The following is a 72,089-nucleotide window of genomic DNA, read 5'->3' on the forward strand; positions in this document are numbered from 1 at the left end:
CATCCATCTTTCTCAACCCCTTTCTTCAGCTCCGTCACCAACCCACCTGCCACCACTCTAATCATCACTGTGACATTTGTGCCTTTTCAACCATTGTACAAATCCGAACAATTCGAATCCAATGAAATCTTGTGTTGTATAATTACATATGACAATTTACAATTTCGAACTCTCAAAGCTTTACATAACTTAATAAAAGTTTTGAAGGGTTTAGTATGGCAAAAAAAACATGCTTATTTGAGTCCAGGGACTATTTCCGACAAACTGCAAAAGTCTGTCGATTCTCGTATTTTTGAATACGGACCATGTACACACATCCAAAAATTTTTGTAATCATTAAAATCTTGTATTTTATTCATAAGAATGCAAAAATATCAATCGATGCGAAATTTCGGTCATTTTCGTGTTCGTTATAGCGTTTGACGTAATTTAGCAAAAAACGTAACCGTACAACCGAACGAACCAATATCCATGACATTTTCGGGCAAAATCCAAGCTACATATGCCTTAACACCTTTATAGAGCCTAAATATTAGGTTAACGTGTGTTAAAAGTGACAAAACACGATGAAACAAGTGTAGGGTGTCACACCCTGACTTTTGTGGAAACGTCATTATGGTGTGACTTTCTTAATACCATAGCATTCAATCATAACAACGCTATATGATAAAACCATTAGATGTTCATCCATAAATTAAGTTTGCAAATAACACAACATAATTGTCTGAAACGTCGACACCAAATTCAAATTACACACCATCACATGTTTTAAGGAGTTCACTAAGACTCGACAAAAGACCTTAGATAAAACCGAGTTTAGAACCATGTATCTCGTCCAGGATTAAGACACATCTCCTAAACCCTAATGACTTTGGATGACATCTTTTATTCATGACGCAACTTGAAAACATGCAAACACCTGCCAGATCCACTTAGTTCCCTGAAATACATGTAATTTGAAAACATCAACAAAAGTTGAGCGAGTTCATGTGTTTGTGAGTATGTATGTATAAAACCTTTGTAAACAGTGTATGTATGTATGTATGTTTGTAAATCCCGGTATGAAAGCAAACAAGGAAACAGATCACCAATGGTTTGCAAGGCCACTGGTATGTGTGACGGTGTAGGAAGGCTCAAACCTAACAAATTTGTACCGGGCTTCCGGCTGTAAGACATAGTCACCCTATGGGCCACCCTGGTCCTCATGGGTGTGGGCTCGCTAGACCCAAATAGATCTATCACTCATGCCCCTCGGTCCTTATACGAGGATTAATGGTCTTATGTATCCGCCTACCCATTCACATGATCTACTGTACTTTCTTAGGCTAACCATACCAATTGTAATTGTATGTAATCATTTTTGTAACATGTATTTCACCCCCGAAGTTAATAAACAAAACAGTTTAAAGAAAAGGGGGACATGAACTCATTGTCTTGCGTCTTCAGTACTCGTAACTCACTTTCCTTCAGCAAACACGACTTCCTATAATGTACTAAGGTCCATTAGACGAACGGGTCGTGCCTTGTCTTAGTATTTACGTCTTTGAGTTACGTCTCTTTTATGACTTCCATATTATTCCAAGTTATAATTACTTGTTAAAATAATAATTATTTTTGTAGGATCGTTTTCAGACCCAAACGAGTCGATCAGAAGAGATCTTCACCAATACAAAAGGTGGAAACAGATGTATCGATGTTATTTCAGCTGAATTTCATGAGAAATCACTTTAAACTGTCTTTCTATTGATATCAGATCGATTACAATGCTGTAGACACTTCGGCAGAGCTTCGCTACGGGAATCAGAATCGTTACAAATGAAATGGCACATCAGGTATTTATAGGCTGGTGATTTCGCACAAAATAGCTCATGCGAAATAGTAATTTTGCACGAAATTACACAAGCGAAATTAAGTTCACACGAAATTACAATTTCGTGTGAAATACTCTTAATTTCGCACGAAATAGCTCTGTGCTATTTCGTGCGAAATACCTTCACACCCACATTTCTCGTTTTGCGTGCCCTGATCTATCTTATCTTATCTAATACAAGACTCAATACAAGACGAAGTCGATAGACGTATGCACCAACAGACTCCCCCTCGGATGTTGACGAAGTCTTCGGTGTCGAGTCTTCGGTTGTCAAACCTTCAGTCTTTATCAGTCTTCTCAAAATCTCCAAAGATTCTCCATTGTAAGCATCTTCTATCAATCTCTTTATCTCTTCTTCTTTCCACAGGATCAAAATTGCAACATGGCTATCTACATCTTCAAACTCCCTCTTGATGTCTTCAAACTCCCCTTTCGATATGCTGGGATCGTAGTCTAGAATTCTTGTTCTAGGATTGTAACTGGCTCTCATTCGGCTCAGGCTTTCTCAGGAATCAGAACCTAGCTCTTTCCAAGCTTCATTCCTGCACAATCTCTACCACAAACATAAGTTTTACAAATTTAAAATTTAGCAAATTCAGAAACCATTTGCAGGAATCATTCAAAAATGATTTTGTCTCTAATGAACCACTTGTAGAAAAAATATTCTTTTGTGCACACTCTCCCAAACCTGTTCATCATGTTTAGCACTCGAAATTTTGAAAATCAGCTCTCCACTATCAGTTGTCGAAAATCTTTTTGAATTTTCAAAAATTTATGCTAAAACACACTTAAAATCTTTTTTGATTTTTTTGAATTTAAAGAAATGTAGTAAAGAAATATTTACAAACGCTATTTTTGTGAGTTTGTGTAAGAGGATCATATCAGTTTATGAGACACATCACCAACATCGTTAAGCTTTAAACATTTTAAGTTCTAAACAATTCACACAGATTTTTAGTATACTGATCCACTTAAATTTTTACACAAAGTTCAACTGTTTCGAGATACGAATTAGTGTTTTAAGATACTTAAACTTATTCGCGTGTCCCACCTCAGAATATACTCCCGTATCCAGATCCCAATATTCAGTCTTACAGGTGAATATACCTAGATGATATTTGTAAAGGGTTAAATGCGAGACCATGAGAGCTCAGGCTATTGCTTCCGCAAAATCAGAGAGATGATGGTTCGACTTTAGGTGTGTTCCCTTTAGAGAATCTTTTCTTCAACAGCACATGATTAGCATTTTGCAATGTTTCATCATTTTTATGCTGAGGGTGATGCTTTTATTTCAAGCAAGCGAGAAGTATTATACGAGGACTAGGCCATTGCTTCCGTAAAATCAGAAGTCTCGGGATAATACCCCAGATATCACTAAGCATAAAGACCTAGTATCTCATAAAGAGCGATCTTTCAAACAAGATTTTGGGGGTTACCCATATATCCGAGAGATATTCCCCACGAGATAAGCAAGTTATGATATTTAGGTTTATATCTCGAAAACACTTTACTAAATGTGTAAAAACCTACTGACACATCCGCAGTGAGATCGTTTATTACATTTGACTTTACAATTCTTTAGCGTGTTGTGATAGTCCACTGATGTACTATCATTTCCTCTTTTTACAACAAAAACTCTTTTTCATTTTCTCATGTTTTTGGCTTTTTGAATTTTATCATGTTTTTTGATTTTTCAAATTTTCGAAATTTCTTAAAATTTTTACTCCCCCTAAAATCAAAATATGTTTCAATTTTGATTTTCTGGGAAAATTTGAAAAACAAACTGTACAATAAAATGACAACTTATTGTGAATAGCTTCAATTCGCCATCCTCTTGGCATAAACAATCAGAACTCCCCCTTACAACAAACTATTTTCCCATTATGATTTTAAAACACTTAAGTTTGTTTTAATCAAAATGGTTTTTCCGGAAAATAAGTTTTGTTGATTTCATAAACCACTTGTAGGCTTGGGGTCTTATTCATCATTTTGCTTTATCAAAAATGAAATCAAGTTCAACTTAATGACCTTGATTTACCACTTATATGTGACAACCCATTTTTCTACCACTTGTAGATTTACTCAAACAAACATATTCAAGAATGATGCCGATTCCTGCTCCACGATTACCAACTTGGGAGCTCCGGCAAGTCCAGAGTTTAGTCGTGATAGGTTCTATCCCAGATGCTAACCCGGGATGAACCATCTTCAACTGGTTTTTTCAATTTCTTCTCATAAAATTCTTTAACCCCCTTCACCTTCCCATCAATCATTTTTCCAAAAATGTTTTGAACAGTGGGGTTAAAGACCTTTTCAACATCTAATTCTTTCTTTTCAGGAAATAATTGATTTGAAATTTAAACTTTTCCAATTTTAGATTTAAAATTCTCAGCCCGCAATGGTGGAAAATTTTCATCATCCAATGGCAGAACTGATTTTACTTTTTTTCTCAACAACTTGTGGCTCCTCTGATTTTGTGGAATCAGATTTATCACCAGAACTATCATTTGAATTCTTAACAACCCACTTTTGGTTGTTAAGTTTCTCCTTTCTTTTACAAACACTTTTTGAACATTCACCAACCTCATAAGTTGAATTTTCAAAAACTTTAAATCTATTCATTGGTGGTTCGGTTTTTTCAACAATTTTTTCTTTCAGTTTACCAGAGACTCCCTGTTTTGTTTGTATTGCCTTTGAACAGTTCCTGGCAATGTGACCAACTGTTTTACATTGAAAACAGGTTCTCGTCTCTATCTTCTTCTAAGTAATACTTTTCTTCATTTCATCTTGCTTCTTTGCAAGGAATTCTTTGTTGGTTTGCTTTCTGAACACTTGCTCTTTTTCTTCTTCGGATGATTTCCCTGAAACAAAAACAGTTTTTGGTTTATAAGTTTTCTCATTTTTATAATTTTTTGGTGGAATAAAACCTAATCCTTTCTTTTTGAAGTTACCGTTATGGTTTGGTTTCTTTTGAAAACCAGAACCAGAACTGTAACCCTTTTTCTTATTTAAACGTTGTTGAACTCTTGAGGTGTAAGGTTTGGGGTTTTCAGAAAGATTTCCATCTTTTATTTCAGAAATATTAATTTCTGTTAGTTTGAAAACCTGTTTTATCATTTCTGATTTAACACCTCTTATTGGAAAATCTTCATCAAAATATAATTTGTCTGAATCATTCAAAGTATATGCCACTTTGATTAATTCGTCATTCAAATTAGATTTTGATAACAGAAATTCTTTATTGTAAACCCGTTTGCCCTGTTTGACTGTTGACTTTGACGTGTAGGACTCAAACTTTGACTCCGACTTGGACTCCTCTGTTTCATCCTTATCCAACACCTGATCGACCACTTTCTTTATTAACTCAGACTCATGATCAGTGTCAGACGATGTAAATGTAACATCAATATTTTCTGGAAAATTATCTGAAGACTCAGACTCCCACTGTAAGTTGGTTGCCTTTTTAACTCTTTCTGAATTTGGATTTCGAGGAGAATATCCATTTTCGACCGGGGGTGGACATTTGTTATAGAAAACACTTGATTTCTTACCAGAAATCTTCACTTCATCATCTTCTTTTGTTTCAGACTTCTTTTCTTCCGAAGTCTTTTCTTCTTCAAACGTCTTCATTCCTTCCACTATGGGGTAAATCCTGTCAACCACAAAAGTAGAACATGAGTAACTTTTTAATAATCTGTTAACTCTCTCGGTTTCTATTCTCCGAGTTTCCAGTTTCAACTCAAGCTTAGCACACTTTTCAGTGTAATAGTTGACACTATCAAGCTGTCTTATGTATGCTCCTTTGAGTGTCTTCATTGCTGTGGCTTGCTCACTGCTTGTCTCATTGTATTGATTCATGGCTTTGTTCAAAACATCATATGATTCTTTCAGCCTTTTTCTGTTATGCAACAATTCATTGTTTTGCTTTATCAGAGATTCACAGTTCATACATTTCTTAGAAACCTTGACTGTATCAGCATTTCTTTTAATTTCAAATGCTGGAACTTCTTTGACTTTTCTCACTTGAATTTCTTCTTCAACATTTTTCTTTTTCTCAGCTTCAGCTTGTCTCATTTGCTCTTCTTCTTCTTCATATTTCTTCCTTTTCTCATCTTCAACATCTAAATATTTTCTGATTTTTTCTGCCCAATAATCATCAGTATAATCATTAACAACCTGAGCAACAAAACTTTTAGCCAGTAATTCTTTGTTTGGACAATAATTGTCCCAGCTGAAACCTTCGAGTAATTTTTCATCCTCTTGATCTACCATACATGCTTTACTATCATTTGAAATGTATTTATCCCAACTGAATCCTTTTGATGAACCTCCATCATCTTGATTATGAAAACAAGCTTTCTTTGAACTTTCAATTTATTTCCTAGCATGAGCGGTTTGTGGCTGTTGTTGTTGATATGGCTGTTGAGCAACTTGATGATAAATCGCCTTTCGATAGTAGTCATTGTTTCCGAAAGGATTTTGAGCTCCACTTGCTTTGCGATTTGTGCACTCTATCTTGAAATGCCCCTTTTCCCTGCAACGAAAACAAGTGACTTTAGATTTATTAAAGCCTAAAGTAGAAACATTTGCATCACGGAAATCATCTCTTCCCGTAATTTGTTTAAATTTTTCGGCTCTTCTCAGCACGCTCGCTAAGCACCACTTTATATCCATCAATTCCATCTCCTCAGCATCTACTTGATCATAATCCTCTTTTGTAAGCATTGGATTCCCGATTCTCCCTGCAACTAAACTACCATAAGATTCAAGTACAGTCACCAACAAAGACATATGGCTTTTAGCAACTTCCTCTGAATAGTTTTGATCATTTTCCAGATTTAATGCAATGTTGCATTGAAGTACTTTGCCACTCTTTGTTGCTGTAAAATGTGGATCAAACGACGGATACGAAGAAAATCCCATTTTGCTACTTGATCCTTGAGATGACTTGTCAGAAGAACCCGTGGCATTGAAAGCAGTTTCAACTTTTGGAGACATATTGATTTTATCACTAACACCACCTTTGTAATACAACCAAATATCTTGTTCTCCATCATAGTTCTTCATTCTAGCAATTTTCCTTTGCCCCATCTCTTGAGCTTCAAGATGTTTAATAAACTGCTCAGTGTGATCTTGTTAAAATCTGTTTTATTCTTCAACATCATCAGATACGTCCCCCAAACATCATGTGGCAACGCATCAGCCAGCTTCTCAATCAACTCATCTTTATCTTTGTTGATGCCCAATCTATTCAGGTTTTTCACCAAGTTGCAATATCTTTCGATAATCTGCTTGGTGTTCTCCAGTCTCAAACCACGAAATAGATCAAACTCTTTTTTTCAAAAGCGACTTTTTGTTCTTGAGCATATCGGTACTTCCCATGAACTTTGATTCTAACTCTGTCCATATCGAAAATGCACTTCCCTTATGTTGAAGTAAGATCAATATGTCTTCTTTAATCGCTTACTGCAACAAACTAACCATCATTTTCTCATCTTTGTATTTCTTTTTCTCCTCAGCACTCAATTCTCTAATTGGTATTTCACATTATTGTCCCCAACTGGTCTAGCATATTGAAATTCAGTATGTTCCCATGCATCTAAGTGATATGCCTCAACCCAGTTAGCAAAACGTTCGGCCCATCCACTAAACTCATCAATATCCATAAGCTTAGGTGGTTTTTGCATTGTCCCCGTCTCATTTTCAAGCAACGTGCTTTGAGTAATAGTCATCGGACTAGCAAAGACATTATAAAACTCATTCTCCATGATTTGGTTTTCAAAAGTTCACAAACAGTCAGTTTCAAACGAAATACCCTCTTCACACGAAATAGAGTTTTCAAGCGAAATCAAATCTCTTTCAATCGAAATTAGCTTTCCAAGTGAAATCAAAATGAAGCTTCACACGAAATTAGCTTTTGTACGAAATGAACTGCTATTTCGTACGAAATAACAATCTGATGAACACTTTCAAGCGAAATGGCTATTTCGTGCGAAATCAAATGCTGATTTCGTATGAAATATCGAACTGTTGAATTGCTTCACACAAAATAGTGGTTTCGTGCGAAATCAAGTCTGATTTCGTGCGAAATTACAGCAATGTTCAAACGAAATGATATCAACTTTCGTGCGAAATAAGACTTTCGGACAGTTTTTTGAGAAATTGAACCTGTTTTAAGCCGAATTAATGTCTGAAACTTTCAAGGGTTTGTTAAAACACAATTTCACACAATATGTCTGAAAATCAAGCCATTTTAACCGAGAAAATTTGTTAAATTTTGAAAAGAAGGTGTAGAAATCAGAAATTGCAGCTGAAATGGTAAGAACTCTTCCTCCTGAGCTCTGATACCACTTGTAGGATCGTTTTCAGACCCAAACGAGTCGATCAGAAGAGATCTTCACCAATACAAAAGGCGGAAACAGATGTATCGATGTTATTTCAGCTGAATTGCACGAGAAATCACTTTAAACCGTCTTTCTATTGATATCAGATCGATTACAATGCTGTAGACACTTCGGCAGAGCTTCGCTACCGTAATCAGAATCGTTACAAATGAAATGGCACATCAGGTATTTATAGGCTGGTGATTTTGCACGAAATAACTCATGCGAAATAGTAATTTCGCACGAAATTACTCAAGCGAAATTAAGTTCACACGAAATTACAATTTCGTGCGAAATACTCTTGATTTCATACGAAATAGCTCTGTGCTATTTCATGCGAAATACCTTCACACCCACATTTCTTGTTTTGCGTGCCCTGATCTATCTTATCTAATACAAGACTCGATACAAGACGAAGTCGACAGACGTATGCACCAACAATTTTAACTTTAAATTATATTAAATTTTGGAATAATTATTAAACAATATTTTTGTAATAATACTTCTCAAGTATTTATACTCATATTTCCTTCCCAAGGACGGGGGTATCTCATACATGGATATTCATATTCTTGTATATGTTAAGTATTCTTATACTTAATTTTGTGTTAGAATTTCTGGAATATTATTTCTAATAAGAGTCCACAATATACATAATTCCCAAAAAATATATATATTTTAGAATTATTACTTAGAAAAATTATTTATAATCTTTCCTTTTGGCAAAAATATTTATAGTTTCAAAATAATATATTTTCAAGTCCAACTTTAGAATATATATATAATCTTATTTTGTCCAAAGATAATGTATTTCAAGAAAATATATATTTTTCCCAAAAATCATATATCTTCTAAATATTCCAAGAAAATATATTTTTACTTCCCAAAATAATACATTTTCTCCTTGTCGAAAATGTGATATAACTTTTGTAATAATCATAAAAATCATATTTTCATCCCTTGTGTCAAAAATGTTATTTACCAAAATATATTTTGTAAACATATTTTTCGGAATATTTTGTAAGTTACATTCTTGCGTTCGGTTTCACAATATTATGTGTGTAACTTGTATTTTTATTCCATGAGATTTTTGGTAATATTTTGGATTGCAAATTCTTGGTATTTTGTTAAGTTATATTATTTCAACCCTAAAATAATATAACTATTACACCAAGTATACAAATAATCACACACATCATGTCTTTAATATGTGTGTATATATATATATATATATATATATATTCTAAATATATATTTATCCATTTTCATTTATAAAAACCAACCTCCAATATTTGTATTTTGTAACAAAATTTATGGCAAGGTTTATGTAGAAAACTCATGGTTAAAATCATCACAAACAATCAACAATTCAATCAACACTTACCTAGTGCCAAAATTATGTAATTTACACAACAACATGAACTTGAACTTTTTATGAAAACTTGTAGTAACTTACCATGTCATTAAGTAAGCTTTGTTATCCTTAAAAATATAGTTATTTGTTTGTAAATCTTATTCTTGTAAAATTTAGTCTTTTACAACTTGTATGATGATTTTTCAAAAATCAATCTTCTTGAAATTTTCTTGTTAACAATGTATTTCTTATGCTTGATTCACCACTAAAAACATAGTGAGTTTCTTTAAAATCCATGTTTATGTAAATTTTGTGATTTAACTTAGTTTCTTGAGAAAACTAGTTTTGAAATCATCCAAGTTTGTGACTAGTAACATGTTACATGCTTCATCATTCACAAAATCATTTTTATTTTCAAGTTCATGCAAAACATAAAGCATGATCATCTTGGTCTTTCACAAGATCGTCACCTTAACTTACTAGATCATGTGTTTAATCACAATCTAGTAGGTTTCATATGATGTCTAACATCACAAACACAAATAATCAATCATCAAGAAACAAGACAACACTAAACAACATGTATTCTTATGTTATTAAGCTTTATGTTAGAGATTATGTCCTTGTTCATTAATGTTATTCATGATTTGCATCATACATCATCTTTTAACCAACTACATAAGAAGTAAATTCAAGTGACAAGAAGCTTACTACTAGCACAAGGGCTAGGGAAGAACACTAGAAGATGAGGATGACAAATGTGATGGATAATAGCAAATGAAAGAGGTCCTTGAAGATCCAAAAGCTCCAAACTTCTTAACTTAGCTTCTAACACCTTGTGATTACCTTGGAATGGATGAGCAAAGCTTGACAATGGTGGTGGTGGTGTGGTGATTCTCGGCCGAGAATGGGAGAGGAGAGGGAGGAGAAGGGTGTGTGTGTTAGTGCGTGAAAGATAATGATGGTTATGATCTCTCATATCTTACTTATACTCATATTAAGAGTTTAACCAATGGATAATGTGTCTTCCAAGTATAATACATATCTCTAATCATATCTCATAAGATCAAGCAAGATCAAGGTGTGGGGCCACCTTGGTGACCGTCCACAACAAGGGGGGGTATTGGTTGGGGTTTAATGGTAAGTTAGGTTATTTAGTTAGATTCTAAGTGGTTTAGTTAGTGTTTATGCATATTATGTGTTATATAATGTGTTAGGGTGTTCGGGGATCATAACTAGCTCAGAAATATTAAAACAATGCTTCTCGTGTAATTTTGGTGTTTCGGGTAGTTTCCGGTTGTTCGGTTAGACACCGGTTCATTAAAGTGTCAAACTACACCGTTTAGTGTTCTTTATGTATCCTTTTGTGACACTTTTAATTCCCGACACTTAGGAAAGCATTCAGGACCATTTAGCCATATTTTTGCATGTTACTAGCTTGTTAAAATGCTGATTTTTGCTGAATTATGCTGAATTCATCACTTTATGTGGGTTTTAGGCACTTTCCGGCACTTAAACTATCACTTAGGCATGCAGTTTTGTGGTCCTTACTTCCCTACACACCATGCTAGTGTAGTACTTAGTCTCTGGCCCATACTGGGTCTCGAAACATTGTCTGTCTATGTGCTGAGTCCTGTCAGCGTTTTCTGAGTTATCCGCTAACTGTGCTAACTGTGCTTTGTGCATCGTTTGTGACAATGTGATTTGCATGTAATAATGAAGTGACATCATGCAATATGTGACGCATATGTAAGTATGACGCAGTAATCAGAAAGCAATTAATTGTAATTCAGCACAGTCATTAAGCACTAATCAAGACTAGTTAAATTGTACGGATACCTGGATTTTTGACGGTTGTCACATTCTCCCCCTGTTAAGAAAATTTCGTCCCGAAATTTTAAGCTCTGCTACTAGCTGCAGGGGAGTTGGGGAACAAGTGCGGGTATTTTGCTTTCATGCGATCCTCACGCTCCCAAGTGAACTCTGGGCCGTAACACGCGTTCCATCGAACCTTGACGAGCTTAACACTACTCTTGCGTGTCTTATTATCCTTCCAATCAGTAACCTCAACAGGTTCTTCGGTAAAGTGGAGTGTGTCGTCAATGTGAATTTCTTCGGCAGGAATGACAACTGTTTCTTGAGTTGGACTCTTTTCAGATTAGATACATGAAATGTATCATGAACTCCATTTAGTTCTGCGGGTAGATCCAACTTGTAGGCTACAAGACCAATCCTCTCCAGGATTTTGAACGGTCCAATGTATCGCGGGTTCAACTTTCCACGCTTCCCAAAGCGTGCTGCACCTTTCTAAGGTGAGACCTTTAGTAAGACCATATCTCCCACTTGAAACTCCAAAGGTTTCCTTCTTTGGTCCGCATAGCTCTTTTGTCGATTACAAGCCGCCTTGATGCGCTCTCGGATCTGAATAATCTTATCTGTCGTCTCTTGAACCAATTTGGGACCAACAAGCTGTCTATCACCCGCGTCTGCCCAACATAACGGTGATCGACACTTGCGTCCGTAGAGAGCTTCAAACGGTGCAACTTGAATGCTTGCATGGTAATTGTTGTTATACGAGAATTCTTCCAAAGGTAGGTGAGTGTCCCAACTGCCACCCAAGTCCATTACGCAAGCTCGCAACATATCTTCTAGCGTTTGAAACGTTCGTTCGCTCTGGCCATCTGTCTGTGGGTGAAATGCAGTACTCAGATTCAACTGAGAACCAAAGGCTTCTTGGAAGGATTGCCAAATCCTTGACACGAATCTTCCGTGTCTATCAGATATAATCGAGAGGGGCACTCCATGTCGTGCAACTATCTCTCTGAGGTACAACTCGGCTAGCTTACCTGTGTTATCCTTTTCCCTGATCGGCAGAAAGTGTGTAGATTTAGTCAGACGGTCTACGATTACCTAAATCGTATCATGACCTCTGGGTGTCTTTGGTAACTTCGTTATAAAATCCATTGAAATCTGCTCCCATTTCACATGGGTATTTCAGGTTGTTGCAAAAGACCTGAAGGCTTCTGATACTCGGTCTTTACCTTGGCACAAGTCAAACATTTGCCAACATACATTGCAACATCACCTTTCAATCTCGGCCACCAGTAAAATTCCTTCAAGTCCTGGTGCATCTTATCTGCTCCGGGATGGATCGAATACCTTGACTTTTGAGCTTCATCGAAAATAACGTCTCTAAGACCACCGAAGAGGGGAAACCAAATTCTTCCCGTGAAACACAATGTTCCTTCCTTATTGGGTACTAACTGTTTCTCCATCCCACGGAGATATTCAACCTCAAGATTCTTCTCCTTAAGAGCTTTCCTCTGCGCAGCACGAATGCGCAATGAGAGGTCTGTTTGTACAATCATTTCCAAAGCCCTAACCCTTATGGGCTTGATTCTTTCTGTTCGACGTAAGGCGTCTGCTACCACATTCGCCTTTCCTGGGTGGTACTTGATTTCACAATCATAATCGTTTAACAACTCAACCCATCGTCACTGTCTCATATTAAGCTCCTTCTGATCGAATATATGTTGTAAGCTCTTGTGATCAGTAAAGATCGTGCATCGGGTGCCATACAAGTAATGTCGCCAGATCTTTAATGCAAACACCATTGCGCCTAATTCCAAATCATGTGTGGTGTAATTTTTCTCGTGAACCTTCAACTGGCGCGAAGCACAGGCTATACCCTTCTGTCGCTGCATCAGCACGCAGCCTAAACCTTGACGCGAGGCGTCGCAATATACCACGAAGTCGTCAGTGCCTTTGGGTAGGGACAAAATGGGTGCATCGCAAAGCTTGTTCATCAGCAACTGAAAAGCTTCCTCTTGTTTATCTCCCTATTCGTACTTCTTGTCTTTCTGAGTAAGGGAGGTCAAAGGTTGAGCGATTTTCGAAAAATCCTCAATGAATTTGCGATAATACCCTGCCAAACCTAGAACTGACGGATCTCGGTTGGTGTCTTTGGAGTCTCCCAATTCTTGATCGCCTCGATCTTGGTGGGATCCACATGAATTTCATCTTTATTTACCACGTGGCGAAGGAACTGAACCTCACGCAACCAGAACTCGCACTTCGAGAACTTTGCGTATAATTTCTCTTTCTTGAGCAGCTCTAAGATAGCTCGTAGATGTTGTTCATGCTTTTCCTTCATCCTTGAATAAATCAAAATATTGATAAACACAATCACAAATTTATCGAGATACGGCTTGCAGACTCTATTAATCAAATCCATAAACACTGCTGGCACATTTGTCAAACCAAACGGCATTACCAAAAACTCGTAATGTCCACAACGGGTTCTGAAGGCAGTCTTTGGAACACTCTCCTCTTGAATTCTCAACTGGTGATAACCTGATCGAAGATCGATCTTGGAGTAAAAACTTGAACCTTGTAGCTGATCAAACAGGTCATCAATCCTTGGCAAAGGATACCGATTCTTAATGGTCAACTTGTTTAGCTCTCGGTAGTCGATACACATGCGGAAACTACCATCCTTCTTCTTAACAAATAGCACTGGAGCTCCCCAAGGCGAGAAGATTGGTCTGATAAATCCTTTGTCCAAAAGCTCCTGAAGTTGTGTCGACAACTCTTGCATTTCTGAGGGTGCAAGTCGATAAGGTGCCTTAGCTACAGGCGCAGCGCCTGGAACTAAGTCAATGTGGAATTCGACTTGTCGCGGCGGAAGCAATCCTGGCAAGTCTTCGGGGAAGACTTCAGGATATTCCCTAAAAACTGGGATATCTTCCAGCTTTGGCTCAGCGGCTTCCTTGTCCACAATGTGTGCCAAGAAGGCAACACATCCTTTCTGCAAACATCTTCGGGCTTTCAAACAACTGATGGTCCTTAGAGGCGTATCGTGCTTATCTCCATGCACCACAATTGTCTCTCCATTCACCATTGGAATGCGAATGATCTTCTCGTGACATACGATCTCCGCTCGGTTGCTCGACAACCAATCCATTCCAACTACCACGTCAAAGCTTCCCAACTCGACGGGCAGAAGATCAAGCGTAAACTCGTGCTCTCCCAGTTCTATCACACAACCTCTAATCACTTCACTTGCTTCTACTAGCTTTCCATTAGCTAGCTCTATTGAGTACGGAATATCTAGCTTACTAGCTACCAACCCAAGCATATTCTTAAATTCTAGGGATACAAAGCTATAATCGGCACCAGTATCAAATAGTACAGATGCAAAGCGTTGGTTGATAGGGAACGTACCAGTGACTCGTTCGGATCTTGGTGAGCTTCCCTCGCTCCAATGTTGAAAACCCTTCCCTGAGCTTGGTTGATCTTTGGGCACTCTCTCTTGAAATTCCCAACGTCTCCACAGTTAAAGCAACCTGGTCCCCGACCATTCCCATTTCCATTACCACCCTGGTTGTTGTTTGCTCCACGATTTCCACTACCAGCTTGATTTCCAAAATTACCACGATTCCCATTACCGCCATTTCCTCCTTGATTGCGGTTTCCATACCCATTACCACCACGGTTACTGTTTCCATTCCCGTTGCCATTACTTCTCAGACCACCATTTCCACGACCAGCACCATACCAGCATGTTTCTCTAGCGTGGCCGACTTTTCTGCACGTCTCACACTTTCCAGCTCGGCATCGTCCATTGTGATGCAACTGACACGCATCGCATTTGGGCAAGGTGCCCATATACCCTTTTCCTTTGTTTTCAACACCAGTCTTGACCTCGGCTGGTGGGTTTGCCTCTTTCTTCTTGTTAGCACTGCTGGTACCCTTCTTGAAGTTTGAGAACTTCCTTTTGTTCTCACCTGATGACTCAACGTGAGTCTCCTTCTTCTTTTGGTCAGAGATTGAGAACTTGTTCAACCTGATCGCTTCTTCAGTTAATGCTACACTCAGATCAATAGCCTCAGTGATCGTTGCAGGCTTCGATGTCGTCACCATACTCATGATTTGGGGCACCAATCCCCAAATAAAACGCTCGATGCGCTTGAACTCCGGATCAACCATGTAAGGAACGACGTGAGATAAGTCGTGAAATCTCTGCACGTATTCAGCAATCTTTGGGCCATCTATCTTGAGGTTCTAGAATTCAGTTTCCAACTTCTGCATCTCTAGCTTGAACAATACTTTTTGCGCATAAGTTCCTTCATTTCATCCCATGTCATGGCATAAGCAGCCTCTTCTCCCAAGGTCTGAACTTGGAGATTCCACCAGGATAGAGCTCCGTCTAAGAACAATCCAGAGATATAGGTGACCTGGTGCTCCGTCACACATTTGCTCATTCTTAGCACAGAATCAGTCTTCTCCGTCCATCTAACAAAAGCTACAGCACCCCCGGTGCCGTCGAAATTCAGAGGCTTGTAGTCAAGGAACTACTTATAGGTACAGCCTGTACAAGCAACATCATTCACAGAAAGCATTAGCGAACGCACATGGAATATCCAAATATAACGTAATGTGTCTTTAGTGACTTAAACATTACTATGAGGTGGGTTGTTTCCTGAGGTACCCCCGCTATGTTCAGAGCGCAGGGCCTCGTGCTGTGCTATCGCTTGTGAAATCCATTCTTGTAGTTCAGCCTCTGTCATAGGCAATCGAGTTTCTCTTCGTGGAGGCATCTTCTATGAGAAGGTTGCATTGGTCAGATCATAATAAGTATAGTAAGCACATGACATGTATACATAATAGCATTTATCAACGCAAGTAAGCATATAACATTACATTCAGAACGCCAATGAATAATGCAACAGGGTATATAATGAGAATATTGCGATTGAGCTTTCATATATCATCGACCACGATTACAGTTTTACAAGTTCTACAAGTGTATCATACATCAAAAGGGACTACATGGTCACATCACCCCTTGTCCAAAATGTCAATCAATCTACAACAGTCATAAAATCAAAAAGTGGTCTTCAAAAGGCTGTGCAAGCTGGGCTCAATAGCGACACTCTCATCAAAAGTAAGCGACCTGCATAAGACCAAAAACCGGCTATGCTGATGGTGGTGGAGGAGGAGGAGGAGGAGGTGGAGGAACGAAAAGTAAACTGCGCACATGCGCTAACTCCTCCTCAAGTGCGTGAACGCGACGCAACAGATAACTAATCTGCTGCTCCATAGTAAGAAATTGATGTGCACAAAATGCAACATATAAATTACATCAATTGTGGCATAAAACTAACCCTTTTTTTAGTACTAATGTTGGAAAAAGTATGCTTTTGTCTTCCTTTTGTATTTTCAGGATTAAATGAGCTCAAATGAACAAAAGAAGCAAAAAGACAACTAAATCTAACATAAATACAAGAAAAGGAACAAAAGTGGCATGCCTGACCTCCCGACAGCATCTTCCCAAGCAAAACAAAGAAAACAGAAGACTGAACACGCCCCATGCTCACTGAGCATGGGGCCGTGCCCAAGTGGCAGCAGAAAAGACAAACTCATAGAAGCTTCTGTTGCCCACCACGGAGCCGTGCCCAGCAGACACGGGGGCGTGGTCAATTTCCTGCAGACGCATTTATTGTAATTGCGAATCACAATTAATGAAGAGAGAGACGCGGATGGACACGGGGCCGTGCCCGAGCTTCTGTTCAGCCTATAAATAGGAGTGTTTGGAGCTCTTGCAACTCATCCCTTGGTACACCACCTCTCTCACACTTCACCCACCACCCACCACCATCACAACACCATCATCCACCACCATCATCCATTGTCCATCATAGAGTGTGTGAGTCGTCTCGGGATCCAAGATTGATCGTAAGAGTTCTTGACAATCAAAGGCCATGTTTGCCTAAGTCTCTTACATCACTTGGTGAAGACAAGTGTTTAGTGTAATACTTTTTATTTTTAATCCTTTGCACTTTTTAATTGGTTTTGTATTAATGACTTTAATTACTAGTTTCTTATGTTGAAGGTGATTCTTCCTTATCGTTTGTCCGTGGTGTCTTGGCATGTTGGCTACCTGGTCGGGGGTTAAGGGAACGGTTTGGTAAGACTCTTGCCATTGTTCAGTGTATAGATCCTGCAAAGGACCTGGGTCAAATTTAGTAGGACCTCCTTCAATACCCAAAGGTATTGGATGGCGGGGGTCCAAACTCTTTGACCCCCTCATAAGTTAAACTGCTATTAAAACTTTAACCCGGCTACTTAGGACTGTATCCCTGCTGACTCAGACTACTTAGCCGAGGGTAACGTCGCCTTCAAAAGAGGGGCCTACCACATTATGCATTAATAACTTAATTAATTATCTTTCAATAATCCGACCCTTTAGGATTGTATCCTTGCTGACTCAAACTACTGGGTTGAGGGTAACGTCTCCTTCAAAAGAGGGGCCTACTACAATAACTAAGATAATCTCTTAAACAAGTGAAAAAGTGCAAAAATAATCAAAGGTTACACTACACACGAGTCGGATCCAAGTGATTCATCTTGTCTATCTGTTTTATTTTTATTTTATTTTTCAGCATTTTAGTTAATTTTATTTTCTTAGTTTAAAAAAAAACCCTTTTTCTAACATTTTGATTGATTAGACATTGAGGATAAACCGCTACTAAAAGCTCTTGTGTCCTTGGACGACCTCGGTATCTTACCAACACTATACTACGTACACGATGGGTGCACTTGCCCATATGTGTGTTTAGTGTTAGTAAATATCGTGTTTTATAAATTTAAAACTTGGCTAAAAAGTGTAAAAAGGGCTTAAAATATATACCTAAATTATATACACTTACGCACATCAAGTTTTTGGCGCCGTTGCCGGGGACACAAGGATTTTAAGAAAGCTTAAAATCGACGGCCTAATCAGTTTTTCAAAACTTTTTCAAAACGCGCGCACATTTTTCTGCATTTTAGTTTAGTTTGCATTTACAGTAGCCTGAGCACGGGGCCGTGTTCACTGAACACGGGGCCGTGCTGCATATTTTTCATAAAACACCCAGATACAGAGTCTGAACACGGGGTCGTGCTCACTGAACACGTCCCCGTGCTCAACGAGACCAGTAACTTTTATTAAAACGCCCAGATACAGACCCTGAACACGTGAACACGGGGCCGTGTCCACCAAACACGGGGCCGTGTCCAGCCTCTGTTTCCACCTTTATTTTTTGTTTTCTAGTCCCGAGACTCGGTTGTGGTCTGTTGAGTGATTCTTCTGGATCAATACTCAGGAGGCTACAACTACACCTATGAGGAGGATGATTACATGAGAGACTATTGCAGTAATTGTGGTAACCCGCACTCGGTACAATATTGTAACTTATTTCAACCATCCAATTCATACAACTATTATGAGAAACCCAGGTACGAGCCATCGACTTCATACACATCCTATGAAGACCAAAGGTATGAACCTTCCCCCTCATACTCATATTTTGATGAACCAAGGTATGAACCTTCATACTCATACTTTGAAGAATCAAGATATGAACCACCACCTTCATACTCTTATTATGAGGAGCCATGGCGTGAACAACCCACCTCATATGAGTATTATGAAAAACAAAATTACGACCCTTATCCATCATATGCTTACCATGAAGAACAATGGTGTGAACCATCTACTTCATATGAGTACTATGAGGAACCAAGGATCGAACAACCGGATTCAAGCTTTAAGGATCCCGATCCTTTCTCTATCACCGAAGTGGCCGATAGGATAATAGAAAAACTTAAAACTATTGAACGATGCATAAAAGAATCTCGGGCAAGGGAAGAGGAGTCCCGCGTGAGAGAAGAATTAAATAAAGAAACGATAGTTGAAAAGTTAAAAATGGAAGAACAAATAAGTGAAAAACCAACACATGAGTTAAACAACGAAAGAGGTGAGGCCGATAACGTTAAAATTCAAGAAGAGTCTAATTTTGAAGAAATTAATCTCTTGTCACCTTCTTTTGAAAATCATTGTTTAGTATCAACTCATGCTAAGTTTTTAAAAAAGTTAAACACTAATGCAAAAATTGAGGAAATGGTAAGTGTTAAGTTAACTAATGATCAAACTTCGCTAATAAAAGAAGACCCTTTTGAAATCAACATTACACCGGTTCCATGTTTTTTTCAAAATTCATTTATTAGTAACGTCACCATTGATAAGGATCTTTGTGTTAACATAATGCCTAACTACATTTTCGAAAAATTGAGTATTAGTGACTTTGCTCCACTTCAAATACTCATATTTCTATCCAACCGGAGAATAATAAAATCAATCGGTGTAGTTGAGGATGTCTTGGTTCAAACAAATCAAATGGTAATCCCAACCGACTTTGTCATCCTCGATGACGCTCCTATAGTGTTGGGACGACCTTTTGTAAAAACTCACGAAGCTTTGAAAAACCGGAAGTTTAATAATTTACCTCTTTGAGTAGGGACATTCAAAAGGAGCATAGATCTTGAGCGTTCAATGAAATATCCTTTTGGCAACAATGACCCCCTAATTGAAGATGAAGATGAGCCACCCGATACAAGTAAAAAGATTGACCACTTTGTTGAAGAAGAGGTCGCCATAGAACAAACCTTTAAAGTTCTTGATCAAAATGAGCTTCAAAATAAGGAGTCTCCTAAAGACCCACCCCTTGAGCTCAAAGAACTTCCGAAAGGTTTGGAATATGCTTTTCTAGACAAAGATGGTAATTCACCTGTAATTATTTCGTCTAAATTAAGTAGTGTAGAAAAAGAAAAATTAATTAAACTTTTGAAAAAACATAAAAATGTGATCTCTTGGAAGCTTGTAGATATAAAAGGAATAAGCCCTTCCATGTGCACGCACAAAATTCTAATGACGATGACTACAAATCAGTAATACAACCACAATGAAGAGTAAATCCAAATGTACAAGAAGTGGTTAAAAATGAGGTCATCAAACTACTTGACGCCGGACTTATTTATCCTATCTCCGATAGTCCATGGGTGAGTCTCGTCCAAGTAGTTCCAAAGAAGGGAGGTATGACGGTAATAACTAACGAAAAGAATGAATTAATACCAACAAGAACCGTCACAGGATGGAGAGTATGTATAGACTATAGACGATTAAATGAAGCAACAAGGAAAGACCACTTTCCTTTGCCCTTCATTGACCAAATGTTAGAACGATTATTCGGTCATAAATTTTATTGCTTCTTGGATGGTTTTTCAGGTTACTTTCAAATTCCGATAGCACCTGAAGACCAAGAAAAGACAACTTTCACATGTCCCTACGGAACTTTTGCTTATCGACGCATGCCATTCGGTCTATGTAATGCCCCCGCAACATTCCAACGTTTCATGGTGGCCATCTTCCATGACATGATAACAAAAACAATGGAAGTCTTCATGGACGATTTTTCTATCTTTGGAGATTCATACGACCAATGCCTCAATAACCTTGAACGAATGCTATCCCGATGTGAGGAAACTAACCTCGCCCTTAACTGGGAAAAATGCCATTTCATGGTAACAGAGGGAATAGTACTCGGTCACAAGATCTCTAGCGAAGGAATGGAAGTTGATCGAACAAAAATAGACACAATTTCTCGATTACCTCCACCATCCTCCGTTAGAGCAATCAAAAGTTTCTTAGGGCATGCCGGCTTTTATAGACGGTTTATAAAAGACTTTTCTAAAATTTCAAGACCTCTAACAAAATTACTTGAAAAAGATGCGCCTTTCATCTTTGACAAGGATTGCAATCAAGCATTTCTAACCCTCAAGGAAATGCTAGTCAATGCACCTATCATGATAGCGTCTGATTGGAAATTACCTTTCGAAATCATGTGTGATGCAAGTGACTTTGCCGTTGGAGCAGTCTTGGGGCAAAGAAAAGAAAAGCATTTCCACCCAATTTATTATGCTAGTAAAACACTTAACGATGCACAAGAAAATTACACAACCACTGAAAAAGAATTACTAGCTGTGGTATTTGCTTTTGATAAATTTCGCTCTTATCTTGTTCTTTCTACAACTATAGTCTATACAGATCATGCAGCTATCTGATACCTCTTCAAGAAACAAGACGCAAAACCCCGTTTGATCAGGTGGATTCTACTCCTACAAGAATTTGATATTGAGATAAAAGACAAAAGAGGAGCAGAAAACACCGCTGCAGATCATCTTTCGCGCTTAGAGGACCCAGCTTTGGAGGCAGCTAGGAATGAGCAAATCAACGAAAAATTTCCAACGGAGTCCCTAGAAATGGTGGAATACAAGGAAGAACCATGGTATGCCGACTATAACTACTTAGCTAGCGGTATAGTCACCAAGGGATGGCCACATCACCAAAGAAAGAAATTCTTTGCTGATGTAAAGCATTACTTTTGGGAAGATCCTTATCTTTTCAAAATGTATGCCGACCAACTCATCCGAAGGTGTGTACATGGCTACGAAGCACGAAGGATTCTCCGCCATTGTCATGAAGGTCCATATGGAGGACATCATGGTGCCGCTAGTACCGCACGAAAGGTATTTGATTCAGGATTTTATTGGCCGACCATTTACAAAGATGCGCAAAGTCTTGTCAAGACATGCGATGCTTGCCAAAGATCAGGTAATATTTCTTCCAAAAATGAAATGCCACAAAATGGCATTCTCGTTTGTGAAATTTTTGATGTGTGGGGACTCGATTTCATGGGACCTTTCCCACCGTCAAAAGGAAACAAATATATACTTGTGGCAGTCGATTACTTGTCTAAATGGGCCGAGGCCGAGGCACTTCCAACAAATGATGGAAGAGTCGTGGTAAGATTTCTGAAAAAAATTATTCTCTCGTTTTGGAACACCTAAAGCATTAATAAGTGATAGAGGTACCCATTTTTGTAATCATCAACTCGAAAAAATCTTAACAAGATATGGGGTCTATCACTGGGTCTCAACAGCATATCACCCTCAAACAAACGGACAAGCCGAAGTGACTAATAGAGGTTTAAAACGAATACTTGAAAAAACCGTAGGTTTAAATAAAAAGGAATGGGCCGATAAATTAGATGATGCTTTATGGGCTTTTCGAACTGCTTATAAAACAACTATAGGCACAACCCCATATAAGCTCGTCTATGGAAAAAGTTGTCATTTGCCGGTAGAAATAGCTCACAAGGCCTACTGGGCAATAAAAAATGTAAACTTGGATTTAGAAATTGCAGGTAAAAATCGATTTTGTCAAATAAATGAATTAGACGAATTAAGGAATTATGAATACTCTAACTCTGAAATTTATAAGGAAAGAATGAAAAATTTACACGACTAACACATTAAACCTAATGAATTTCGAGTAGGAGATCAAGTTTTATTGTTTAATTCATGACTTCGATTATTTCCGGGTAAACTAAAATCTAGGTGGTCAGGACCTTTTTCCATCACCCATATTTTTCCTCACGGTGCAGTAGAAATTAAATCTTGGAATGGAATTCCATTCAAAGTCAAGGGCCAACGGCTGAAACTCTATCAAGGATCCATTAAGGATGAGGAGGAAGAGATCTCGCTTCAAATGGCCGACGAGTAAAGGCATCAACATCATACCTGGTACGTTACGAACAAGCAGGTAAACATCGAAACAGGTAAGCCTTCTAACCAAGTTTTTAGGAAAACAGGGCACTCACACGAGCACTAAAAAAACAAAAAAAAAATATTTTTTCAAAACTTTGCTCGGCATGGGGCCGTGTCCGCGCAATTGTCGGGATAAAACCCTTTTTTCATATCAGTTACATCATTCCACACGCCCCGTTTCCCCGAAAAACGCTCTGGTCCAGGCGATTTTCCATAGATTTTCGACGTCTCCTCTCATTCTAACAACATCAAGGTATCATTCTATCATCATTAGTAGTTAGATTATTTACTCGCATGTAGTTAAAACATCAAAAATATGGGGAAAATCTAGGGTTCTTGAAGTTCATCCGGATCAAACCTCAAATTTTTGATTAAATCTGTTAGCATTAGTTTAGATTAGTGTTATGGGAAGTAAACCCACTTGCATTGTTGATATATTTGCCCGATTTCTCACAAAAACCCCAAACCCTTGTTTTTAAACCGAAAAAGATAAAATTGAAGGGGTAAACGGTTTGTTTTGGGAAAAACGGCACTTGGGGTTTCATTTTCGGGGGAAACCGCACCTACTTGGCTAAAAATTTTCAGATTTTCGGGACCGGGTCGAAAAATGGCATTTTTGAGTAACAGACGCCTGGACACGGGGTCGTGCCCGCTGAGCACGGGGCCGTGTCCAGCCCACTGTTTGCAGTTTTTTTTCCGAAAATCTCATTGTTTCGTGCTATCTTTTGGTGTATTCTTGCAGATGTCAAAGAAGTTCACAAGATTCAACGCAAATGAGCTCGATGCTAGGGCCAAATATGACACGCTTCAAACAAGACCCGAAGAATACCCAAGACAAGCATGCACGGACCTCTTAGCCATGATGAACCAACTTGATCGGTTTAACAACCTCGTTACCGGCCCACTAAGGGTTGCCCTAACCACTCGACTTCGATCGGTACACGAGTGCACTATGGAGTTCTACAGCACCTTCACTTTCAATTCGAGGTGCGACCCTTTCGACAATAATGGGGTTGCATTTCGGTGTGGTGGAACTAGGTACTCGATCTCTATGGCACAATTCGGGGCAATAGTTGGGCTGTATACGGAGGAGGATTCGGGAAGTGAAGAAAACACCGGAGGAATGCGAGAGTTGGATGAAAACGAACGCCAAGCCGCATGGGCTCAAATTGGTGATGGGTTCTACAATCCGAGCAGCACTAAGAGCACTAAGCTGAGGGACCCGCTTTATCGCTATATTCATCGGCTCCTCGCTTACTCTCTTAGTCAAAGACATGACAGCAGCGGCGTTGTTGGGTTGAGAGATTTGGTAGTCCTTCACTTCATTCACACCCGAAGACCCCTCGATGTTCCATTTCTCCTACTCTGGAACATGCATCTGAACCGGCTTGCTCATGCACCAACCCCTATTTTCTTCGGGGGATGGGTGTACCGCCTCTTCAAGCACTTCGCGAACATACCTAGATCTTTCAAAAGGAGCCCATGGTCAGGACGGGTCGATGTACACATTTGTCGCTCCATGAACCTAATCTATGAGGCGGAAGACAGGTCGGTAAGCTTTCAGAGGATGCAAGGTCATGCATGGAACCCGCAAGAGGCGCTAGTCCTTCACGCTCCACGTCCCCAATACCAGTACCAACCCCACGGTGAACCGGGCCCGTCCTCCTCACAAGGAGGTGGTTTTCCTAACTTTCAGAGTTTACATGATCTTTTGCAGGAAAACCTTATGTGCACCCGGAACACCTACAACCTCACCAACAACACATACCACCGGGTCGGAGCCATTGAAAGAAACATTTCCGATATCCAAGATGACATCGGAAGCATCAGGGAGTACATGGCGGGGCATGGGGGAGGAGGTGACGACAGTGATGAAGACATAGACTAGGCGGGTGGAGTAGAAGTAGGAGCGGCTGGTTAGTGATCCTACATGTTAAATTCCCTTTCTATCGAACAATTTCCGGCCTGCGTGCCGATGTGTTGAACAATTTACTTTCCCTAACTTATTTTTATTTTCTGCTTTTGTTTTTATCTTTAACTTGATGGTTTGGATGCTTAACTTGGTAATCTAGGATGTTTGGTATTGTTTGGTGTGGAATTTATTGATAAAACAGGTACATACGAGGCTTAGAGTGCTAAACATTAGTACTACTAAAGCCAGGGCAGGAAAACCGGAGAAAGAAACTTGTTTTTCAACTTTGCAGACTGTCCACACGGGGTCGTGTCCGGCCGACACGCCCCCGTGCCCACCTCCCAGACCTGCTGTTTGTTTAATTTCTGCAGATTTTTGCCAGACACGGGGTCGTGCCCAGCCAACACGCCCCCGTGTCCACCTTCTGTAAGTTTTCGTTACTGGCAGTTGAACACGGGGTCGTGTCCACCCGACACGGGTCCGTGTCCAGAGTGCCAGTAATATAAATTTTTGCTTTTAACACCCTTTTACACATTCAATCAACCTAAAAACTTATTTTTAGGACACATTGAGGACAATGTGTAAATTAAGTGTGGGTGGATGCTAAAACCTTGAATCTTGCAAGTCCTAATAACAAGCCTTACACAAATCTCTATTGGAACCGCTAATCACCCCAAATTTTTCTCAAAAAAAAATTCATTTTTTCTTTTTTTTTTACTTGTCCAAGTTTAAGTTGGGAATTCAAAGTTCTAACAAGGTTATATTTTTACAAATTTACAACCGATAGTGTCGTGATAAAAAGAACCAACATAAGAAAATTATGAAACGGCATGACAAGCTTAGTTAAAATTTGATTATATATACTTGATCACATAAAACCCATTCCCACAAAAGTGAGTTTTGAGCCTTTATTGAGCATACAAATACATATCTTTACACTAAAGGCTCATTTTTCGTTTCTTGTGTGAATAGCCGCTTGGTTCGTACGACTCTAGAACTTGCCACGACAATACATTCCCGGTCCTTACCAACTTAAACCCAAGTAAGTAAATGATGGAGGCATTAGGACTAACCCTTTTTCTTTCTACACCATTATTTTTCATTTTTTTACCACCTACCCAAAATCCCCCTAGTTAACCCCTTTGAGCCTAAACCTTTTCATTTCTTAACCCAAAGCAATCACCCTTTTTACCCACCTAAACTTTTTTTACCCCTTTCTTTTAGTAACAACGTTCGGTTTTCTTATGACTTCCTAAAAAAATATGTATATTGATGAAACCAAATAAACAAACAAGTCCATCAAAAATAAATTTGTTTGAAACAAATGGTTCATCAATATGAAATAAAAATGTGAAAAAATAAGAAGTCTTTCAAAAAACCGACGTTTGTTACGCTTTTCGCCCTTTTACTAACCACTAACCCAACCACCCACCTTTAGCCCAAGCCTAACCCTTCACCCAAAAAGTCCTCTTGATATTTACAAAGGTATATAGTTAAAAAGGCGGAGGATTGATTGCTTGGCAAGCTTATGGTAGGAGTAAGTTCCATGCCGCTATCGAGTGATTCACTAAAAAAATACACCTTCGGCCGAGTGTTGAGTGATCCCCCGTGAGGTATGTGGACTTGTATATAAATGGAATTTAAAAAAAAAGGCATGTTATGCCCTAATAAGTAATTTATCTTATGAAACGTTTTTAATAAATCATGACGAATAGGATTGTAAATAAATAAAAATAAAACCTAAATAAAGAATCTTGGAAATCCCGACACTCTATGACAAGCCCAAAAACCTTCTCTTCTACCCATTCCATTTGGGTGTGTAAGCCACATAATAAAGAGTTTTGCTTGAGGACAAGCAAAGATTCAAGTCTGGGGGTATTTGATGTGCACAAAATGCAACATATAAATTACATCAATTGTGGCATAAAACTAACCCTTTTTTAGTACTAATGTTGGAAAAAGTATGCTTTTGTCTTCCTTTTGTATTTTCAAGATTAAATGAGCTCAAATGAACAAAAGAAGCAAAAAGATAACTAAATCTAACATAAATACAAGAAAAGGAACAAAAGTAGCATGCCCGACCTCCCGACAGCATCTTCCCAAGCAAAACAAAGAAAACAGAAGACTGAACACGCCCCGTGTCACACCCCCAAAATCCCACCCGCGGAGTACTACCGCTTGGAGGCGTGACTGACCAGGATCCAGCCACCAATCATACTGAACAAGCATATAAATAGTTATAAAAGTCTAACCAATACGATTGGCGTTCAAACAAAAACAAAGTTTAAGTTGCAAGCGGAAGCATAAGTCTCAAAAGTAAAACATAAGTTCAAATGTTTTCAAGTTTAACAAGGTACGCAGCAATCCGTGTCCCACAACGACTCTCCTCCATGCAAGCTCCAACTGAGTACCTATGGTCCTGCAAAGCATGTAGTAACGAGTCAACAACTAGTTGAGTGAGTTCACAGTTGGGTGTTCGTTTTAGTTGTTTCGAAAACAGTTTCCTTTATCTGGCATCCTGCCGTGGGGGTTACCCCATAGTTTAAAAACGTGACTTGTTCATTCCCAGTTACTCCGGCACTCCAGCCGTGGGGGGCTACCCCATGTTAGTTATCAGGCATTTCGGCCGTGGGGGCTACCCCATGCGTACACTAGACTCGTTACCATATCGACTGCTGACTGTAGTCATGTTTATGTGCCCTGAAAACCATCAATGTCTATCATCATTGACGTGCCCCAGATCCATTAGTTCACGCCCGTCCTCTGCGGCACGGTGTGAGGTTTGTCAGACCTAAATAGCGCTATCTAACTAATGACCCGCTCGCCATTGGCCCGGCGATTAAGTCGATATAAAAAGGAGGGACTTCGTGATAGAGTTTTAGTCTAGTATGAGTTATCCGTCCATCCGGACGAGGAATCACATTCCTGAACTACTGACGTCCTACCCAAGGAGGACGAGGAATCCACGTTCCTGAACCCCGTTCCCAACCCAGGGAATCCCATGCTTTGTAGAGGGTGTGAACTCACCTTGGTTTGCTCGGCAGTAACACAGAAAAGTTAATCAAGTTTGCAGGTAATCAATTAGGTCCTATCACAGATATTATTCGTATCAGATTCAAGCCAAGCAGTGCACGAATGTTCAACACATATTGTACACGGGTATTGATCATGGCAAACACGTTTAACATTATCAGCTCACAGTTAACAATCACATACAACCCAAAGTCTAAGTGTGAGGCCCTAACAGTTGGGCTCATGATAACAGGCCCGAACAATACGTCAACAGTAACAGAAATCCATAAGGCCGGCCCATTAACTAAGGCCCGTAACTAAGCAAGTCCAACCAGCGTGGTCTCGAGTCGCAACCGGACTCGCAATCATGGTTTCGAGTCATGCTATTTGTGTTGGTCATAGGTGGTTGTGAGTCGCAACCTATGTCGCAACCACGGTTTCGGCTCGTCATGCTAAGGTCTCGAGTCGCAACGGGACTCGCAACCTGTGGTCTCGTCTTGTCATGCTATGGTTGCGAGTCGTAACCAGGTGTTCTCGACTCGCAACTGGTGTCGCAACGTGGAGGCTTCGAGTCGCAACCAGGGGTTCCGACTCCCCAACAGTTGCTGATTCTGCGCAGATCGTACTATCCAATAGAATTCATGCAGAAATATGTACCAGCCACTAAACATGTTTTGTTGTCTAAAATTTACCCAAAATGGATCAAACAATGCAGGTTTCAAATATTCAAACCACATTCAAAGCATATTCAAGTAGTTCTTCATGTTCTTCAAACATTCAACAAGTTCTTCAAATATTCAAATCACACACAACCCTTATTCTAACACATTTTGCATCAATCCCCAACATAGTCATGAATAACAAATCAACATATTTAACCGAACACTACAAACTCGGTTCTATACTAAGCCGACTCTATGACACATGTAAACCGGTTTCATGAACATCAACAACTAGTGATTCGATCTTCACTTAAACCCCAAACACTAACCATCCGAAATCAAGCATATTAACCGATTATCTCATTATACACATTAGAACATCATGTAACACTAATATCCAAATACAATAAACATCATCCTTTGTTTAACAAGTAGCTATTTCCTTTCAAGTAACATTTTTATCATAAACAATCATATCATGTGCAACAACTTAGCAAACAACCATAATGACATAATCATCAATCCAAGCACAAACACAATAAGAATCACTAACCGGTTAAGAGGTAGAAAAGGTGAATTCCAAGTGTCGATTTCCAAGCTTGAATCCGAAGGTCAAGTGTGAGCCGGTTATTAGAAGTGTGTTTATGTTGCTTAGGGTTTTGTAGGAGAGAAGATAGGAGAGTATGTGTGTGTGTTGGTTGTCCAAGAAAAATGGCAAGGATGGTTACAAGTATAATATATATACTTGTTTCACATATGCACCCTAAAGGGCTTACTAGCCGGTTAGAGGGGGTCACGGCCCAAAGGCCCAAATCAGTCACTATTCACTCGAGACCTCATGGTCTCGAGTCGGGTCCTTGTTGTTTCGGTCGGGTTCTCGGCTCACATATAACACGTACATATGCACACATGACAAAGCACATAACACATAAAAGGTTCACGTTTATCATTAAGTTTAATCAGTTAACTAGTCACATAACGTACAAGTATGTTGCATCAAGACACAACGAAGGTTCTAGATTTCGAGTTGTCACATCATCCCCAAGTTGAAAGAAATTTCGTCCCGAAATTTGATGGCACTCACTGAGGAAGCTAGTCAAGTTGTAAGGTTTTCCCGGTTATCCTGGGGTGTCACATCCACCCCCCGTTGATCTGGAATTTCGTCCCGAAATTCCGTAGCTTCAGCCTCAGTAGCGGTTGTACTGTTCTCAAACAGTTGGGGATACTTTTGTTTCATCCGATCTTCGCGCTCCCAGGTGAACTCTGGGCCGCGACGTGAGTTCCAACGAACTCGAACGAGAGGTATTCTAGTGCTCTTGAGGACCTTAACATCCCGGTCCGTGATTTCGACTGGTTCTTCGACGAATTTCAACTGTTCGTCGATCGTGAGTTCCTTCAGAGGAACTACGTGGGTCTCATCTGACAGACATTTCTTCAGATTCGACACATGAAAAACGTTGTGAACTGCACCGAGTTCTGCTGGTAAGTTCAGTCTGTAGGCCACCTTGCCTATTTTCTCAATGATTTCAAAAGGTCCAACGTATCGTGGGTTGAGTTTGCCTCGTTTACCAAAACGGACCACACCCTTCCAGGGTGAAACTTTGAGTAATACCCGCTCCCCAACCTGGAGCTCAAGTGGTTTCCTGCCCTTATCGGCGTAGGCCTTCTGACGGTCTCGAGCGGCCGCCATGCATTGTCGTATTTGAGCAATCCGCTCAGTAGTGTCTACCACATGTTCTGGACCAGTGATTTGACTATCCCCCACCTCTGCCCAACAGAGTGGTGACCGGCATTTACGTCCGTACAATGCCTCGAACGGAGCAGCTTTAATGCTGGTGTGGTAGCTGTTATTATACGAGAATTCCACTAGTGGCAGATGCCTTTCCCAGCTGTTGCCAAAGTCGATTACACAAGCACGAAGCATGTCCTCTAATGTCTGGATAGTGCGCTCGGACTGCCCGTCCGTCTGTGGGTGATACGCTGTGCTCATATCTAGACGTGAGCCAAAAGACTTGTGCATTGCTTGCCACAGTTCCGAAGTAAAACGTGCATCTCGATCAGAGATGATAGAGGTGGGCACCCCGTGCCTCGAAACAACTTCCTTGAGGTATATCTCCGCTAAAGTGGAGAATTTATCTGTCTCCTTAATTGCCAAAAAGTGTGCGGATTTTGTGAGTCGATCCACGATCACCCAGATAGTATCGTTTCCGCGCTGTGATTTAGGTAGGCCAGTAACGAAATCCATGGAAATTTGCTCCCATTTCCATTGTGGTATCTCTGGTTGTTGGAGTAGGCCTGAGGGTTTCTGATATTCTGTCTTGACTCGCGCACAAGTCAAACACTTGCTGACGTAAGTTGCTATGTGGGCCTTCATGCTAGGCCACCAATACGTAGTTTTAATGTCGTGGTACATCTTGTCCGAACCAGGGTGTACCGAGTAGCGAGATTTGTGCGCTTCATCCATCACAAGTTCTCGTAAGTCGCCATAGAGTGGGACCCAAATGCGTCCTGTTACGTAGTAAGCACCGTCTTCCTTCTGTTCTAGGCGTTGCCTTGACCCGCGTAGGGCTTCAGCTCTAACGTTTCCTGGTTTCAGTGCTTCTATCTGAGCAGCTCGTATTTGCGAAGGTAGACTAGAATGTATAGTGAGTTGTAGAGCTCTTACGCGCTTAGGCGCAGTGTCCTTTCGACTGAGGGCGTCAGCCACGACATTGGCCTTGCCCGGGTGATACCTGATAGAGCACTCGTAGTCATTCAGCAGCTCGACCCATCGTCGCTGCCGCATATTCAGTTCCTTCTGCTTGAATATGTGCTCTAGGCTCCTGTGGTCGGTGTAGATGGCGCACTTGGTTCCGTACAGGTAATGCCGCCATAACTTAAGTGCGAAAACAACAGCTCCCAGCTCTAAATCATGCGTAGTGTAGTTCTTCTCGTGAACTTTGAGTTGTCGTGAGGCGTAGGCTATGACTTTATCTCGTTGCATTAATACACAACCAAGACCTTGAATTGATGCATCACAGTAGACCACAAAATCGTCTGTGCCCTCTGGCAATGAAAGGATAGGTGCACTACAAAGTCTATCCTTTAGATGCTGAAAAGCTAACTCTTGTGCATCTCCCCAATGATAGACAACGCCCTTCTGCGTTAGTAGGGTGAGAGGCTGCGCGATCTTAGAAAAATCCTTAATGAATCTCCTGTAGTAACCTGCCAATCCCAAGAATTGGCGAATTTCCTTTGGTGTGTGAGGCGCTGGCCAGTTCTTAATAGAGTCCACTTTGGATGGATCAACGTGAATCCCATCCTGGTTTACCACATGCCCTAGGAAATGGACTTCACGAAGCCAGAAGTCGCATTTCGAGAACTTTGCGTAAAGCTGTTCCTTCCGAAGGAGTTCCAAAATAAGTCGTAAATGCTGTTCGTGCTCCTCTTTACTCTTAGAATAGATCAGGATGTCGTCGATGAAGACTATAACAAACTTGTCTAGGTAAGGCTTGCACACTCGATTCATCAAATCCATGAAAACTGCGGGTGCGTTTGTCAGCCCAAACGGCATGACCAAAAACTCATAGTGCCCATATCAAGTTCTAAAGGCTGTCTTAGAGACATCCTCTTCTCGAACTCTCAGCTGGTGATATCCCGATCTCAGATCGATCTTTGAATAGTAGCTCGACCCCTGCAACTGGTCGAACAAGTCGTCAATGCGCGGTAGAGGATAACGGTTCTTCACCGTCACCTTGTTGAGTTCACGATAGTCGATACACATTCTGAAGGTACCATCCTTCTTCTTCACAAATAGTACTGGAGCTCCCCAGGGCGATGAGCTAGGACGAATGAAACCCTTATCCAAGAGTTCTTGTAGTTGCGTGGAGAGTTCTTCCAACTCTGATGGAGCTAATCGATAAGGTGCATGAGCTACAGGCGCAGCTCCAGGAGCTAGTTCAATCTGAAACTCGACTTGGCGATGGGGCGGAAGACCAGGTAATCCCTCAGGGAATACCTCAGGATAGTCACGTACAACTGGAAAATCTTCTAGCTTTTTCTCTTTCTCTGTGGTATCAGTAACTAGAGCCAAAATCGCTGTGTGGCCCTTTCGTAAGCACTTCTGGGCCTTAAGAAGAGAGATGATGTTCTCAACAGCACTTCTTTTGTCGCCACAAATCATGAGAGGTTCACTACCTAAACCAGGAATACGAACGATCTTCTCGTTGCAAAGAATCTCTGCTCGGTGTTGGGATAGCCAATCCATCCCAATGACAACATCGAAACTACCCAAGACGATAGGAATAAGGTCAATAGAGAAGGTCTGGTTAGCGAGAATAAGTTGGCAACCTTTGACTACGTGTGAGGCCTCCAAACTCTTACCATTAGCTAGCTCTACAGTGTGCTTGTCGCTCAGGGGTGTTGGAATACGCTTAAGCATTTTACTAACTTCTAGTGACACATAGCTAGTATCGGCACCCGAATCAAATAAGACTGTAACATAAAAGTCGTCGAGAAGGAACTTACCCGTCACCACGTTGGGATCATTCCTTGCTTCACCTTGACCAATCACGAACACTCGTCCCCTAGCTCCATTGTTGTTGTTCCCATTGTTACCATTCCCCTGATTGTTGTTGTTCTGGTTCAGTTGGGGACAATCCTTCTTGAAGTGGCCTTCAGCTCCACACTGAAAGCACCCTTTGTTGTTACCCTGCTGCTGTCGCTGGTTCTGCTGAGGTTGCTGACGATTCTGATTGGCGGGGTATGCGCTCCTGCAATCCTTTGCAACATGACCAGGCTTGTTGCACCGATGACAGTTGCCCCTGGTGCATGGCCCACTGTGGTGTAGGTTGCAACGATTGCATTTGGGGTGACTTCCCTTGTACCCACCATGACTTTGACCACCAGACGATTGCTGACTGGGGCTCTTGTGGTCGTCAGTCTTTCTCTGCTGAGACTGAGATTGCACAGAAGTTGAACCCTTGCTTGAAGTTCCATCCCATTTCCGTTTGTCCCCACTAGAAGTACCAGAAGTAGTTGCAGCACCTATACGCTTTGGTAACTTGTTCTGCTCCACCGCTTGGTCAGTAAGACGGTGAGCCAACTGAACAACCTGCTGGATAGTAGTCAAGTTTGCTGAAGTCACATGGCTTTGGATCTCTGGCACCAAGCCCTTGAGATAGAGTTCAATTCGCTTATCCGGAGGGTCCACCATAGTAGGACACAACAAGGCTAGCTCATGCGATCTCTTAGTATACGCCTCAATCTCTGACCCCGTCATCTTGAGATTGTAGAACTCATCTTCCAGCTTATGAATGTCGTCACGACTACAGTATTCCTCCCTGATCATTTCCTTGAAGTTTTCCCATGGGGTGGCGTTGGCAGCAACCAACCCCAGCATTTGCACTTGAGCATTCCACCACGTGAGGGCCAAACCCTTGAGAGTACCAGTAGCATACTTCACCCTGCGCGCTTCAAGGCATTCACACATTTCGAACACAGATTCTAGTTTCTCAAACCAGTGTAGGAGACCTACTGCTCCTTCAGTCCCGCTAAATGTAGTGGGTCGACAGTCCATAAAGGTCTTAAAAGTGCACACCGGTGCCTGAGCATATTGACCTAGGGTAGGTGAAAGAAAGACAGAGTTTAACACAAAGGTTGGTTCACGAGAGTAGGATCCAAATGATCCTAGAACAAATTCGGACTGCAGGATATACCTCCTGCGTTTGCAGCTGCAAGCGCTGCGGCAACTCGTTCGTTGATCAAAGCCGTCAACTGGGCTTGTGTCATGTTAACGCGTCCAGACATGATTCTTCATAACAAGAGTAACACGAGTGAGAGAGGTTCACGAAAGTACGATAGTAGGACAGAGTAAGCACGTACGTGTTCGAGCAACAGTAGTTATACTAATCAAGCATACCATGGGCAATGTACTATGTATCTAACAAGTAGGCAATATACACATATCATATCACCTAGAATGTCGAGCCTTGCATGTGGAGTGGAGCGTCGTTGTGGACCGTTGAGCACTAAACCGGTTATAGTCTGGTTTTAACAAAAACGTTTCTCCTTTATTAAAACCAAGTTCACTATAACCAATGGCTCTGATACCAATCTGTCACACCCCCAAAATCCCACCCGCGGAGTACTACCGCTTGGAGGCATGACTGACCAGGATCCAGCCACCAATCATACTGAACAAGCATATAAATAGTTATAAAAGTCTAACCAATACGATTGGCGTTCAAACAAAAACAAAGTTTAAGTTGCAAGCGGAAGCATAAGTCTCAAAAGTAAAACATAAGTTCAAATGTTTTCAAGTTTAACAAGGTACGCAGCAATCCGTGTCCCACAACGACTCTCCTCCATGCAAGCTCCAACTGAGTACCTATGGTCCTGCAAAGCATGTAGTAACGAGTCAACAACTAGTTGAGTGAGTTCACAGTTGGGTGTTCGTTTTAGTTGTTTCGAAAACAGTTTCCTTTATCTGGCATCCTGCCGTGGGGGTTACCCCATAGTTTAAAAACGTGACTTGTTCATTCCCAGTTACTCCGGCACTCCAGCCGTGGGGGGCTACCCCATGTTAGTTATCAGGCATTTCGGCCGTGGGGGCTACCCCATGCGTACACTAGACTCGTTACCATATCGACTGCTGACTGTAGTCATGTTTATGTGCCCTGAAAACCATCAATGTCTATCATCATTGACGTGCCCCAGATCCATTAGTTCACGCCCGTCCTCTGCGGCACGGTGTGAGGTTTGTCAGACCTAAATAGCGCTATCTAACTAATGACCCGCTCGCCATTGGCCCGGCGATTAAGTCGATATAAAAAGGAGGGACTTCGTGATAGAGTTTTAGTCTAGTATGAGTTATCCGTCCATCCGGACGAGGAATCACATTCCTGAACTACTGACGTCCTACCCAAGGAGGACGAGGAATCCACGTTCCTGAACCCCGTTCCCAACCCAGGGAATCCCATGCTTTGTAGAGGGTGTGAACTCACCTTGGTTTGCTCGGCAGTAACACAGAAAAGTTAATCAAGTTTGCAGGTAATCAATTAGGTCCTATCACAGATATTATTCGTATCAGATTCAAGCCAAGCAGTGCACGAATGTTCAACACATATTGTACACGGGTATTGATCATGGCAAACACGTTTAACATTATCAGCTCACAGTTAACAATCACATACAACCCAAAGTCTAAGTGTGAGGCCCTAACAGTTGGGCTCATGATAACAGGCCCGAACAATACGTCAACAGTAACAGAAATCCATAAGGCCGGCCCATTAACTAAGGCCCGTAACTAAGCAAGTCCAACCAGCGTGGTCTCGAGTCGCAACCGGACTCGCAATCATGGTTTCGAGTCATGCTGTTTGTGTTGGTCATAGGTGGTTGCGAGTCGCAACCTATGTCGCAACCACGGTTTCGGCTCGTCATGCTAAGGTCTCGAGTCGCAACGGGACTCGCAACCTGTGGTCTCGGCTTGTCATGCTATGGTTGCGAGTCGTAACCAGGTGTTCTCGACTCGCAACTGGTGTCGCAACGTGGAGGCTTCGAGTCGCAACCAGGGGTTCCGACTCCCCAACAGTTGCTGATTCTGCGCAGATCGTACTATCCAATAGAATTCATGCAGAAATATGTACCAGCCACTAAACATGTTTTGTTGTCTAAAATTTACCCAAAATGGATCAAACAATGCAGGTTTCAAATATTCAAACCACATTCAAAGCATATTCAAGTAGTTCTTCATGTTCTTCAAACATTCAACAAGTTCTTCAAATATTCAAATCACACACAACCCTTATTCTAACACATTTTGCATCAATCCCCAACATAGTCATGAATAACAAATCAACATATTTAACCGAACACTACAAACTCGGTTCTATACTAAGCCGACTCTATGACACATGTAAACCGGTTTCATGAACATCAACAACTAGTGATTCGATCTTCACTTAAACCCCAAACACTAACCATCCGAAATCAAGCATATTAACCGATTATCTCATTATACACATTAGAACATCATGTAACACTAATATCCAAATACAATAAACATCATCCTTTGTTTAACAAGTAGCTATTTCCTTTCAAGTAACATTTTTATCATAAACAATCATATCATGTGCAACAACTTAGCAAACAACCATAATGACATAATCATCAATCCAAGCACAAACACAATAAGAATCACTAACCGGTTAAGAGGTAGAAAAGGTGAATTCCAAGTGTCGATTTCCAAGCTTGAATCCGAAGGTCAAGTGTGAGCCGGTTACTAGAAGTGTGTTTATGTTGCTTAGGGTTTTGTAGGAGAGAAGATAGGAGAGTATGTGTGTGTGTTGGTTGTCCAAGAAAAATGGCAAGGATGGTTACAAGTATAATATATACACTTGTTTCACATATGCACCCTAAAGGGCTTACTAGCCGGTTAGAGGGGGTCACGGCCCAAAGGCCCAAATCAGTCACTATTCACTCGAGACCTCATGGTCTCGAGTCGGGTCCTTGTTGTTTCGGTCGGGTTCTCGGCTCACATATAATACGTACATATGCACACATGACAAAGCACATAACACATAAAAGGTTCACGTTTATCATTAAGTTTAATCAGTTAACTAGTCACATAACGTACAAGTATGTTGCATCAAGACACAACGAAGGTTCTAGATTTCGAGTTGTCACATCATCCCCAAGTTGAAAGAAATTTCGTCCCGAAATTTGATGGCACTCACTGAGGAAGCTAGTCAAGTTGTAAGGTTTTCCCGGTTATCCTGGGGTGTCACATCCACCCCCCGTTGATCTGGAATTTCGTCCCGAAATTCCGTAGCTTCAGCCTCAGTAGCGGTTGTACTGTTCTCAAACAGTTGGGGATACTTTTGTTTCATCCGATCTTCGCGCTCCCAGGTGAACTCTGGGCCGCGACGTGAGTTCCAACGAACTCGAACGAGAGGTATTCTAGTGCTCTTGAGGACCTTAACATCCCGGTCCGTGATTTCGACTGGTTCTTCGACGAATTTCAACTGTTCGTCGATCGTGAGTTCCTTCAGAGGAACTACGTGGGTCTCATCTGACAGACATTTCTTCAGATTCGACACATGAAAAACGTTGTGAACTGCACCGAGTTCTGCTGGTAAGTTCAGTCTGTAGGCCACCTTGCCTATTTTCTCAATGATTTCAAAAGGTCCAACGTATCGTGGGTTGAGTTTGCCTCGTTTACCAAATCGGACCACACCCTTCCAGGGTGAAACTTTGAGTAATACCCGCTCTCCAACCTGGAGCTCAAGTGGTTTCCTGCCCTTATCGGCGTAGGCCTTCTGACGGTCTCGAGCGGCCGCCATGCGTTGTCGTATTTGAGCAATCCGCTCAGTAGTGTCTACCACATGTTCTGGACCAGTGATTTGACTATCCCCCACCTCTGCCCAACAGAGTGGTGACCGGCATTTACGTCCGTACAATGCCTCGAACGGAGCAGCTTTAATGCTGGTGTGGTAGCTGTTATTATACGAGAATTCCACAAGTGGCAGATGCCTTTCCCAGCTGTTGCCAAAGTCGATTACACAAGCACGAAGCATGTCCTCTAATGTCTGGATAGTGCGCTCGGACTGCCCGTCCGTCTGTGGGTGATACGCTGTGCTCATATCTAGACGTGAGCCAAAAGACTTGTGCATTGCTTGCCACAGTTCCGAAGTAAAACGTGCATCTCGATCAGAGATGATAGAGGTGGGCACCCCGTGCCTCGAAACAACTTCCTTGAGGTATATCTCCGCTAAAGTGGAGAATTTATCTGTCTCCTTAATTGCCAAAAAGTGTGCGGATTTTGTGAGTCGATCCACGATCACCCAGATAGTATCGTTTCCGCGCTATGATTTAGGTAGGCCAGTAACGAAATTCATGGAAATTTGCTCCCATTTCCATTGTGGTATCTCTGGTTGTTGGAGTAGGCCTGAGGGTTTCTGATATTCTGTCTTGACTCGCGCACAAGTCAAACACTTGCTGACGTAAGTTGCTATGTGGGCCTTCATGCTAGGCCACCAATACGTAGTTTTAATGTCGTGGTACATCTTGTCCGAACCAGGGTGTACCGAGTAGCGAGATTTGTGCGCTTCATCCATCACAAGTTCTCGTAAGTCGCCATAGAGTGGGACCCAAATGCGTCCTGTTACGTAGTAAGCACCGTCTTCCTTCTGTTCTAGGCGTTGCCTTGACCCGCGTAGGGCTTCAGCTCTAACGTTTCCTGGTTTCAGTGCTTCTATCTGAGCAGCTCGTATTTGCGAAGGTAGACTAGAATGTATAGTGAGTTGTAGAGCTCTTACGCGCTTAGGCGCAGTGTCCTTTCGACTGAGGGCGTCAGCCACGACATTGGCCTTGCCCGAGTGATACCTGATAGAGCACTCGTAGTCATTCAGCAGCTCGACCCATCGTCGCTGCCGCATATTCAGTTCCTTCTGCTTGAATATGTGCTCTAGGCTCCTGTGGTCGGTGTAGATGGCGCACTTGGTTCCGTACAGGTAATGCCGCCATAACTTAAGTGCGAAAACAACAGCTCCCAGCTCTAAATCATGCGTAGTGTAGTTCTTCTCGTGAACTTTGAGTTGTCGTGAGGCGTAGGCTATGACTTTATCTCGTTGCATTAATACACAACCAAGACCTTGAAAAGAGTGGCCTACCACATTATGCATTAATAACTTAATTAATTATCTTTCAATAATCCGACCCTTTAGGATTGTATCCTTGCTGACTCAAACTACTGGGTTGAGGGTAACGTCGCCTTCAAAAGAGGGGCCTACTACAATAACTAAGATAATCTCTTAAACAAGTGCAAAAGTGCAAAAATAATCAAAGGTTACACTACACACGAGTCGGATCCAAGTGATTCATCTTGTCTATCTGTTTTATTTTTATTTTATTTTTCAGCATTTTAGTTAATTTTATTTTCTTAGTTTAAAAGAAACCTTTTCTAACATTTTAATTGATTAGACGTTGAGGATAAACCGGTACTAAAAGCTCTTGTGTCCTTGGACGACCTCGGTATCTTACCAACACTATACTACGTACACGATGGGTGCACTTGCCCATATGTGTGTTTAGTGTTAGTAAATATCGTGTTTTATATATTTAAAACTTGGCTAAAAAGTGTAAAAAGGGCTTAAAATATATACCTAAATTATATACACACTTACGCACATCAGAAATCGCACGTCAAAATCTGGGTATGGCAGAAGAGGAGCAGGTGGAGTCGCGAAAGGTGACTGACATGTACAAGGTGGAGGACGTGGAATCCTCTCTAGCTCCATGACTCTATGACACAAAATCTCCTGCTGAAGCTGCAAGGACAGGAGTAGCTCATCCCTCGTGTAGCCAATAAAGTGGGATGGATGGTATGGATCAGAAACTGGCATAATGTTCAGCGGAAACCATATGAGTGGCTCGCCTGGTGATGCAGAAGCAAAATGAGTAGCAGGTGTATACTGTGGCATGAAGGGAAAAGCTGCTGACATGGGTGGAACATGGCCAGGCTGCTGGCTGGACTGACCTTTCCTCAGGACGGGGTGGAGGGATATCCTGCAAGAATGTGATCGACAGGTCAGTGCGGTGCATATCAGACACATGTGTGTGAAACGGGGAACGTCAACAGGTGCATGTGTAGGTGCAGGTGGGGCAGTAACAGGCTCAATAAAAAGAGGTATATCATCGTCATCCTCTATCCACCCATTACGGGTGAATGCGTAACGAGGATCTATCTGATCAGCAAAAGGAGCATGGTCAGCGGGTGTAGGGATCGGATCGGGTACAAGTGGTGCAATAACAAGTATGCCAGCGGGTACATGGTCATAATCAGGGAGAGGATTAGGAGCAGGTATAGGCTCGGGTGCAAGCATAGGCTCAGGGTCGGCTGGTGCCAGCTCAGGATCAGCGGGTATCAGCTCGAGATCAGCGAGTGCATCAAAAGGCTGATCGTCGGGAACAAAGTCAATCTCATGCCCAGGATCAATGTCAAGATCAAACTCGTCATCAAACTCAAAGTCCTGTGGAGGAATTGGTGCGGCAGACATAGCCGTGTCAGAATCAGAATCAGTGGGGTATCGCTGCAATCCCAGTGCATGCAAAGTGGTGGATGACACAGACTCGAAAGAATCTGGAGCAGAGTGATCAGATGAAATCTCAACGATAGGAATCTCAACAAGTGGAACAACTACGACATCATCGACTGGAACTCCATCATCCTGGGCATCCTCAGGGGGACCCTTAATAAAAAGACCGACATCATTATCAGACAAAGCATCAAAAGGCAAATCCTCGAGAGGAAAAGCCGCAAGAGGAAAAGGGGCGAGGATCGGGACCACGATCTGCTCATCATCGGGATGTCCGAGGATGATAAGATCCTGGTCAGGAATAGGAATAAGAAATGGATCCTCGTCGGGTAAACCATCAGCATGCGGTATATCGTCGCCAAAGTCAGGTAATGCAAAAGGCTGGAAATCATCGTCTTCGTCACTCTCAGTGTCAGAGGTAAAAATCTCAGGGTCTGGGACAATCTCATCGTCCGAAACAATGGCCATAGGGTCTACAGTATCTGATAGTCCACTCTCAGATGAGGACATGGTGTCTGTAACAAAACAATCACAACATATGCACATATATCAACAATCATCAAATAAGCATGTAAGTAGTAACAATGTAAGCATGTATTCATCCTAGTCTTCCTAGACTATCCCACCCAGCCTCTTAGACTGAACCACCTAGCCTCACAGACTAAACCTCCTAGTTTCTCAAACTGAACTACCCAGTCTCTCAGACTAAACTTCCCAGTCTCTTAGACTGAACTATGAACATAAATTTTGAGATGTGTTTCGTGTCTTTTGTTTGTAAAAATGTTTGTTTCCTGGATCTGGACGTTGTATGCAATGAAAATATGTTATGAAAACATTTTCGTGAGAGCCCTAATAATCATAGTCTAGACTCGAGAAAGAATCCTAGTTCACTACGATCAAAGCTCTGATACCAAGCTGTCACACCCTGGCTTTTGCGGAAGCGTGATTATGGTGTGACTTTCTTAATACCATAGTATTCAATCATAATAATGCTATATGATAAAACCATTAGATGTGCATCCATAAATTAAGTTTGAAAATAACACAACATAATTGTCTGAAACGTCGACACCAAATTCAAATTTCACACCATCACATGTTTTAAGGAGTTCACTAAGACTCGACAAAAGACCTTAGATAAAACCGAGTTTAGAACCATGTATCTCGTCCAGGATTAAGACACATCTCCTAAACCCTAATGACTTTGGATGACATCTTTTATTCATGATGCAGCTTGAAAACATGCAAACACCTGCCAGATCCACTTAGTTCCCTGAAATACATGTAATTTGAAAACATCAACAAAAGTTGAGCGAGTTCATGTGTTTGTGAGTATGTATGTATAAAACCTTTGTAAACAGTGTATGTGTGTATGTTTGTAAATCCCGGTATGAGAACAAACAAGGAAACAGATCACCAATGGTTTGCAAGGCCACTGATATGTGTGACGGTGTAGGAAGGCTCAAACCTAGCAAATTTGTACCGGGCTTCCGGCTGTAAGACATAGTCACCCTATGGGCCACCCTGGTCCTCATGGGTGTGGGCTCGCTACACCCAAATATATCTATCACTCATGCCCCTCGGTCCTTATACGAGGATTAATGGTCTTAAGTATCCGCCTACTCATTCACATGATCTACTGTACTTTCCTAGGCTAACCATACCAATTGTAATTGTATGTAATCATTTTTGTAACATGTATTTCACCCCCGAATTTAATAAACAAAACAGTTTAAAGAAAAGGGGGACATGAACTCACTATCTTGCGTCTTCAGTACTCGTAACTCGCATTCCTTCAGCAAACACAACTTCCTACAATGTACTAAGGTCCATTAGACGAACGGGTCGTGCCTTGTCTTAGTATTTACATTTTTGAGTTACGTCTCTTTTATGACTTCCATATTATTCCAAGTTATAATTACTTGTTAAAAAATAATTATTTTAACTTTAAATTATATTAAATTTTGGAATAATTGTTAAACAATATTTTTGTAATAATACTTCTCAAGTATTTATACTCATATTTCCTTCTCAAGGATGGGGGTATCTCATACATGTATATTCATATTCTTGTATATGTTAAGTATTCTTATACTTAATTTAGTGTTAGAATTTCCGGAATATTATTTCTAATAAGAGCCCACTAATATATACATAATTCCCAATATATATATATATATATATATATATATATATATATATATATATATAATTGCGCTAAAATGAGAACCACCCCGAGTTGTAAGAACCGCGAGAACCACACCATCCGGGTCGCCGTTTACCACGATTTTTTTTACAACTAGATGTGTGTATTATAAACACAGCCGTAAAAAAAAAATTTTAAACGCCCCCCCCCCCCCCCCCCCCCGAGGGGGTAGTTTTTTACACCACAAGTTTGGTGTAAAAAAAATAAAAAAGAAAAAAAAAATAAAAACACCAAACTTGTGGTGTAAAAAACTACCCCCTCGGGGGGGGGGGGGGCGTTTAATTTTTTTTTTTTTACGGCTGTGTTTATAATACACACATCTAGTTGTAAAAAAAAATCGTTGTAAACGATGACCCGGATGGTGTGGTTCTCGCGGTTCTTACAACTCGTGGTGGTTCTCATTCTAGCGGTCATTAATTATCCTACATATAATCTACAAAACCTACACATATCAAAATATTCCTACATAAACCCTACACATTATAGAATTTTATCCTACACAGTCCAAATTTATCCTACACACCTCGAAATATATCCTACATAACTCGTAATTTATCCTACACAACTACTAATTTATTCTACACTTTAAATTAAGTTTTTTTTTATTTGGAAAAAGTATATATTTTGAAAAGGAGTTGTAAATTTAATTTAGTTAGTTATTAAAGGAGAAGAATACAAATTAACGATTTTTGTAAGTTTACCAATATACCCTTATATTAAAATTAAATGCAAATATTAAATGAAGTAAAATGAAGCATTCTTATTGGTTGAAACTTCTTCTTTTTTCTTCTTACAAAAAAATTCTTCTCATTTGAACCCTCCACTATATATATATATATATATATATATATATATATATATATTAGAATTATTACTTAGAAAAATTATTTATAATCTTTTCTTTTGGCAAAAATATTTGTAGTTTCAAAATAATATATTTTGAAGTCCAACTTTAGAAAAAATATATAATCTTATTTTGTCCAAAGATAATGTATTTCAAGAAAATATATAATTTTTCCCAAAAAACATATATCTTCTAAATATTCCAAGAAAATGTATTTTTACTTCCCAAAATAATACATTTTCTCCTTGTCGAAAATGTGATATAACTTTTGTAATAATCATAAAAATCATATTTTCATCCCTTATGTCAAAAATGTTATTTACCAAAATATATTTTGTAAACATATTTTCCGGAATATTTTGTAAGTTACATTCTTGCGTTCGGTTTCGCAATATTATGTGTGTAACTTGTATTTTTATTCCATGAGATTCTTGGTAATATTTTGGATTGTAAATTCTTGGTATTTTGTTAAGTTATATTATTTCAACCCTAAAATAATATAACTATTACACCAAGTATACAAATAATCACACACATCATGTCTTTAATGTATATATAGATTCTAAATACATATTTATCCATTTTCATTTATAAAAACCAACCTCCAATATTTGTATTTTGTAACAAAATTTATGGCAAGGTTTATGTAGAAAACTCATGGTTAAACTATACTTATAAATACTTGTTTGAAAATATTTTTCTAAGTGTTCATATTTTTAGAAAATTTTGCCATTGTTTCCCCTAAAAATGGAGGTGTCCATGCTATCAAAGCATATCATTTTCTTTTTAAAATCATCACAAACAATCAACACTTACCTAGTGCCAAAATTATGTAATTTACACAACAACATGAACTTGAACTTTTTATGAAAACTTGTAGTAACTTATTGTGTCATTAAGTAAGCCTTGTTATCCTTAAAATATAGTTACTTGTTTGTAAATCTTATTCTTGTAAAATTTAGTCTTTACAACTTGTATGATGATTTTTCAAAAATCAATCTTCTTGTATTTTTCTTGTTAACAATGTTTTTCTTATGCTTGATTCACCACTAAAAACATAGTGAGTTTCTTTAAAATCCATGTTTATGTAAATTTTGTGATTTAACTTAGTTTCTTGAGAAAACTAGTTTTGAAATCATCCAAGTTTGTGACTAGTAACATGTTACATGCTTCATCATTCACAAAATCATTTTTATTTTCAAGTTCATGCAAAACATAAAGCATGATCATCTTGGTCTTTCACAAGATCATCACCTTAACTTACTAGATCATGTGTTTAATCACAATCTAGTAGGTTTCATATGATGTCTACATCACAAACACAAATAATCAATCATCAAGAAACAAGACAACACTAAACAACATGTATTCTTATGTTATTAAGCTTTTTGTTAGAGATTATGTCCTTGTTCATTAACGTTCTTTATGATTTGCATCATACATCATCTTTTAACCAACTACACAAGAAGTAAATTCAAGTGACAAGAAGCTTACTACTAGCACAAGGGCTAGGTAAGAACACTAGAAGATGAGGATGACAAATGTGATGGATAATAGCAAATGAAAGAGGTCCTTGAAGATCCACAAGCTCCAAACTTCTTAACTTAGCTTCTAACACCTTGTGATTACCTTGGAATGGATGAACAAAGCTTGACAATGGTGGTGGTGGTGTGGTGATTCTCGACCGAGAATGGGAGAGGAGAGGGATGAGAAGGGTGTGTGTGTTAGTGTGTGAAAGATAATGATGGTTATGATCTCTCATATCTTACTTATACTCATATTAAGAGTTTAACCAATGGATAATGTGTCATCCAAGGACAATACATATCTCTAATCATATCTCATAAGATCAAGCAAGATCAAGGTGTGGGGCCACCTTGGTGACCGTCCACAATAAGGGGGGGGGGGTATTGGTTGGGGTTTAATGGTAAGTTAGGTTATTTAGTTAGATTCTACGTGGTTTAGTTAGTGTTTATGCATATTATGTGTTATATTGTGTGTTAGGGTGTTCGGGGATCATAACTAGCTTAGAAATATTAAAACAATGCTTCTAGTGTAATTTTAGTGTTTCGAGTAGTGTCCGGTTGTTCGGTTAGACACCGGTTCGTTAAAGTGTCAAACTACACCATTTAGTGTTCTTTATGTATCCTTTTGTGACACTTTTAATTCCCGACACTTAGTAAAGCATTCAGGACCATTTACCCATATTTTTGCATGTTACTAGCTTGTTAAAATGCTGATTTTTGCTGAAATATGTTGAATTCAGCACTTTATGTGGGTTTTAGGAACTTTCCGGCACTTAAACTATCACTTAGGCATGCAGTTTTGTGGTCCTTACTTCCCTACACACCATGCTAGTGTAGTACTTAGTCTCTGGCCCATACTGGGTCTCAAAACATTGTCTGTCTATGTGCTGAGTCCTATCAGCATTTTCTGAGTTATCCGCTACTGTGCTAACTGTGCTTTGTGCATCGTTTGTGACAATGTGATTTGCATGTAATAATGAAGTGACATCATGCAATATGTGATGCATATGTAAGTATGACGCAGTTATCAGAAAGCAATTAATTGTAATTCAGCACAGTCATTAAGCACTAATCAAGATTAGTTAAATTGTACGGATACCTGGATTTTTGACGGTTGTCACATAGGGACCAAGGCCCCGTGGTGTCGCGCCGAGTGAGGGGGTCACCTGTAGCCTGTCGCCTGGGAGTGCCAGTATCAGAATTCTTGGACAACACCTAGTTTTGTTGCCTTGGAGCTCAAGAACTCGATTTTTCATGGTTTCTTCCATCTAGTGACATGTGTTTAAGCTTCCCTAAGATCATGCCAACACATTGGACAGCGGAAGCAAGTAATGCTAAGACTTCTAGACGGTGAACGCTCACTAAGTACTCGAATCCACAAGGTTCTCTTATTCCAACCGTGCCATAATTTTTAAAATGTAACCTGAGAAAGAAACATGCAAAAAATCAACATAAAGCTGAGCGAGTTCATAGTTTGTTTGGCAAAAGATTTGAAATAAATCTTTTTGAATAACCAATTTTAAAATATTGTTGAGAAAACGAAATAAAAATCATTTTCTTTGGCATGTTATATGACAAATTTGTGTTTGTGAAACTTTGTTTGTGTAAGGCGTTATGTTTGTAAAACTTTGTATTTGAAAAGTTTTGTGTTTGTAAAACTTGTGTAACTGTCAATGTCTGTGCATGACAATGACAAACATGCCCGCATGAGCATGTATGTTGGACTATTCAGTCCTTAAGATGAAGGCCTTGGGATACATGCAAGATTTTGGGTTGTATGTGGGATACACTGCCCCGTTGTTCGTGTGCAGGACCAACCAGTCCTCCTGTTTGTATGTAGGACACCCCGTCCCATTGTAACTAGGACCAACCCCGTCATTAATGTCTGTAGCTCATGCATGTTTCGTAAATGCTTATGTTTTTGTAAAAGCCGGTATGTTTTGCATAAGTTTTTCGTTAACCATTTGAGTTTATTGAAAATCACAAACCATTTGCGTTAGTTAAAACTTGTTTGTAGAATGGTTTAGAAATACGTAATCTTTGTTCGTCAAAAAGCTTGTTTGTTTTTGCAAAACATGCATGCCTAAAAATATATAATTTTTAGTTCATCGAAAACCTTGTATATTTTTGCAAAACTTGCATGTCTTTCCACCCCGAAAACATTTTTAAAAATGTAAAACCGTAAAAAGGTGGGTTATGGAACTCACCTTGATGTCCTTGTGCAAAGCTAGCTAAATGTGCATTCATAATGTCGTTTCCAAACGTGACTCGCTAGCGTGCAATCTATAACATTCCTAATACGGAATAACTATAAGTTTCTAATAAGATGATGTAGCTAAACTACGTGTCACCGAGCTCTACCGAATCGCTACCCGAACGATCCGATGGTATGTTGTTAACTTGAAAGAAACGAAAAAGATATATTTGTTAAGTCTCGTTTAATGTCGGTGAAAAATTACTAAGTCTTGGAATTACTTAGTTTTTGAGAGATTTAAAATATATAAATATTTATATAAAAATATATAAATGTTTATATAAAAATATATAAATATATCGATAGAATCGCGTTAGTCGTTTCGAGAAGTCGTACGTGTATGTAACGAATATTCGTGTGAAATAGCATATTACGAACTCGTATATTGATGTATTGTATGTCGTTTAGGCGTTTGAAATAAATATAAAAGTTATATTTATGCAATAGAGTTTTAGAGTTGTGGTCGTTAAAGTAAATATAATAGTTATATCTATTTTATAAAAGAATCATCGAGTTGTTTGGTGTTGGAAATAAATATATAAACTATATTTATTTTTATAAAAGAATTTCAAGTTGTTTGATGTTTGAAATATATATAAACTATATTTATTTTTATAAAAAGAATTCTCGAATTTTCGATGTTTATAATAAATATAATAACTATATTTATTGTTATAAATGAGTTTCCGAATCGTCGTTTTGTCGCAACCCCCGACCCCTGCCTCGGGAGGCGGGCGGCCGCGACCTACTCAGAGATTGTGGTATCGGTGTTTATCATTATTTCGCAGCGGAAATTTCATCAGGACCGTTGTTAGGAAATATTTTATTAGAGTAAAACACCACATTTTATAATAATAAACGTATTGGGATGAAACCCAAGTTTTTGTTACAAACAGGTTTATAGGGATAAACCCTAATTTATTGAAATAAAACATCTTCTTTATTTAGGTAACTTTTATATAGCCACTTTTCCAAGCCTTTAGTGCTGTCTAGCTGGTTTCTATTTGGCTTTCACATTTTGTTACCTGAAACGCGTTTAAAAACATTTTGTCAGTGGGAAATACTGGTGAGTGAATTCCAATTTAATCAAGACAGGTAAAATCGTTTACAGCATTGAGGGCGATCTCGCAATTACATTTGTTTATTTTTTCCACTTTAATTACCATCCACGATACTGTCAACCCAACTTATGGTCATGTTACTACTCATAGTGTAGTAACAAATTTTGTATACAAAACCCCAACATACGACGATAATTGTAGAATTAAAAAATACTCAATCACTGTGAAATATAATTTAAAACATTTGAGGTTTTGTAAAAACAGCTTGCAAAAAACGGAGGATTACTCACATTGCTACTTTAGGAAATTTCTTGTGGATTCCTGGCTATAATCTATAAATTTTAAATAATGCACACGTGTTAGTATAATAACCCAAATTTACATTAGTTATACGCTCCCCGAGACAGAACTCCAACGATTACGTCGGGCAGAGCCTCGACAGCCGTTACGGAGCGCTAGATCAATCGGGCAGCGTATCTAATACGTCACCGGGGGTTAAAATACTTACAACGGGGCAGAGCTTCGCTAATTAGGGGGTATAATGCCAGGGTATAGTGTCTACACTACATAAATTAGAGAGAGTATTCGTGTGAATGAGCGACGGAAACAGAAGACCAATGCTCCCAATACAACGGGGCAGAGCTTCGCTAATTAGGGGGTATAATACCCGGGTATAGTGTCTACACTACGTAAATTAGAGAGAGAATTCGTGTGAATGAGCGACGGAAACTGAAGGCCGATGCTCCCAATTTATAGGAGCTGATTTCGAGTTTCTCGCGCTGATGTGCGTTAGGTGTAATATAATTTAGGTATATATTTTAAGCCCTTTTTACACTTTTTAGTCAAGTTTTAAATTTATAAAACACGATATTTGCTAACACTAAACACACATATGGGCAAGTGCACCCATCGTGGACGTAGTATAGTGTTGGTAAGATACCGAGGTCGTCCAAGGACACAAGAGCTTTTAGTACCGGTTTATCCTCAACGTCTAATCAATCAAAATATTAGAAAAAGGTTTTTAAACTAAGAAAATAAAACTAACTAAAATGCTGAAAAATGCAACAAAAATAAAACAGATAGACAAGATGAATCACCTGGATCCGACTCGTGTGTAGTGTAAACTTTGATTATTTTCGCACTTTTGCACTTGTTTAAGATATTATCTTAGTTATTGTAGTAGGCCCCTCTTTTGAAGGCGACGTTACCCTCAACCCAGTAGTTTGAGTCAGCAAGGATACAATCCTAAAGGGTCGGATTATTGAAAGATAATTAATTAAGTTGTTAATGCATAATGTGGTAGGCCCCTCTTTTGAAGGCGACGTTACCCTCGGCTAAGTAGTCTGAGTCAGCAGGGATACAGTCCTAAGTAGCCAGGTTAAAGTTTTAATAGTTGTTTAACTTATGAGGGGATCAAAGAGTTTGGACCCCCCCATCCAATACCTTTGGGTATTGAAGGAGGTCCTACTAAATTTGACCCAGGTCCTTTACAGGATCTATACACTGAACAATGGCAAGACTCTTACCAAACCGTTCCCTTAACCCCCGACCAGGTAGCCAACATACCTCCATATAGACCGTGGAGATATGAATGGTGAAAATCTTTTATTTTATATAGACAGTAAAATAATGCCAAGACACCACGGACAAACGATAAGGAAGAATCACCTTCAACATAAGAAACTAGTAATTAAAGTCATTAATACAAAACCAATTAAAAAGTGCAAAAGATTAAAAATAAAAAGTATTATACTAAACACTTGTCTTCACCAAGTAATGTAAGAGACTTAGGCAAACATGGCCTTTGATTGTCAAGAACTCTTACGATTAAATACCCCCACACTTGAATCTTTGCTTGTCCTCAAGCAAAACTCTTTATAATGTGGCTTTTTCACTCCCAAATGGAATGGGTAGAAGAGAAGGTTTTTGGGCTTGTCATAGAGTGTCGGGATTTCCAAGATTTTTTATTTAGGTTTTATTTTTTATTTATTTACAATCCTATTCGTCATGATTTATTAAAAACATTTCATAAAATAAATTACTTATTAGGGCATAACATACCTTTTTAAAATTTCATTTATATACAAGTTCACATACCTCACGAGGAATCACTCAACACTCGGCCGAAGGTGTATTTTTAGTGAATCACTCGAGAGCGGCATGGAACTTACTTCTACCATAGGCTTGCCAAGCAATCAATCCTCCTCCTTTTTAACTATATACCTTTGTAAATATCAAGAGGACTTTTTGGGTGAAGGGTTAGGCTTGGGCTAAAGGTGGGTGTTTGGGTTAGTGGTTAGTAAAAGGGCGAAAAGCGTAACAAACGTCGGTTTTTTTGAAAGACTTTTTATTTTTCATATTTTTATTTCATTTGATGAACCATTTGTTTCAAACAAATTTATTTTTGATGGACTTGTTTGTTTATTTGGTTTCATCAAAATACATATTTTTTTTTTCAAGTCATAAGAAAACCGAACGTTGTTACTAAAAGAAAGGGTTAAAATAAAAAGGTTTAGGTGGGTAAAAAGGGTGATTTGTTTTGGGTTAAGAAATGAAAAGGTTTAGGCTCAAAGGGGTTAACTAGGGGGATTTTGGGTAGGTGGTAAAAAAAATGAAAAATAATGGTGTAGAAAAAAAGGGTTAGTCCTAATGCCTCCATCATTTACTTACTTGGGTTTAAGTTGGTAAGGACCGGGAATGTATTGTCGTGGCAAGTTCTAGAGTCGTACGAACCAAGCGGCTATTCACACAAGAAACGAAAAATGAACATTTAGTGTAAAGATATATATATTTGTATGCTCAATAAAGGCTCAAAACTCACTTTTGTGGGAAAGGGTTTTTATGTGATCAAGTATATATAATCAAATTTTAACTAAGCTTGTCATGCCGTTTCATAATTTTCTTATGTTGGCTCTTTTTATCACGACGCTATCGGTTGTAAATTTGTAAAAATATAACCTTGTTAGAACTTGAATTTTCCAACTTAAACTTAGACAAGTAAAAAGAAAAATGAAAATTTTTGAAAAAATTTGGGGTGATTAGCGGTTTCAATAGAGTTTTGTGTAAGGCTTGTTATTAGGACTTGCAAGATTCAAGGTTTTAGCATCCCCCCCACACTTAAATTACACATTGTCCTCAATGTGTCCCAAAAATAAGTTTTTAGGTTGATTGAATGTGTAAAAGGGTGTTAAAAGCAAAATTTTATGTTACTGGCACTCTGGACACGGCCCCGTGGTGACCGGGCACGACCCCGTGTTCAGGTGCCAGTGACAAAAATTTATAAGAAGAAACAGAAGCCTGGACACGGGGGCGTGTTCAATGAACCTGGCCCGTGTCCAGTTACCTGAACTGGGTGAGTTTCTGTAGATTGTTCAGCACGGGGCCGTGTTGGGCGCACACGGCCCGTGCTGAACTTACTGTAATGAAGAAATTGTTGTCGGATGGCCCTGTTTTCGTGTATGGGGTGATGTTTCTCATTTCCTTGTTATCCTTCACCATCCCGAGTGTGTTTTATTTATTACAACATCATCCAAACCTTAAAACCATCATTTCATTAAAAACCATAGAGAGAAGTACATAATCCTAAAATGCTAGAAAGTTAGATAAGTAAGCACAAGAAGCTTAAACCAAGGAGTCCTAACCTACTAGTTATTTTAATTAGCAAAATTTCCAAGAAGATAATATTCATGGTTGGATGCGGCTTCATAGAGCTCCTTCCTCCGGGCATGGACTCCTCATATGTCGGCGAGCCACTCCTCTATCTCCCTTGGGAGGAGGAAGGAGGGCTCGTTGGCGTCGGTTTGAGGAGGTGCAACTTCCACCGGGACTTCTTGTAGATCTTCAAGGGGAGGCTCCACTGGAATGTCATCCCACCCGGTAGGGTTGTTGACTCCGAGTGCTAGGTTCCAATCCTCTTGAGGGAGGACAGGTTCCATGGGAGGTGTTACAAGAATATTTAACCTCTGGTGCAAGAGGTTAATTTCATGAAAACTATTTTCCAGCCCCACCGTAAGATAGTTTATACGGTCTATTAGGACCTCCTCTACGGAAGTTATTTCATCGAGAGCTTCCCGTAGTGCCATGACGTAGTGTACAAGGGTAGCTTCAATGGAAGGCCTTCTCCCTCTTCGACTGTATCTTGACTGCACGGAAGACGTTCCACTGTTTTCACTTGACATTCTACGAAAATAAACCAGAAATAGCTTATTTTAATGAAACAGTACTATGGACACGGCCCCGTGCTCAACGAGCACGGCCCCGTGTTCACCTTTCTGCAGAATTTTGAAACAAGGAATCTTGAAGTTTTAAGTTATTTTTCTAATTTGTGAAGCCTCTTTGAACAATAATAACTTAAAACAGTGTTATACAACTTATTTTTAACAAGATTCTTTGAACAAAACTCAACAATCCTTGCAATATAGCTTGAAATCTCAAGCTTTAATGGAGGTTTTTGGAGAAAGATGAAGAAGAAGGAAATGGATAAAAGAGGAAAGGACATGATGGTTGTTGGAACCTTCTTTTAGAACATACCTAGGATGGTAGGAGAGAAGATCCCTTCAAATCTCTATCCCTGGATGGTCCAAATGTGCAGGATTCTTGGCTGCATTTATAGAAAACAACATCGTGCTGGACACGGCCCCGTGTCGGCTGGATACGGCCCCGTGTGCAGGCAAGATCCTGACACAGTTTGTCCGTATTCTGACATAAAGTCAGAAAGGAATCTTTTGGTGGACACGGGGGCGTGTTGGCTGGGCACGGCCCCGTGTCGAAAGGCTGATTATGAAGTTTGTCTATTTTCAAGGAACTTATCCGGATCAGGCGGTTCCTTACTGGATGGAACAACCCCAAAGTGCCTAAGATACCTTAATTGATCTAGATTAAGACGAGAACGCAAGAGGTTGTCGGTGAGGGTGATTCCTATGCTAAATGTAGGTGGACAAGTCCAACCCTTTTCCGGGCTCTCGTTAAAGAAGGTGTATGCCGAATCGCTCAGGTCTATGTATGCATCGAACGAAGTCGATGAGGAGTCCTTCACGGCACAATCGGCACAGGGACGACTATCGTCCAAGTCTTCGCTAGAGTTGAAGGTATTATCGGGAGCAACGAGGTTGTTTGAATGCGACCCCAACACTTCTTCTTGGTCATCGTCTTGAGATGAATTAAGGAAATCCATCTTAAGTTCTTTTAACCAATTAAGAATCAGATCTTCTAGTTGAAATAGTTCATCAAGAAGCATTTCTCCTAAAATATCTGGCTGGGCACATTCGAGGGAGAGATAAGGATTATTTTTACTTTCGCCCCTCTTAAGGCTACAGGCAAACGATGGGTCTATATAGTGGGGCTTATAATTTAGAAAATAACATTCTAATTCTTTATGACCGACTCCACATAATTGACACCACGTACCATAAGAGTGCCGGAAGTAAAAAAGATCATTATCACTCATTTTTGTGTCAGAAATTACCAACCGTCGGGATCTTACGTTCTGTTTTCAGTAACTGAATCTTGGGCACGAGGGCGTGTTGGGTGGGCACGGCCCCGTGTTCAGCTTACTGTCTGACTTAAAACAAGATTGCCAGTTCCAATGATTGGGCACGGGGCGTGTTCAGCGGGAAAGGCCGTGCCGAGTTCTGCAGAAGCTGAAAAATTAAGAAAATCCTAAAAAAAAAAATAAAAAGAAAATAGAAAAAATGATTAGGCCGTTGATTCCTAACTTTCTTAAAATCCTTATGTCCCCAGCGCCGGCGCCAAAAACTTGATGTGCGTTAGGTGTAATATAATTTAGGTATATATTTGAAGCCCTTTTTACACTTTTTAGCCAAGTTTTAAATTTATAAAACACGATATTTACTAACACTAAACACACATATGGGCAAGTGCACCCATCGTGGACGTAGTATAGTGTTGGTAAGATACCGAGGTCGTCCAAGGACACAAGAGCTTTTAGTACCGGTTTATCCTCAACGTCTAATCAATCAAAATGTTAGAAAAAGGTTTTTAAACTAAGAAAATAAAACTAACTAAAATGCTGAAAAATGAAATAAGAATAAAACAGATAGACAAGATGAATCACTTGGATCCGACTCGTGTGTAATGTAACCTTTGATTATTTTCGCACTTTTGCACTTGTTTAAGAGATTATCTTAGTTATTGTAGTAGGCCCCTCTTTTGAAGGCGACGTTACCCTCAACCCAGTAGTTTGAGTCAGCAAGGATACAATCCTAAATGGTCGGATTATTGAAAGATAATTAATTAAGTTATTAATGCATAATGTGGTAGGCCCCTCTTTTGAAGGCGACGTTACCCTCGGCTAAGTAGTCTGAGTCAGCAGGGATACAGTCCTAAGTAGTCGGGTTAAAGTTTTAATAGTAGTTTAACTTATGAGGGGATCAAAGAGTTTGGACCCCCGCCATCCAATACCTTTGGGTATTGAAGGAGGTCCTACTAAATTTGACCCAGGTCCTTTACAGGATCTATACACTGAACAATGGCAAGACTCTTACCAAACCGTTCCCTTAACCCCCGACCAGGTAGCCAACATACCTCCATATAGACCGTGGAGATATGAATGGTGAAAATCTTTTATTTTATATAGACAGTAAAATAATGCCAAGACACCACGGACAAACAATAAGGAAGAATCACCTTCAACATAAGAAACTAGTAATTAAAGTCATTAATACAAAACCAATTAAAAAGTGCAAAAGATTAAAAATAAAAAGTATTATACTAAACACTTGTCTTCACCAAGTGATGTAAGAGACTTAGGCAAACATGGCCTTTGATTGTCAAGAACTCTTACGATCAATCTTGGATCGCGAGACGACTCACACACTCTATGATGGACAATGGATGATGGTGGTGGATGATGGTGTTGTGATGGTGGTGGGTGAAGTGTGAGAGAGGTGGTGTGCCAAGGGATGAGTTGCATGAGCTCCAAACACTCCTATTTATAGGCTGAACAGAAGCTCGGGCACGGCCCCGTGTCCGCTGGGCACGGCCCCGGGTCCATCCGCGTCTCTCTCTTCATTAATTGCAATTCGCAATTTCAATAAATGCGCCTGCAGGAAGTTGACCACGCCCCCGTGTCCGCTGGGCACGGCCCCGTGGTGGGCAACAGAAGCTTCTATGAGTTTGCCTTTTCTGCTGACACTTGGGCACGGCCCCGTGCTCACTGAGCACGGGCGTGTTCAGTCTTCTGTCTTCTTTGTTTTGCTTGGGAAGATGCTGTCGGGAGGTCGGGCGTGCCACTTTTGTTCCTTTTCTTGTATTTATGTTAGATTTAGCTGTCTTTTTTGCTTCTTTTGTTCATTTGAGCTCATTTAATCCTGAAAATACAAAAGGAAGACAAAAACACACTTTTTCCAACATTAGTACTAAAAAAGGGTTAGTTTTATGCCACAATTGATGTAATTTATGTGTTGCATTTTGTGCACATCACGCGCCCCGTGAAGAAGTCCTCAAAGGGCTTCACGGCCCGTGACATAGTGTCCGTAGGCCCTAGCTATGCTGAATCAGACCACTAGCCTTCACACGCGTTGTGCCACGTGGCGGCACCGGGTGTGCTCTGATTTTCGGCTTGATATGACCATTTTCTCCACAGTTGAAGCACACTCCATCACTAAGTTTCTTCCTACAATCTTCTTCCTTGTGTCCTAGTATCTTGCAGAAATTGCAGTAAGTGGAGCATCTTCCTGAATGTTTCTTCTTGCAGGCTTTACAGTAAGGTGCAGAGGTAGAACCTACATTTTCCCCTCGGTTAGAATTTCCATAGCGAAATTTTTGGGTAAGCTTTTGAGCTAGGTTTCTCCCCTGGTTCTCTTCTTGTGTACGCACTAATTCATCAGTCAAGGTATTTGCTAGTTCTACAACTTCTTCTATGGTTTGGGGTCTAGCTGCCTTGACTACATATCTAATTTCACTGATTAATCCCCAGATATAATGGGAGATTAATACTGGTTCTGGTGATGCTGGGGTTGGCACTATTCTAGCATATTCAAAGAATGTAGTAATGTAACCCTTGCTGTCTACTCCAGTCATTCTAAGGTTTAAGAATTTATTGGCTATCTGTTACTTTTCATTAGGAGGACAAAATTTCCTTTCAACCATATTCTTAAACTCATTCCATTCCATATTGTAGACCCTGTCACTTCCCCTAGATTGGAGGATAGTGTTCCACCATTCTAACGCTGAATTCTTAAACAGGTTGGAGGCAAACATTATCTTATCCTCTTCTGCGCACTTGCTTATTTTCAAGACTGTCTCAGTCTTTTCTATCCAGCATAGAGCTGCAATGGCTCCTTCATTGCCTGAGAATTCTATTGGTTTACAAGACCAGAATTCTTTATAAGAACAACCATAAGACATGGTTCTTCTTCTTTTTGGAATGGGCACTTGAAGTATTGGTCCATTGTTTACGTTGTGTTCTGGTTCAGTAGGTGGTCACTTACTGCCATTATTACTTTTATTATTATCCGCTTCCTTAACCGTTTTGATAATATATGGCATCGCGTCTATAATCCCTTGTGCCACTATATGTTGGATGGCACTGTTATCTACTTTGTTTCCATTATTATCGTTATTCTGGTTTTCTTGATTCACTTCGTTGTCCATCTGAATATTAAACATTTACCACAAATTAGTATCACAAGACAATATCCAATACAAACAATGACACCACAAGCATATTGATCCAAAATCGTCGTCATCGTGACCTTTACTCTATTTTATATATGCATCTATATCTATTACAAATACAACTGTAATTGAAAACACAATACTAGTATGCATCGGTAGCTATAGGAGTATCTAATCTAGTTGATTATATTATTATTATTGTATATAATATATATTTTTTTCAACTTACATACATATTATATATATATATATATTATTACTATTAATGATACGGGTTCATCCGAAATTCCATGTTACGCTCGTCATATTTCCAGATGAGCCTTTCACCTATCTGTCACATTCTCTCACTTCCTTCTAATATCTCCTCACCAAGGGTTCGGAGTTCTTGCACATTCTCAGTTCTCATGGGTGGGGCTGGTGCTGGTATTGGGTCAGGAAACTGGGGCATCGGTTCTTCATGTGGGTAAGGGTTTTCTAGGATTTCTCTGACGTACTGGTCATTATCAAAGTATGGGTCCAGAGGGTCCAGGTTTGGATAGGGTGCTATGGGTTCCTCTATTGGGTAAAGTTGTTGGTAATCCATGTGGTCGTCAAACCATGGGTCATAGTCTGGGAGATGGGGTGCTGGTACTCTAGGAATTTCAGCTAGGTCAAAATCAGGCACTAGTATTTGGTCTACTGGGTTTGGCTCAATTTCCAGAGGCTGTGTGGGAAATAGTGGTAACGGCTGGGGTGCTATGAGTTGTTCTAGATTCCGGTCTGCAACTGTGGTTGCTAAGATATGGAAATTTGCTAATCTTCTATTAATCATATCCTGTGTTTGAGCATTCATTTCTCTATTAGCGGCTGCTAAAGCTCGCTGTTGCTGGAGTTTTCTCATCCTTTTTCTACGTTCATGAGCTCCTCTATTGAACCATCCTCTCTTCTTGGGAGGGAATGGCTCTTCAGATTATGCGTAGAATATGAAAATCCCTTCTTCGGTGTCAGCCGAATACCCCGAGGGGGTAGGCTGCGAAGAGGTTCCTTCGTCCCTAGGTGGTAAGCGTCTGAAGGTCCTTGGTCGCTCATACTGTAAACTAACAAATTGTCAAATAACACAAAACAATAATATACGCACATAATCCCGTAGATAATTTCCTAACATAATAGATAAAATTTTGGTGTCAACAGAACACTTCTGTGGCTGAAATTAGTGGCTGTAGCTCTGATACCACCTTTTGTCGCAACCCCCGACCCCTGCCTCGGGAGGCGGGCGGCCGTGGCCTACTCAGAGATGGTGGTCTCGGTGTTTATCATTATTTGGCAGTAGAAATTTCATCAGGACCGTAGTTAAGAAATATTTTATCAGAGTAAAACACCACATTTTATAATAATAAACATATTAGGATGAAACCCAAGTTTTTGTTACAAACAGGTTTATACGGATAAACCCTAATTTATAGAAATAAAACATCTTCTTTATTTAGGTAACTTTTATATAGCCACTTTTCCAAGCCTTCAGTGCTGTCCAGCTGGCTTCTATTTGGCTTTCACATTTTGTTACCTGAAACGCGTTTAAAAACATTTTGTTAGTGGGAAATACTGGTGAGTGAATCCCAATTTAATCAAGACAAGTAAAATCGTTTACAACATTGAGGGCAATCTCGCAATTACATTTGTTTATTTTTCTACTTTAATTACCACCCACGGTACTGTCAACCCGACTTGTGGTCATGTTACTACTCACAGTGTAGTAACAAATTTTGTATACAAAACCCCAACAAATACTCAATCACTATGAAATATAATTTAAAACATTTGAGGTTTTGTAAAAACAGTTTGCAAAAAAGGAGGATTACTCACATTACTATTTTAGGAAATTTCATGTGGATTCCTGGCTATAATCTATAAATTTTAAATAATGAAACGTGTTAGTATAATAACCCAAATTTACATTAGTTATACCCTCCCCGAGACAGAACTCCAACGACTACGTCGGGCAGGGCCTCGACAGCCGTTACGGAGCGCTAGATCAATCGGGCAGCGTATCTAATACGTAACCGGGGGTTAAAATAATTACAACGGGGCAGAGCTTCGCTAATTAGATGGGTATAATGCCCGGGTATAGTGTCTCCACTACAGAAATTAGAGAGAGAATTCGTGTGAAGGAGCGACAGAAACTGAAGGCCGATGCTCCTAATTTATAGGAGCTGATTTCGAGTTTCTTGCGCCCCGTGAAGAAGTCCTCTAAGGGATTCGCGGCCCGCGACATAGGGTATGTAGGCCCTAGCTATGCTGATTCAGACCACTAGTCTTCACACGCGTTGTGCCATGTGGTGGCACTAGGTGTGCTCTGATCTTGAGCTGTCGCGCCCCGCGTAAGAGACCACCATGGTCTTCGCGGCCCGCGAGCGTCACCAGGATTTCATTTTTATTTTATTTTTAATTATACGGGGTGTATTTTAGGACGTATAGGGACATTCTAAATACTTTAGGGATGTCGGAATTATTTTAGGAGGGTTGTTATACGTTTTGTTTAAAACAATTGTGATAATTATATTTGTTTCATAATGTACTTCGAATCCGAATAGGTGTTGTTGAAAATAATATACGTTTGTTTCTGTTTTTATTAAAAGTTACTTGATATCGATAGTTTTTGTTTTATAATAAAACACGTTTCGTTTACGTATTTTCTCGAAAAACGGGCAGAGTTTCCTCTGTTTTTGGACGCCCCCGACAACACAAGTTGTCGTTATTTTTCAAAATTCAACAATAGTTCAAACAATATATATATATATATATATATATATATATATATATATATATATATATATATATAGGATTTTGTCAAATATGTCAAGATGTAAGCTAAACTTTAATCGATCGGTTCGAGCTCGTTTTTCAAGTAATAAATAAAACTATAAAAACAACGAAATAAATCGCGCCGTAAAATCTTTACCAATCTTACCGTCGAGACGTTGACCGAGTCAACTGAGTTAACCGAGTTGACTCGCTGAGTTGACCGAGTCAACCGAGTTAACAGAGTTAACCGGGTTTGAACCGAGTTGACCGAGCCTGAAACTGTAGCTGACCGTGTTTCACTCCTTTGACCAGCGTTGACCGGGTTTGACCCGGTATTGACCCGAACTACCATCTGACCTGAACCAAAATTCTGACCGTTGACCAGCTGACTACCTTTGACTGTTAACCCGAGCTGAGCTTAAGTCTGACGCGGAACCCGACAGAAACCCGAACTGAAATCGGAGATGGACCGAACTTGAAACGAGACCTGAAAACTTAAACATCTGAGCCGAACTTGAACCAAACTTCAACATGCCAAAACCATCCTTTAAGTTTTATTTTGGTATGGGTTTAATCCTTTATCACAAACCTCTTTAGTTATCCTGGTTAAATGTCCTCACATGCATAGCTTGTGAAGGTAAAATAGTCTTTTTCATTAGTTATCCTGCTGGTTGAAACTCACCGTAATCAATTGTGACTTACTTTATCTCCTTTATAAAGATACATGAATCTCTTTTAGATCATAGATAAAAAAACAAAGCTTTGTTCATAATCTGAAGGGGTATGGTCCTAAATCTCGCGCCACCTGACCGCGAGTGACCATTACCCTTATCAAAGAACCCCCACCAGCAAAGAACTGCGTCCACGCGGACGCATCCTTCGAATCTAATCGGTCAAAGGATAAGAAGAAGCCTTACCTTGTGTATGAAAGCGGACATGCATAGCGATAAGGCTGGCACCGCATCATATGGACATTTTCGTCACGACAAGGGATCTGGGCAACAGCAACAGTCACCACAGACGGCGATGCGGCGTGGCACCGCATATGTCTTTGTCAAAGCATGGAGCGCGGGAACATCAAAGGTTACCGCAGGCAGCGATGCGGCCCGCACCGCATCCTGCCCACTAGGCAAGTGGGACTGACAACACAGAGCAAGTGGCACCACTAGCAGCCGCCTGTCAGCCCATACGTAAGCAACAGACTGACACTACAGTAGGACGTGGCTTCACCTCCACAACCGACAAGCCCGACACACCTGCAAAGGGGCAGCACGTCGCCAGTCCGTCCCTTCAGCTCCTCCTTCACTCCTCGGCTATAAATACCAACCCCAAACCAGGTTTGAGGTATCTCTTCACAACTCTCTCACTACTACTACTATCACACTTTGCTTCCCAAGCAAATTACTGATTCTCACGCGGGAGAGTGGTAACAAGGAGCACCCCCCACCCCATCCTCCTTGTTACGAGTCACGGCTTGTTTCCTTGTGCGAGAGATCAACCGGCGGACGATCCAGCGAAGCGATCCTCGAGAGGATGGGATTAACCCTTCTTGCGAGACCAGTGTGTTAACCCTGCCCGGTTAACCATTGTTTCATCATTGGCGCCCACCGCTACCCTTAGCACTTTCTTAACCATCCCTCTCCCTCTCAAAAGATCATGTCTGATCATCTAAACAACACTACCGGGGATAACCTAAACCCCACTACCCCAGGGCCTGCGGGGACCACCCCTCCAGTCCCGAATCCTGGCCACATTGGCACATCAACGCAAGGGGGCGCATCCCTTACGTTTGGACATGATCATTCACAGTACGCATCTGTGATCCCTCCAGACATGAACCCTCATGCCTGGTATGACAAGCAAGCAACATTGCTGGCCGCAGTATACAACAGAGCTTGCGCAGAAGCGCAAATACCGGTCGGGCCCACCCCGGCACCATATACACCTGCGGGTCGTACTTTAGAATACGACGGCAGGGCTCCCTCACGCCCAGCCTCCCGAAGCAGGCGTGAAGACCGCAAATCCTCTTACTCTGAGGTCCACACAATTAATGAGGATGATTCCTCATACGGGTCCCGCAGTAGGGGCCCAATACAAAGCCGCCTGGGCCCTCAAGGCGATAACTGGCAGCAATCCACAGACCACCGCGGGTCCGGCATTCAAAGCCGACTGGGACCGCAGTCCCATCACGAAGAATATGTCCGTACCGACTCGGACGACCATACATATTGCGGGGAATCTCATGTTACTAGCAGTAGACCGGGAGGACGCCACTATGTTCCTCCCACTCACCCCCGTAACACAGACCTCCGCGCCGCAAGGCGCCCCGAGAGCCAACCCTACAGGCCAAAATCTGCGGCCGAAAACTCCAAATTCGTCCCAAGAATCGCTGACGCCGGTGTCAACACCACAAAATTCCCATTGAATATTGGGAAATACAATGGTTCGTCCGATCCGGACGACCACATAAATATCTTCACCGGCGCAGGATGCAATGGCAACTGGGACGAGCCCACCTGGTGTCATTTTTTCCCTCAGACCCTTACGGGTCTGGCAAGGGCTTGGTTCGATTCTTTGCCAGTGGGATCACTGGCCTCATTCGAGGACTTGGAAGCCAAGTTCCTCGCGCATTTTAGCCAGCAGCGACGCCATGAACGTGATTCCATGGAAGTCATGAACATCTGGCGCAGGGACGACGAATCGCTTGAAGCGTTCGTCGTCCGATACAACAAAGAATGTCTGGAGATAGGTGACGTGGAAGACCAAATGGCACGTAACCACTTCATCATAGTCGTCAGAGATGAACAAATGGTTATGACTATCTCCGGCAAGGACGGCTTGCCAAAGAAATGGGAAGATGTCATTGCTGCGGTCAAGACATACGCCCAGACTCAGTGGTCTCTCAAACCGCATGTTGGCAAGGCACCGCCCCGGGTGGAAGGCCAGTCCTCCCACCAAGAGCCTAAGCGCAACAATAAGCGCAACCGGGACACTTGGAATCGCGGCAGCGAGTCCAAGCCATATGTCCCACGCAACAGCCAGCCCAACGCAAACAGCGTGAGAACCGGGCGTCGAAAAAACAGTCTCGGGAGCGTAACTGGACCGAGATTACTCAGTCACCAAGCGACGTCCTCCTTACGGACGCGCATTTTCTGCGACCGGCCCAGCCGATGAAGTCCAAGAAGAACCAGGACCTCACACTCTATTGTGACTATCACAAGGACTCGGGCCACGCAACAAACAACTGCATCAGTCTCCGGCTAGAGATTGAGCGAGCCCTAAAGGAGGGGAAGCTGCAACATCTGTTGCCAGGTGGACAAAAACCCACCAAGCGCATCACCCCCCACGACGAGGGCACCTCCTCAGGGAAGAGGACCATGTATGTTGCCTCAACCCATATGATCAACGGAGGCAAAGGAAGGCCGCGCAAGGCGACGAGAAGACCGGACAATGACAGGAAAGACGAGCAAGTCGTCTTTCCAAAAGTCCGAGGCGGCTCGCGCGACAGGCGCGCCGTCGTTATCATAGGCCACCTGGCTCATTACTGCACCGAGCGATTATTCATCGACCCGGGCAGTACCTCTGATATTATATAGGAGCAGTGCTTCAACCAATTCGATTAGGAGGACAAAGATCGGTTGCAAGCGGTGGACTACCCATTGGCCGGGTACGCAGGGGAAACTGTTTTTCCCCTGGGCCAAATTACTTTTCCTGTGCGCCTCACTAGCGGAAGGCACACACGAACAGAAGAGGTGAACTTCATGGTTTTACCTCACACTTCCAAATATGGCGTGCTCCTTGGGAGAGAATCCCAAGGCGACTTCAACATGATTACGTCCGTACCCCATTCTGCAGTCGGTTTCCCAACCGAAACAGGGGTCGCGATAATCTATGCACGCAGGGAAGTCATGGCGTCGGACGAGCTGCGTCCGACCAAAATAGCAAGGCCTACCCCCAACAACCAACCAGAAAAATGGGTTCTCAATGCGAGACACCCAGAGCAAGCGGTCACGTTGGGCCACGCCTTGTCCCCCAACACCAGAGCGCACCTGAAGCGGCTCCTCTTCAGGAACCAGGATATTTTCGCGTGGACACCCGCAGACATGACGGGGGAGCCACGCGAAATTGCGCAACACTTCTTGAATACCTTACTAGGTATCAAGCCAGTGATCCAAGGCCAACGCCACCTTGGATCTGCAAAAAACAAGGCGATGCATGAGCAGGTCAAAGAACTGCTCTCCGCAGGTATCCTGCGGGAAGTCAAGTACCAGACTTGGTTGTCCAATCCAGTCATGGTAGAAAAACCATCCGGGGGCTGGCGCATGTGCGTCGATTATAAAGATCTCAACAAAGCCTGCCCCAAGGATTGTTACGCACTTCCGGAGATCGATGAAAAAGTCGATAACCTCGCACTATTTCGATGGAAGTGCTTCCTCGATTGTTACAAAGGCTACCACCAGGTACAAATAGCAATCGAGGACGAAGACAAAACGGCATTCCGCACACCTACCGGAAATTACTGCTACACAAAAATGCCGTCCGGGTTGCGCAATGCAAGTGCAACCTATCAAAAGTTGATTAACGACACTTTTCGCGGCCAAATCAGCAAAAGTGTCGAAATCTATATGGACGACCTGGTCGTCATGAGCATGGAGGAAGGCACCATGCTCACCGATATCGAAAGAACATTCCAAACTCTGCGAAGCGTCAATATGAAGCTCAATCCAGGGAAATGCTCGTTTGGAATGGAGGAAGGCAAATTCCTTGGATTCATTGTAACAAAAGATGGATTCAGGGTAAACCCGGAGAAAGTTCAGGCGATAGAGCGCATGCCATCGCCCTCCACGATGAAAGAAATGCAACGACTAGCCGGCAGGCTAGCCGCACTAAACAGATTCTTAGCCAATCATGCGGCTAAGTCCTATCCTTTCATCAAAACACTGCGGAACTGTTTAAAGAAGGAACAATTCCAATGGACCGTAGAGGCCGAAAACGCCTTCCGGGAGATGAAAGAGTGTTTGATTCAACTCCCAACTCTGACCGCACCACGCAAAGATGAACCACTTATCTTATACCTATCTGCCGCAGACAACGCGGTAGGTGCGGTACTCATAGTGGAGCGAGAGGGAGTTCAAACACCCATCTACTATATCAGCAAAATGCTCAATGACCCAGAGACGAGGTACTACATCATGGAGAAATTGGTATTAGCACTGGTGCACACATCGCGACGGTTGCGACGTTACTTTGCAAATCACGTCATCACAGTGTTAACCAACTACAGGATCGGCCCGATCCTATCAAAACCTGACATCTCTGGGGATATTAGCAAAATGGGCAATTGAGCTGGGCGCACTCTCGCTGAACTACAAGCCGCGCCCCGCAATCAAGGGCCAGGTCCTAGCTGATTTCGTTGCCGAAGTACCGGCAAATCATTCAAGAATGCGAACAAGAACAAAACCCTGCACCACCACCATCCACCTCAGAAACCTGGGCACTATATACTGATGGTGCGTCCAATGAGGATGGTGCAGGCGCAGGTCTACGACTCGTCAGCCCCGACGGCCAAGAGCTTACCTATGCAATTCGCCTCGACTTCAAAAGCACAAATAACGAGGCAGAATACAAGGCTCTATTGGTAGGGCTATGTCTCACAATCAAGCTCGGCGTGCAACATTTGGAAGCACACGTCGACTCGTTGTTAGTTGCAGGGCAAGTACACGGTGATTATGCCGCAAAAGGGGATATCATGATCCTCTACCTCGAACAAGCCTTGCAACTAAAGTCAAAATTCACTTTCTTCAATATCCACCATATCAACAGAAGTGAAAACAAACCCACGGATGCATTATCAAAACTCGCATCCACCAGCTTCCAACACTTGGCAAAAGAGATACGCATTGAGATTCTGCAAAATCCCTCAGTACCCCTGCGCCAAGTCAACGTCATCCAGTACGGTACAACGTCCTAGATGACACCAATCATTGCATACTTGCAATCAGGTGTGACTCCCAAAAGCAAGTCAGAGGCACGAAAGTTGCAATACAAAGCGTGCCATTATCAAATGGGAGACGGTATCTTATACCGTAAATCATACCTGGGCCCACTCCTACGTTGCGTCGACCCCCAAGATGCCACATACCTCATCAGAGAGATACACGAGGGAATATGTGGCATACACGCAGGTCCACGCATGGTAGTGGCCAAAATCATGAATGTCGGGTACTACTGGCCCGGCATGCACCTGGATGCAGTCAAAGTCTTACGCAAGTGCTTCAATTGCCAACAACATGCTCCCAAGACCTTGCGCCCCAAGAATAACTTGATCCCTGTCACCATCGCATGGCCTTTCCAAAAATGGGTAATTGACATGGTGGGACCATTTCTAGATGCACCAGGTGCAGTGAAATTTATCATAGTGGCCGTGGATTATTTCACAAAATGGGTAGAGGCAAAACCGCTAGCCTCAACGACCGCTATGATAACGAGGAAATTCATTTGGGAACATATCATCTGCCGTTTCGGTCTACCGATGTGCATCGTTACCGACAACGGCACCTACTTTGCTGCCAACGAATTTCAAAAATGGCTAGAGGAACTACACATTGAACACATATTCTCCTCAGTGGCGCATCCGCAAGGAAATGGCCAAGTGGAGAGTATAAATAAAAGTCTGGTCGAAGGCATCAAAGCACGGTTGGGAACAGCCAGACGCGGCTGGGTCGAAGAACTCCCAAGTATCTTATGGGCCCATAGGACAAGCCCAAAGACGAGCAACGGTGAGACACCCTTCAGCCTGGTCTATGGCTCAGAGGCGGTGATCCCGCAGAAGTAGGTCTCCCCTCACCCGGAATGTTGGCTATCGAAAAGATAGACAACAATGCGGAACGCAGGATTGACTTGGATCTCTTGGAAGAAAGGCGTGAAAACGCTGCCATCAACGAGGCCAAGTACAAGTCCAAACTGGAAAAGTACTACAATTCACGCTTCCGCGTTTGTACTTTCAACCCAGGAGATTACGTCCTCCGCGATAACGAAGCATCTAACGCTGAACGCCTAGGGAAACTTGCCCCCAAGTGGGAAGGACCTTACCTCATCCAAGAGGTCCTAGGCAAAGGCGCATACAAGTTGCAAACGTTAGAAGGCGAGCCTATCGCACGCACATGGAATGCACAACAGCTTCGACGCTGTTACATGTAAGCCATGTTTTTACATTTTCCATGTAACATATCGGGCCGCAGGCCTTTTGCAAATAAATAAATGAGTAATTCAATTCAATATTGTTTATTACTACTATTACAAATGCGTGTTCCACTTTGCGGTATCTGCAAAAACAGATTGGCAAAATCTTCATTCGAGATACCCATACAAAGTGGTGACCACACACAAATATTGTAATAGGCCAGCAAAGGCAAAACATTGAGTGTCTATCCGGCCGGATACACACATACGGTTTTTACAAAACCTACACAATTCCTAAACCCTAACGGGACAAACACAGGAATTGACTAACACTCATACGACAAAGGTATAGAGTATACTCAACTACGTTCACAACGGGTAGAGTTCTACATATACACGTTCAAACAGGCAAGAAGTAAAAACACTTGTACAAATTGAGCAAAATTAATTGAACTTTATATTCAAAAAATTCTTACACCCATGCGGTGTACAACTGATTTACATAAAGTTCTAATATTTACATAGAGGAAAACAAAAAAGGGCACGCAGGCCAACCTAGTCCTACTTTGTACCGCTGGTGCCCGCGCCACCTTTGCCATCACCAGCAGCCCCTTCCTCTTCCGATTCTTCAGCATCAGCATAAAACATCCGTAGACGGTCTACATAGTCTTCCGCATCCAAGCATTCGTCAAGCTTCTCAAGGGCAGAAATAGACATGTCATAGAATGATGCAGAAGCCGCCTCAAGAAGCGCTTCAGTATTCACACCATGGAACCCAGATCGTTCATCGGTGTATTCGCCTTGAGCCAGAATGTTCATATGACTGATGCATCGATTGTAACCAGCTTTAAAGCCAGCATCCCGGGCACGCTGGTTAATCAGGTCTATACCAGTTGCAGTCTCAGGCGCATCCAGGATAGCCTTAACAATCTGCAATACACAAGCAATAAGGTTATCACATGCAAATCCAAACAAAAGCAAAGGCACTAGATACTTACATGCGCAATACCGTGACACCGCATCCACTCACGGTCAGTCTCAAGCTGATTAATGAAGAGGTAAGGCTATCTCTAGCCTCAGCAGCCTCGCTAGCCCGCCTTTCAGCTTCAGTCGCGCGGGCAGTAACTTCCGCAAGCATGGCCTCGCGATTCTGCACTTCAGCCTTTCGAAAACAAGGAACACAGGCATACAAAGATGAGCATGTATGAAAGAAGTCTACAAATTCAAAAAGCAAAGACAACCCATACCTGGAGGCTTCCAACGGTTGTGTTTAAAAGGGAGCGATTAGCATTTGCTTCTTCAAGGGCCTTGGCAGCACGGGCCCCCATCTCCTTAGCCTCTTAAAGAGCCTTTGCAACTCGGTCCTCCGCCTCTCTGGCCTTACCAACGGCCACCTCAGCCGCGGCCTTCTCTTTAACCAAAGTAGCATTCGCTGCCTTGACATTGGCCAACTCCAGACGAACACGAAACAGGTTTTCATTCTGTTTGGCCCAAGATTCTTTCCATGTCTTGCACTCATTAGAAAGGGTTTCTTTCCAACTCTTGCGCTCATCAGAAAGCAACTTGGCAAGAGTACGAACCTGTTTAAGCTCAGCAGTTGCAGCCCACTCCTCGGTCTGCTTATGCTTCTCAAAGGGAGCCTTATCCTTTTCAAGCTGTTCCACACCCTCGCGAGCAGCTTTCACCAACTTTTCCGCCTCGCCCCGCAGGCGCGCAGCTTCCTCCTCCCTGCGGCCCAATGCCTGGTAGTCCTCCATAATGGCATTCGCCATTATGGAACTCCCCACAAGCATGGAAGAGAGTTGGTTGATCCGGAGCTCACGCGGCAAAGCGCGGGCTCGGTTAACTTCGAATGGGGTGCCCACGCCACCCAAAATCTCCTTGCAGAAGGAAGGATTATTTGCAATATCATCCCCCTGCATAACACTCCACGGGGGGCAATGATAGTTCACAGCCCGGTCCTCCGTGTAGGTGCGGTAGTAGTGCTCCAATTCAGTCTCTCTAGGCTGAATCGGAGGCCCTTCATAACCCGCACCCCCAGAAGTGGAACCAGAAACCTTCTCGGCGGCAGGAGACTTGTGCTTTTCAACATCAGACTTTTGTTTTCCAACATCAGAAAACCTCAAATTCAGATCATTAGTATCATTTGGGGTGATCAGATTATCAGAGGAATCAACAGTGTCAAAAATCTGAGCCGCAGTCTTCTCCCCAGTACCCTCTACCTGCACAGAGGGCTCGCTCACCACCTTGACAAAAGGACCAGTAAATTCTTTATTAACCCCCGCATCCGCAGCCGTGTCATGCGCGGGAGAAAGAGGAGCATCAAACAAAGAGGAGAAGTCCTCTTGTTGCGGTTCTGCAAACAAAAAAGCAATAACCATCAAAAAACAAGTTACAATGGAAAAACAAAGTTTACAAATCACTTACCAGAAGTAAGCGCAGGTTTCTTTTGCGTCACACCAGTTGACCTTTTGGTCTGTATCCTCCGACGCTTTATCTCACCGGCATCAGCAGCTTTCTCCTCTGGTTTTCTCTTCTTCTCACCAGCAGGACCCGAACCCGTAGAGGTCCCACCTGCAGCCGCACCACCACCTAGAACACCCAAACCCTCAAGGGTGTCAGATACTACCACGTAATCGGTGTATCGGCGAAAACAAGAACGAGAGATACCTGCCGCTTGCGACACCAAAGGAGGGACAACAGTAACCTCAGGGTTTTTCTTACGGCGACCCTGCGGGACCTTCCCTGCATGCTTTTTCTCCGCATGTTTCTTGGGGACAGTTTTCACTTCAAACTTCCCCAGGGCCCCAAGATTACCTGTGTTTAAACAATCAAGCAACCAAATCACAAGGGTGAACTTTAAATAAAAAGGAAGTCTTAGATTATACCTTTGCCTTGCGGCAGTTGCGCATTCAACGCCGCACGATCAGGAACGCGGAAGTTGCCAACGATCTCCAAGTTGAAACCTTCACGTTCCGAGCACGAAACCAACTCAACCTTGCCCTCGAAGGTTGACTCAAACATCCTCCACAGGGGAGCGTTCTCTGATAAAACACATGCAAAATCAGTAAAATAAACAAGGACGCAAGGAAACCACACAAGAGTGAAAATGCTTACCACCACTCTTTTCCCGCAAAACGGGCATTGCCTTCCTATCAGGCCTAGTCAACATCATCCGCAGCACCCACAACTGCGAATTATCCAACCTCTTAAGCTCAATGGGTTTTAGCCTTGGAAACCAATCAACCGACTTGGCGGTAGGAATAGCAATATCCTCTGCATGAATGCCCTCGTTCACGTTCCGCAACGTCATGTTGGCATGGACCGCAACAGCCTTAACGTAGAAGAACTTCTTCTTCCACTTCGTAATACCCTTCGGAGGGGTCATCAGCTTGGGACTCCCATACCGTTGGTTGAAAGAGAAGAATCCGGTGTTCACCGTCAACTGGTAGAACCGCCGGAAATTTGCAACAGAAATCTCCAACCCAAGAGCACGAAAGGTGTACTCGAAATTTCTGAACCGAAACATCCCAAATGGACTCAGCTGGGAGATATGTATCTGATAGAACTCCAGAACTTCGGCAACAAAAACCGTCAATGGCAATCGGAGGTTGCCATCATAAAAGAACTCAGCCCACAATGTCAGATATCCTGCCGGAGCATCGACACCAGTATCACCCTTCTGTGGATATATAGCCCCAAACTCTCTGGGCATTTGGATACTGGTCATCAGGGTCTCAAAACCACCCTTCGACCACTGAAGCACCGGTAAACCACCACCCGATGCTGCACCACCATCATCTTCATCTTCTTCCGCCGCCGCCGGCGACGAGTGTTCAGGGTTCTCACCCTCCACATTGTGTGGATTCGATGGTTCAACCATTGATATATAGAAGAAAGAAAAGGAAATGAGTACAAAAACTCAAACAATCTCACCGGAATTTCAGAAAACTTATCAGAGAGGACGAAGGAACTTTCTTTCTCTCACCGAGAAATTTTGAAATTTTGAACAAGTGAGGGGAAACCACGATCGGTTTCCCCTTATATACTCATCGCAATAAATGCGGAGGGATAACTGAATCATCATGTTCAAAAAGAACGAATTACGCAACGCCACGTGTTCAACGACGGTTCCGCTGACAACTACCACGCGCGCGTGGCCGCACACGCGCCTGACAAAGGAGGCGTTTACACTTCTGCTACAGTGCATTTATGACCTCGGGTAGTGCAAACGTCCTTTCATTTCAGCACATGCCAGGAAATCTCACCAACTTCCACTAACTCACATGTGCGCTCAGCCACGTAGGCATCAAAAAGCGACAACATTATCCAAACACAAGCGGCATGCGGTTTCCCTGGTACACCGCACCATAACCCATACCGCATGTCGTTTTTTTACATACCCCTCAAAAAAGGCAAAAAATATATATCTCTACATTATATAAGGGGATATAAATTATATCCGCATATACCCACGAGCACACGTGAAATATGCGGAAGTGACACACACGAGCCCGTACAGGTGTGTCAGATGCTCAGAACCCGCGTTGTTCTTTGGACTGAACCGCATCTCAGAAACAGGTAACCCGCATTGCCTTCATTCTCTTCAAGCTTCAAATCCCTCGTGTCCGGTTCACAACCACAGAGGGTGCGCAAACAGCTTCTCCATAGGGAAAAAGGATGGGAATGTACGCGACTGCACATAAGTATCCCTGACTCCTGATCCTTCAAGAGCCACATCCAAGCAACACACTCTTTTCAAGCGAGTCTCGGGTTGCAAACCGCAGACACTTATGAGTCGCTGCGGACACACCTATAGCTCCGCAAATGGTTGCTACGGAAG

Source organism: Helianthus annuus, chromosome 8 (assembly GCF_002127325.2).
Source record: "Helianthus annuus cultivar XRQ/B chromosome 8, HanXRQr2.0-SUNRISE, whole genome shotgun sequence".
Taxonomy (NCBI): Eukaryota; Viridiplantae; Streptophyta; class Magnoliopsida; order Asterales; family Asteraceae; genus Helianthus; species Helianthus annuus.